The sequence below is a fragment of the Amphibalanus amphitrite genome, unplaced genomic scaffold, assembly GCF_019059575.1.
Source record: "Amphibalanus amphitrite isolate SeventyFive unplaced genomic scaffold, NRLGWU_Aamphi_draft 001208F_arrow, whole genome shotgun sequence".
In the NCBI taxonomy this organism is placed as follows: Eukaryota; Metazoa; Arthropoda; class Thecostraca; order Balanomorpha; family Balanidae; genus Amphibalanus; species Amphibalanus amphitrite.
In genome coordinates this window covers 15572-87660 of record NW_024882702.1, presented here as the reverse complement: position 1 = coordinate 87660, position 72089 = coordinate 15572, and the positions used below count along the sequence as shown (strand labels likewise).

Here is a 72089-nt window from a genome sequence, read left to right as displayed (position 1 = left end):
CCGCCCTGACCGGGATCCCTTTCCTGTAATGATCGCCCGCAGGCCAGTCCGCAGCGTGCGGCCGGAATTCCAATTAGCCTAATGGCACAAGGCCGTTTCGTGCATTTCCGTCCGTCCGCGCCTCGCTCCAAATGTGAAAAAGACGAACTAATAAGCTCCAGGAATGGCGCCGGATGAGACCTCCGAGCACTCGTCACACGACCCCTGCCATCGCCGCCAGACGGTGAAAAATGAATGAACAAAAGTAATGAAATGCCCGAAAAGAGGCAAAACAAAACGAAGTTTGAAACAACCGCGAAATAAAGTAAAAGTATTTGCATTATTGCCCGCTGTTTTCGCGCGAATAGTTCTCAGAACTTTTGCTTTTTATTCTTCTGCGAAAGAAGGGTTGAAAATCTATCCAGCCTAGCAACTGCCCAAAGGCATCCTCTAACTCTCTACGCATGTATGAAAGTTCGCTGTTTTCTTTTTATCATTGGAGTAGCCCTTCTCTTTTTCACATCCCTTGCCATCGCTGCTGACAATACGCCGATGCCAAACCGCTGATGCCAGCTCGCTAACCCTCCCCCCACCCCCACCCTTGCCGTCGCCGGCGGCGGCTGACTGGAGCGTCTGGGAAAATTCGACGGCGCCGTCGGCGATGAAATATTCAGTCCGTCGTCTCCGGCGCCTGTTCCGCCCGGCGAGTGGACGCCGCTTTTCATCTGGCGCCTACGCCGGCGTCCTGCGATAGATAAACTAAATTCCCGCCTGTGAATGCCTGATTGGTATTCATCCGCGTCGAGTAGATCAGAGCGCGCCCTAGTCGCCCGCGGACAGGCGCCGCGAAACCTCCTGAGAAATACGCCTCCCCCTCTGCCCGATGGTCGGTCGGATGTTCTCAACGGCGATCAATAATCTATAACTTCCTGTCGTGTTTTCTCCGGCGTGAATCCATTGGGCGTCAGCTCGGCGACTGCAGCCGAGGACCGGGCAGGCTGTTTTGATTGCAGCCCGGGATCCGACGGAACGGCGATGGTCGCGGCGATACGGCGAGCCATTGCGGCAACCTGTCGCTCGGCTCCTCCCCACTCTACCCACTCTCGCTCCGCGCTCTGCCCCTCTCGCGCTGACGGCAGATTGTGGCCGCTCTCTCAACTACCCTACAAATCAAATTCTGACGTACGCCGGGGAGACTGCGATTCAATTAAGTCGGCCTTATCTGGTCAGTCTCCGGCAGACTGCACAGATGTGAACGACCGCCAGTGCTGCAACCAATATCTTCACTGAGGTGCGATGAAGGCAGAGCGAAATGAGCGGCCATCAAAAGGTGGAAGTTTTCACGCTCACAGAGACAAAGGATGGCTGCCTGCGCGTTTAGTGCTGTCATTTAAGCCATTGGAATTCCAGTAGCACACCTTTAGCTATCGTCAGATTGGTTTTTCAATTATGAAGTTCTTGGAGGTGATGTCATCGTTAACCTTTAAAGGCCGTTGGTAGGTATATCCTAGACAAATGCTAACGAGCCTTGAAGCCAGCTGTAGTACTGTTATCCTTAATCCCTGAATTTTATTATGTATTAGCCTCTTCTGTCATTTAGTAATATCACGTTTCGCTCACTGGGTCCCTGTGCTCGGTTATGCCTAATCAATACCGCAGTGCTGCTCTCAGCATAGGATAGACGGCAGCCAGCACTGCGCTGGGGACCGGCTGATAAGGCCCCAGACGGGGACCCGCCGCCGGGGCGGGGGCGGGGGCGGGGGCGGCTATCAGCTGACATTGTTCAGCTGCCGCCGCCGCCGCCGGAAGTATGGGTATCCGCCCAGATGTGAGCTCGGCGGGACGCGGGTGAGCTGACAGCAGACGACAAAGTACGTACACTCTACTGTAGGCTGTACCTACTTCTAGGCTAGGCAAGAAGGAGTTGAATGAGAAATGTGGATTGCGTTGCGTGATTTCCTGCATGCATTAGTAGGCAGATAATAACTCACAATCAAAATCCACATACAAAAACGTGCGATTCTCTAAATAAAGGCAATTCATCCTGTTATGTCTGTCAGCTGAGTGCAGTATCGGACTAGCTTATAGCTTCACGTGTATCAGGTCAGGCGGATGGACCAGATGCTGCCCTCCTGACATCCGGATGACTCACTCACCCTATGCTGTTGTCCGCAGAGCCCAGCGTCCGGTGTCCAGTGACGTCCCCCTCCTCCCCCCTCGGACCAGCACGTGCTAATCTAGAAATGGCCTCTGGCAATCGATCTGCGCCCCATTACGGTGAGGTGGCTGACCATCCCCGGATACGCCCGCTCTGCACGCTAGGCGGCGCGGAGCGGCTAGATCGGTCGGTCACAGGAGCCATGGTGGACAGTTTGCTCCTGGGGACGGGCTTATAGGGGGCGACTACGGGGTGGGGGGTGATCGAGCCTGTGCAGAAGCGCTTCACTTCTGTAGATGGTAGCAAGCTGAGACAAGTGTAAATCGTAAGGTGATGGCCAGTCACCCGTGTGATCGACTGAAGCACGTGCTTGCGAGGTGGAAAGAACGAAAATGTTAACCAGTAAGTAATTGCGGATGAGTGTTTCCATATAGGAAGGGTAAAGTCATTTCACTGGGTTTTCCTGGTTTTATGTCGAGGACAGCTCAATGTGCAAGTTTGACGAGGATTTTTAGAAGCTGTCCCCGTCGTCTTCCCTCGAAGACCACCTCTGTCCTCTGTCTCAGACCGGCCTGGAATTTTGCTCCACCTGTCATGTTAGAACTAGGTGAGCAAAGCTTCAGGTGTGTCGGAGACAAGATGACGTCATCACGGAGGACTGTGACGTAACGACTGCTAGGGAGCGCTTCACGCAAGAAAGGACCTATCACTCGCCGGCTGCATATCTTCAGCTACCTGATGCATCTTCCTCGACGAACTATACGTCCAATACTACTCGGTTGATTTTTCTCGTGAAGGCAGTCCGTCCACATGGCCGAATACCCGTTGAATTGGGCTCCTTTTAGCCCCCTGGTCTTTGTCAAACCTGTGTATACTAAAGGTGAGCAAAGAATCAGGGGGTTTAGACGGAGTCTGTTCGCTACACGAAGAGGCGGGATGAACAACGATTGTTTTCAGCTGGTCAGCAATGTCGGAACGGCGTATTTAAGCATTTGCTACGTCCGTCTCAATGCCAACTTCAGTGCATGTGCTCCCCTGATGGCTTCCGCGAAGCTGGCTACAGAGCTACGTCATGCTCATAAATAATCAAGATGGAGCGCCTGATACATAGTCCCAACTATTTTTCAACCTCAGCCACTGAGCTTTTCTAGGCCACTATCGGAAATACCCTGCTTAGAACAAAGCTCTCCACTCATGGGATAACCTTTCTGGCTATATATAAATATGCAATGTCTTGACTTCCCGGTTCTTCTACTGTGCTGAACAATCATTGAACTTGAGCTTCTCGGCTGCTTGTATTCACTTTGGGAATGCAATGCTTAGCAACTGTTTAGCCGCGCTATGTATAATTCCTGTCGACGGATTGAGGACAATCAAAGCAGCACTGCAGCAGAACCGCCATTAAAATTCCCGTCGACACTGCCTGCCTCCAACCCACGCCACATATGGCACACTTCTCACGAACGGTGACTAAATTTACCTCGAATCTTCTGCGAACTGTCGTGTGCCCACGTTTAGTCACGGCACATGAACTTACCTTCAATCAGCGCTGGGCTTCATACACCGCCCCCGAACTTTGACACCGTAGCGCCGCGCCGCCACGGCCGCCGCTTGCTCCCACTGACGACGCGAGCGGGCCGTTTATGGAGTGAGCCCGTGCAGTTGGTGCTGAGGGTTCTCGGCCCTATTCTGGCCGCTGGCCGCCGCCGTTTACGAGGGCGTTACACGGCCGCGGTGGCCGTGTTGTGGCGACTTTGTAGCGGCGTAAAGCCCGTCTGCGGCCGGGTGCGCGTGGTGCGGCCGCCGCTAACGTCTCACCGCCCGTTTATGGGGGCCCGGCAGTCGGCGGCGTGTCAGCGGCTGCAGTCAGCGCCTGCTGGTCAGAGATTCAGCGACTGCTGTCTGATATTCAGCTATCAGCAGTGCAGTCAGAGGCTGCAGTCAGTGACTGCTGGTCCGATATTCGGCAGAGCATTCAACATCTGGCAGTAAGCGAATCAGCGCACAGGCCTTCATTTGATCACCAGGCGGCAGTTGTAGGCACAGTGCCGAACATCTAAAGCCAGACGAATTGTTTGGTTATAATTTAGTCCATAATCACCTAACCGTTGCAAGGAGAAGAGCACAGGCTTTGTGCTGAGAAGGCTCTGCAAACTAGCCTGTATGTGTTACTAGGGTGACGCCGGAGGCTGTGCGACATGTCATCTCACACAGTTTGTTATGGTTTAGATAGTGCGTTGATAACTGTAAACGACATCGCTGATTATTTTGCGGCAGTGTTTTTCATCATTTAACAAGCACTTGTAACAAGCGGATTTGTGAAACTGAGCCACAAAAAAAAATACTAAGCAACGCGGACCACCCATCGCCAACCGACAAATATGCTGTTCTGCTAGGAAGGTATGCTTCAGCCGTTGCCACTAGGTGTCACTAGTAGTGAGCGCCTGCATCTATGCTGTACCGCCGAACAGCTGCGTGCGTTTGATCAAGTGATGGCGCCCAGCGATGCTGCGTTATCGCTTTGGTCCGAATGTGATAAAAGTGAAATGACGAGGGTTTGGTATGCATGCTGCGAAATTTCAAGTGCATGCTAGACAATAAATACCAGCGTAGAAGCGTCATTTCGACGCACTCAAAGATAAAAGACAAGCGAGGATCATCAAAATAAGCGCCAAACTAAATGTAGTTTCAAAATGAAATGTTAATATCTTTCAAACTTGACATTCCTTGCAAAACAGTTATCATTCCTCTTAGTTATCAGAGTAAGTTATCGCGCGGTCTAATGGAATAAATATAGATGTCATAACATTCCTGGCCGGCGCCTGTATAGCGGCAGCACATCAGCAATGTCCTGTCACGGGCAGCCAGCGCCGCTACCGCCGCGGAGTGGATTAATCGCCGGCACATGTGTCATATATCGGCTGCCGGGTGGCGGCGGCCCGCACCACAGTCTGATGGGCTATCGGGCAGCGCGCCTAACTACCCCTCCGTGTGCCGCAGCCTGTAGATGACGGTATGGGCCGGGGTAAGAGCAAGTTGCGCTGTTGGAAGCGAGCTTCTTTTGTTGTCTGGTCTGAGGGACTGTGTACAAAGTTGTGCAAAACGTTACGCTTATAACGAATAACAAAATCTAAAATTGAGCAGTTCACTTCTCAGGCATCATGATCTGCTAACGGAAATCGGGATATGCGAGAAAAACATAAAACTAGTGCACTTTATCACATCATGCAGCTCATCTCTGTTTCTTATTGTAATTGGCTACAACTGTTTTTACCAGCTGCAGTCCGCAACTTATAGGAATATCTGGTATCTGGCGCCCAAGTAACTTCAGCCTTTCTCTCAAGCTGCGTTCCAGTGATACAAAAAAGTCAGCGCTCCGAACTTTGTTGACAATTTGCCAGTCAGCTTCTGCCAAGGGAGGCACCTCATTGGTTATTTTAATACCACCGCCCGTTAATTTAATCTCAACACGCGCCATAAACCTCCACGAATAGCCCTTGATCCCTCTCCGTGGTGCATTTTGCGGCAGGCTCAATGTTTCGGATAAAACTTGCACCAAGACTGTCCATAAACTAAGCGCTACCGCTCGGGTCGTCTCGTAAATACGGGCCACATTTCGACGGGGCGCGCCGTCTCGACGCACGGTGGCCAAATGTCGAGGATTTCCGCGAGCTAACGGAGATAGCGAGCCAACTTCCGGCCAAGTGTGTGATGATGAGCTATTAGCAGATACGGACCGGAAATGGTGTTCAATTACTGAACGGATACCGCCGGAGCCGACTTCTGCGCGGGACGAGCGACATTATCAGCGCGGCTAGCTGTGCTGATAAATACGACAGGCCGGTGTATCTTTTCTTCCAGAGAGGATAAAGTAGAAGGGACTAGTATATCTTTCTTCCGGAGAGGATATGTCTGTGTGGCCTGTAGTAGGCGGACGGGTGGTTTTTCTGCGGGACAGGGGGCGGGGGCTGGTCTTTTCTCCGCGACAGGGGGCGGGGCTGGGACGATAGCTGGATGGGGCGGCCCGAGGCCACTGTCTGTGACACAGACGGATGACGGCGAAGCGATGCTAGTTTGGGATCCTGATGTACCGCTGTCGCGACTGATCTGGACGGGGGCTGGCCACTATCTACATATTTACTCAGTGGTAGCGGCAGTGGCAGCATCAGTTTAGGAAACAACGGCTAAATACTCAAATATGTTTCAGCAAAGACAGTCATTAACCTTGCATGTTCATTCTACAATTGCGGAAACATTAGACTGAAGCATAAATGATCCATTCCAGATTTAAAAGATGGCGGGTTACGCCTCTAAATGGTCCGTGTAAATGCTCACTGTTTTCCCATGCGAAAAACAATTGTCTATGGTTGAATAATGAATATATTCAGTTCTTACCATTCCGTCACAATCGTATTCGATGCGTACCTAATGCAGGCCATATCTAATCGAAACATCATGGTAAGTGAAAACAGACTTTTATGAGAATCTGACCAGTTGTACTGCCAATGTTACACAGTCGTTACATGAAGTTATGATCAGTGTTCAGCAATCTAAGTTTCATCACTTTGAATATTTTTGTCGTTTTATTGCTTGCCAACGCGGCGCATAAATTCAACTCAACAAGCCCTCTTCTGACATTTATTTGCCACTTCCTCGTCCCCATTATAATGTGCTACAAAAGCCGTGCTCGGTGAACTGTTTCACCTGTCAAGGACAGATGCATCTGTTACTAAAATTAGCCTTATATTAGCCTCAAGATTACAAGTGCAGCAGACATTCTATTTTGTTTACCCTTGCATGATTCATGCCAGTGCCGTGAGGTTAGTGCATACAACAAAAACTGAACATTTTCTTTGTACCGCCGCATTCCAAACCATTAATGTAATAAGCCATGACTCGTTTTATGAGCGCTATTTTTAGCCCTGGTTCACCAGCCATGCTACTCATGTTCGGCGTCTTGACCAGCACATGTTGTGACGTCTCGTAAAGTTGATACCGCAACAGACGAGCACAGCTTCCTGTTGTTGCGAAGATTTTTGCAACCGACACCATCTGTCAATCATTTCTGCTGGCATTGGTGTGCAACATGATCCTGTAGTTAGGAGACCAAACTGCATGGCTGCAAGTGAACGAATTCAGTCAGTAGCGAGTAGCGACGTTTGCTTGCACTGAGCATGAACTTGTCAACATTCCACAGAAGCGGAACGGTGCGCTGGCAGACTGACGAACCAATCACTTTTCGCTGGCATATGGGGCCTCTCCGGCAAATATGCGGACACCAGCGAATAGCGAGCGCCATTGCGACGTTATCTTCTTATTAACCCAATACTGCATGTAATGTTGCATTCGTACCAAACTTCAGGCTCCACATCAAACAGAACCTGGCACACATAGTTTTATCAACTGCAACATCAGTTATCTGCTCAACTACAAGACTAGGTACTGACTGGTGATGGCGAACTACAAAATCGAGCGCCACCCACCCTCCGGACTTTTTGCCTGACCTGTGTCTAGACTAGGTGAGCAACGAGTCAGGGGGTGTGGATGTCGACTTCGATGTCAGCGCACGTGACTCGACATAGTAACACCATCTGTCGGCGACGGATCAAGTTACAAGTGACGTCAGAGGCGCCATAGGACCGCCCGGCCCAGCTTCCAGTAACTCGGCTCGGAGGAGAACAAGGAAGGATCTTTGAAGGAATACTGCATCGCAGTTTGACGGTAGGCTTCGGCCAGTTATCTGAAATATGCTTTATCGGACATGTGAGTAGCTTAGATGTGTGAATGAAGTCGCAGAGCGCAGATGATTGATCTATGATTAGCTCGTATCCGAACATTAAGTTCGTCTTGTTATGGCATGTGTCAGCATCTGTGATTTAAACCCTAAATCTAGCTTCTTGTGAAATATGGCCAATGCGTGGCTGTCTTCCCGACTGGACCATCTCTGTCATGCCCATCAGCTGTCTGCTTTGCCTCCTGGCCTTGCTCAACCTGTTTTATGGCACAAGGTGAGCAAAGGATCAGGTGGGCGATGCAGCAGCCACAGCATCCGTTTCTCTGTACCAATGACGTCATCGTCCGAATCATCGTCCGAACACCAATCAGCTGTCGGCGACGCCTCCGCAGACGCGTCATCAGGGATCTGCATAAAAAGTCTTGTTATACGACCGAGACTATATACAGTCAAATTTTCAAGGTAGAAATGCGTGTGTTACTGTGCTGGGAGAAGCGTAAATAATAAATATTGTGTGTTTTTGTTTATTTCTGTGTTTCACTCTCAGGGTCTGAGAGGACACCACGACATGTATCAAGGTCGATTTATGTAGTTTCACGTGCCTCCAAGTAGTACAAAACCTAATAGAAACACGCGAAGGGTTAGATAATGGCCATTGGCCGATGGTTGTGTCTGATAGGTTGTACATTGTACAACAATGCACTTTATGGAACTGAAGGCAGCGTAGAGCCTAATGCCACTGCCTTTTGCACATGCCCCCGGAGACTTGCATTGCATGGTTATTTGCCTATCCATCTTTCTACAAAGCGTGCAAATGGTACTAAGCCGTCTCAAATTGCAGCCTCCATCAGCCTCCATTAATCCCTTGTGCGAGCATTTTGAACACACATTACATTAGTTCCATTGCTAAGCGATGAAAGGCCTTTGAGAAGAGTTCAGCCATTCACACCCCCAGCTTCTTGCTCTCATCAATCACAGTTTTTACACTAATGACACGACCGCCCCCGCGTCAGTCATCTTCTCTGCAGGGCTGGTGGCCAGAGAGAACTTACATCAAAAGGAGAACGAGGTAACAGGGAGTTCTTATAGCAAATTAAGTTATCGGGGCAAAAGTTCCCTGATTTGATGTTGACACACATGCTTACGCACAATAATGATATGCGCAATGCGCATTGCATTACAAATCTGCAATGAACTGTGTTGTGCACATCATTTTATGTGCGCATTAATTTGGATAAACAACATCCAATGGGTTGCCAAGTGCCCACGACACCTTTCCGAAAAAGCCGCTGATTCCGCCGGTCTATCCGCTGGTCTTGTTACCTTAATCATGCTCAGCGCAAATAACTTTCTTAAAAACATAGAACAATACTACACATATGCGCTAACACAAGTAATTTCACCCATGGTACGTACATACATCGAGTTAGATTGATAATAACAATGAATTCGTATAGGGGCAACATTTTCAGAGCTAGGAATATAAATAAATATCATAACGCGAAGATATGTATGCCACTCGTCTAACTTTCTTCCGATGTCAGACTGCATACGCAATAAAATGATAAGGCAATCACTGAGGTACCCCTAATAATATCCAAACGCCTTTCCGCGCCCCTATCGCCACTCCACAGTGCACCACTAAAGCTTGGGAACCTGTCCGGTGTTCCACTGTTGGGTCAAATTGACGGCATCACGGTGAGCTTTGACGACCGTGCATCGAATGACGCCCGCTAATTACGCTCCCTAAATGACGCCCCGAATGACGATACTAAATGACGCCACGAATGACGCTCCACGAATGACGCCCCAAATGAGAGCCACCGGTCGGCCCCGTGCTGCCAGCGCCGCTAGCCATTAGTAGGTGTCGCGTCGCCTTCGACCGATACCGGCCCGCGCGCATCACGGGAGTATTGATTGCACCCAGAATGGTAGGCCAGTCGTTCATTTAACGGGACCCGTTTGGATTGGCTGCTTCGGGTTGGCTGCTGGCGCTGTGGTCGCCTGTTAGTTGCAGTGAGTGGGAAAGTGGGAAACTGGCATAACTAAGGCCATGACACCCTCCATTTTAGTTACAAGTAATTCGTCGCACAAGTAATTTGTAATCCAAAGCTCTTCAGGCTTCTTGGATACGATTCGTGTCGCTTTTGACGTATGTCAAATGAGAGCTCGGTCATAACTCATAAGTATGCGATTTAATCTATAAGGTTCCTGCAAAAGCTGTCACATAAAACGCAACTATTGTAACCCGTTCGATCTTACAAAAAGGTACGATTCGAAGAAAGGCCTTACAGCTGATCTGCTTGAATGGATGCACTTTACAGTACCATATGCATATTGCATATTCAATATTCATCCCTCTGAACTGGCCTTGGTAAACCCCCTTTCCCAGCTGAAGCCCGGTGACCAGCCGGCCTGCACCTGTGATATCGGTACGGACAGGGTGGCCGTTTTCCCCGTGCCGCCGTCCGAGCGCGGTCGTTTCCTGCAGACGGAGGGGCGCAATCTGTCAATATGAAACGTGGAATGGTTTCATCTTCCAATCTCACCGCCCGACGGCCGTCGCTGCCGACAATATTGGCGCCGTCGACGGTGTTTTTGCAGTCGCACATGGCTTTTAGAGGCGGAGCAAATAGAACTAGAAATTTCAAATGGTGGTTCCCACAGAAATGGGAGTTGAACTCTGCCGTTCAGTTTGACCTTTGAGAAATATTTTCATCCCAGAGCTTTCCCAGCCTTCTCAATTTACCTAACATTATTCTGGTCTCTGCTGCTCGCTCCCCTTTTCCCACCACTGCTACCCAATGCGCCGCACCAATCCCTACCATGTAGCCTGCCACCCACCGCACCGGGCCAATCCCTGCCATGTATGCTGGCCCTGACGCACCGGGCCAATCCCTGCCATATAACATAACCTGCCCGGTCAGTGGCCAGACATCCGGTCCGGCCGGCCAGCGCACCTGTTGCAGCCGTGCTCTGTATAAGGAGTGGACAGGAGCGGCGCGGAGCCGGGTCGGGGCAGCCGTATAGGCACCCCCGGCCCGCCAGCTGGCCGCCTGCTACGGCCATCCCCACCCCCACCACAGACGCCCCCGCCGCCGCCTCCGACCGACCGACCGCTGCACTGCATCACAATGTTGCACAGGTGTCCCCTGCCCGCCCCAGCTGACGTGCGAGCGTCATCAGCCGGGCCACGGTCGAGACGTGGCGCCGCGGGTGGACCTGTCTGTTGCCGGGCAGAGGTGCAGCCCGACAGGTCACCACGGAGCACTCCCACGTCCATCAGAGCCGCGCGGACCGCTGTGGTGGCTCGTGTTTGACATGGGACTTCTCGGAGCTGCAGGAGGGGTAGTCGAGTGACGCGAGAGATGTGGATTGTGGACTCGTGGAAGGGATGGACGATAAGGTGTTGTCTGCGATAAATCAAACTTCAGACAGACTTCGTGACTGTGAGAAATGTGGAGATTAATGCGAATTTGACTGACAAATCAAAACAACAAAATAGTCTTTCCTAACCTGATCTAAAGTAGGCATAAATGCAATAAAATGAAACATGACCTGGTTTCAAAATCAACCCTATCAAATTTCTAACAACGATTGTGAAGGAATCCAGACCAGTCTACAAGAGGCTTTAATTTCCTCACATTGTCATCGCTATTCGCATATCTTCTACCCCGAAGCCTCAGTCCATAATGAATATCTGGGCGCACTAATTCATACTAACCACCCCACATGTTGCCAGCCTAATTATCTGCTAAATTTCTGTTGCTATGAATGATATGAGGGTTAATTAATATGATTAACAGCGAAACGAGGAAATTAATCTCGTCCCTATGCGGCGGACGGCCGATGGAATTATCAGCATAACGCTGAAACTCTGCTGGAGCGTGTGAAATGGCAACATGGAAACATCAAGGTAACTGTGCCAATTAGAACTCTGTCCTCATTCTGATTGACGACGAATTGTTCACCTACTCATGTCTTGATTGACATGCCTACGAAAAAAGTTCGTCTTGAGTATATCACAAGGCAATATTTTTTACCATCGAAATCTTCACTTTAACAGACTCTGGTAACGAATACCTGATCGTAGGTTGAAGGACCTGGCTCTACCACCTTCACTTGGTAACTGTAACTCCTCCCAACACCCCACTCCCAGGCCCCAACCCCCAACCTCGGTCCAGCGGTGAGTGATATACGGGCCGTCCGCTACGAACCGTATAATAAGGCCCGGTGCAGACCTGACACCGTCATCTCAATCCCAAATTAACTCCCGAAAAATGACCCATAGTGCCGCCGATACCACGCACGGCAAGGACATCGACTTCCGCACAGCAGTTTGAAGACGTGCTGGATTTTGGACGCGAAGTTGAAGCGTATAGTAAATACTGCGGTAGCGCAACGGTGTATTCTGTGCAATATGGGAAGAAGAGCGTAAAGCGGAATGTCTGTTTATGAATGCACGCAAATTAAGACCAGTATTTACTGAGTGAAAAGGGCAACGGCGCAATGAGGCAATAATCACCTGTTGCAGAATCATTTCTGCACTGAGTCGACGTATCGTTTCTATTCTTAGGGATGCCCTTTAACCAAACAAGTCTTTGTGGTTTTGTGTGGCATTAACGTGAACCAACAGAAGAAAATACATCGGTGTAAATTTGACAGAGCTGCGATAAAGCGGCAAGGTAGCGCACGACACCCTTTTGATACACGGGGCGTGTCACAAATTCATGAGACGCGCCCCAAGGTGTATCGCCCTGTAAGGCTTACTTAGCCGCACGTTGATCTTTCAGCATGCAAACTCTGCACGGCTTTGCATGTTGATCAATGCAAAGCGCGGCTGTTAGTGGATGTGGGTCATTTAGAGCCTTCGTGGCTGACCGGCCGGCCAGCGGCCCCGAGCTGGTGGCACACGCCCTGTGTGGTCTGGCCCGGTTCACAATAGGACAAATGGTGCCCATGCACGGGTCACGCTAGTATTGCACCGACCGCTGAGGGGTCACCAGTGATGTCACTGGCCAAGTGAGATCATGCTAGATAGAAGCTGTCATTACCAACTCCTACCAATTCCTAGCTAGCTTTTCGATCATAAGCATAAATTATATAGTTGTTTTTCTCCGCTCTAGAATCACCGGAGGCCCAAACGACTGAAGGTAACAAAGTGTAGCAATGTAACAACGTCGCTAGTTGGTAAGTTCTCCCGTTCGACTTTTTTCAATCTAGAAAGCGCACCATAGCCCTTAGTTCAGTCTACGTAAGTTATCAGCCTTCTTCTTAGGTAAGATAGCCCCTGGTCTGGTTGCCATCCCGATGTGATGGTCGTTGTGATGTCAGCCGCATCTGCCGCTTCCGCCACGGGGTGCCCCTGATAGCCACACCGCCACACCACAGGAGGTCCGGCAGAGCGACCGCCGCCGTCGGCACGCATCATCACCCCTTCCATCATCATCAGCGGGCTGGCCATCAAGGGTAGCACCATCAGCGTTAGCGCCGCCCGCCCGTGTCGGCGCCAGGCCACACGGATAGACGGACGGATGGCAGACGCCAAATACGGATCAAAACGCGCCCGTATATGCAGGGAGGGTATTGATGCAACTGCAGGATCGCTGAGGACTGGTCAATGACGTGCAGTGAAGGGATGGGTGTGATTTGTTTAACAAATCGCACGGCTATAATGTTCGAGCTGTTTGGAATGATAATTGAGCGTCTTTGTCATAGTTAGGTGGCAAAGTAACCTGCAATGCCTTACAATATTGATCATAAAGAAAAGTTGAATAGTCCGTCACAACGTTGACGACAGCTCTGTCCCAGTGGTTCTCTGCCTTGGATTATCGTCTGTATTACGCTCATTTATTATTAGCGCATCGTGCTCCCCCTTTCTGCTCTTTTGGAAACCTCAGAAGAAAAGAAGACATTGGAAAAGCAAGGCGAAACATTTCCCTTCTCAGTATTTTCAAATGATGATTTTCAGACATCATCAGTCTCACGCAAGTGCACCATTCTCGCTGTATGAACACCATATATCATTCTACTAATCCATAAATCTCCATTAGATCTCATTGTTTTGACGTTTGTGCGCTGATTGGATAAAGTAGGTGCCCTGCCCAGCAAATGTGATTACATTCGTACCATTCCCACATCAGTGCAGTTCGCCCGGGTGTCAGCCGTGCCGGGATACATGGGGGTCGATTTGAACTCGCTGATTGCATGCCACATATTTTCCGGCATGAATTCTCTGCAGGCGACAGCGGGGGCCGCCCTCCGCTATCACGCGCCGCCGGGACGCCCATTCATCGCAGCACAACACGGCTGTGATGACGGTCATCCCCGCGTCGTATTTTGTGTCACACCGAGTCGCATAAAGCGTAACTTGGCAGCGGACGGCCCCGCGCTTCCGCCAGCGCATCTGTTTACGGCGTTACTGCCGGGTGGTCGGCACGACTCAACAAATTCACAATGTCCGTCCGCAAACAGGGACGACGTCGAGCTTCCGTCGCACTGTCGAGCGCGACGCTGGACGACGCGCTCGCAGTTTTCTAGCAGTTTCCGCAGAGGGTCGTTTTCGCCGGCGTGCCCGGCCGTTTCGGAGGGCAGGGACAGGAAGGGAAGGGAGAGGAGGAGTGGAAGAGAGCTGCGTTCTCAGCACCGCTCGATCGGAGCTGGCACCCCGCCTTGTAACGGCCGTTCGCAGCCATCCAGTCCTCGGCGGATGGACGGAACGCCCAACGCAGAGAGGTCTAGACCTTAAATCCCAACCCCACTGAACGGCCGGCCACCCCAAACACCCACCCTAACGCACCTACTTGTAGCACATACTTGTGGGAAGGTGGCACCTTTGCTTTAAAATGTTTCGCACAGATTAATGAATTGTGGGTAGTGAGAACATTTTACTATCGAACGACACATGTGACCGGCAGATCATGGACAGAAAAGTGCCATATGCTTTATGCTATCTACAGTACATATGCATTATGCCAACATACCCACTCATATCTACACGCCAACCCCCATTCGCAAAAGCAACGATTCCATTCCCGTAGTCTTTCTCCTTTGCAGTTTGCACCCACGCCATCCGTTCTCGGCACCCCCGCTCGGGCTCACACACCGGTAGCCGTCGCCAGTTGGCTCACATGATACATAGTGCCCATTTGTGGCTGATTCGTGACGCCGCATGTCATCATCCGTCTTGATTTTACTCAGTAATGAGCGGCTCTGGCAGCACGTGTGCACGTCCGCGGCAAATTTGTGCCGTCTCCGGTGACTACCAGCCTCCAGACGGGCTCGAATCCTCCCCGGCCGGTACTCCCAACGAGACTGACCTTTACGGGGTGAGCCGGAGGTCTGAGCTGCGCTGATTGACACAAAGAGGTTCACAGAGAGCGAGACAAAAAGACAGACAGGAGATGGAATACGCGCGATGGTATGTTTGCGCAGGAGTTTTGAATCGTACTGGTTATGATATTACCAGGAACGATTGTATGGGAAGAAGCGACCGCACGCGGCCAGTGGCTAGAGGTTGTCAGCAACTGAAGAAAGTTTGTTGAGCCAAACTTTCAAACCGCACCAATGCAGTGCATTTAACAACGGCAGTTGTAAATTAACGACCATGAGCGTTGAGTACATAGAATGCCGGATGCAGCTCTGCCAAAATGAAACAGACATAATTGGCAAACTGTTGCCGGTCAGCTGCATATATTGACAAACGAAAAATGCTAACCTTCGCACTTGACAACACAACACTGCAACACAAGTCCACCATTGTCTGAGAGAAACAGGCACTGAAAGACGAGTCCATATCGTCTGTGTGCCTCTGTTTGTTTGTGAGTGAAGCGTTGCCATGAGTCGTTACACTTACATCTAGTCAGCGCAAGTTTTGGTACACTAACACCAAAGGGTCTTTCACCTCATTGCTGATCACAGTTTTGACGTAATGCGCACTGTGCAGTAGCCCTGGCTGCTGATGTGAAGATACGGATCAACACGACTGTCTGGCGCTGTGCTATTTAAACTAGACAGTGCCCGCAGATTCCCTTATCCCCCACCGTCACAGCCAAATTCTGGAGAGCGCATGGATCGGATTAACCAAAAAGGACCGGTAGGTGGTAGGTATCTATCCATCACACTCCTACACAACACATTGGTCTCACTGTTCACGGTCCAGTTCACTTGGGTCGCAGTCACCATGGCCAAAAAGTTGTCAATGTTAACACCCGGGTGTCACTAGTGGCTCATGGACGAGCCTCACTCCTTTCCCTGTCCAAGAAACACCCCTCAAGGTTTGTGTGTGACAGCTGGACTATCTCCTGTGACACGCACATACCAGTGTCACCACTGAGAGCGCACCCCGAGTGTCACCACTGAGGGCGCACATGTGACTGGAGGCGTTGTCACTCCTGGCTGGTGGCCGGCGACTGCTGGGCCCGCAGCGCGCGAGACACCTTGCCCAGTCGCTCGGTGAACCTCTGCCGCATCTGGCCGTGCGTCGTCAGCACCTGTGTGATACAGAGCGGGACATGAAGAGCTGGGAAGGAGAGAGGGAGGAAAGTGGAGGGAGAGGGAGATAGGGGAAGGAGAGGAATATGGAGGAAGGAGAGAGGAAGAGACAGGGAAAAGGAGAGGAAGAGAGAGAGAGAGAGAGAGAGAGAGAGAGAGAGAGAGAGAGAGAGAGAGAGAGAGAGAGAGAGAGAGAGAGAGAGAGAGAGAGAGAGAGAGAGAGAGAGAGAGAGAGAGAAGACGGAGACAAACACATGCCAGGTACGATAAAACCCATCCAATAGCGCACTAGAAAAAACCATAGATACTTTTCTCGAGCTCTGCTCTCATTATGGCTATCCCTCATCCTCTTTATGCTCTCCGGACGATCCGGAATCCGCCAATACGCGCCCGGAAACTCTGTCCCCACTCCTTGTCCGGGAGCCATTATTCAAATGACGCGCCGTCGATGGCAATTCCGTTCATGTCGCGTCCTTTTTCTCCTGCCGTCAGCACGGCGCCGGAATAAATTTGCCGCTCTTGAGGAGCGTCGATAGAAGGCGAGAGCAGCGCCTCGGTGTCCCATCGTCCGCAGTTTTCTGATGACGGTGATGTCGGGAACAGAAACTACGACATCGACGGGCCAGGTCGAGAGCGGTGGATTCCGGAATGGGCAGTGTGAGAGAACACCAAGGATTAAATATGCAGAATATAGTTGCTGTTTGAAACCTGGGCTTTTATGCTTACGACGAAACGGAGGAGCTGATAAAAATACAAAAAAAAAAAACTGAGCAATATTCTACCACAGCATCACGCCCTGCATCACTCGACTAGGTATGTATAAAATCGGAAAGCTGGCAACCGTTCATTCATTCGCAGTATCCTACAGGCTACAACCGCATTGGTTTCAATCCAAGCCGACGGGCCGATCCAGACAGGGTTGGGCGATAACCTCGCGATAATTTCGAGCGTTGTGAGAGGGACCCTTTCGAAGTTATCGAAATGTAAAATTTTCCTTGCAAAGAAGGAAACCTTAAACAACCTTAACATTTGCTTGTGCACAGCACAAGCACTTGTTCGCTTGATTGTGCAAGTGCACAACAGAAATAAGGACATAAAATCGAAGTTGACTTAGTTTAATTGAGAACTCTGAGAATCTTTTTGGGAGGAGTACGCCCTCCGCAGCGTCCCAACTCTTCGTTCTAAGCAACTCTTCGCCCGCTCTCTGGATTTGCCAATGTTCAAAGTTTCAAACCAATGGGTAAGAGGGTGCAATTTTCATGACCTGTGCCCGGAATAAATTTAATCTATTTCATACATTAGACAAGCTCCGTGTTCCTCTTCTTCAGTTTATCATACCAGTCCCACAGCCGAACATGTTTCTTTAAACGAGAGCCTACTGCCTGCAGTACCTAATCCCATTCCTGTATTGAGGCGATGTCGGGTTCATTCCATTTTCAGTACTGGTAGGAAGTCGTACCTAAACACATCTTAATTGGTCTTCCGCGGTTATTCCGCCATGAAGAAAGAAGAAAGAATTACAAAGACTAATTAAAGAAGTTCCCGTAATAGCCCAGCCACGGTGGAGAGGTCAAACCATTCCAACTTCTGGGTAAGCGTAGGCCGAGCGGACAGTCTCGGTTAGCTGAATATGAAGAGATTTAACTCGACAGCGCTGGATAACTTAATTAGCTGAGGCGTTGGCTCAGTCGACCTCAATCATCGAATTCGACTGAGGAATTGGAATTACCGGAACAGGCAAACTCAGAGCGCGTGGAACAGAGGTCATAGCTGCAGGGATGTGACGCAATAATTGGGCGAATGTGGAATATAAATTCGTGAGTGTGTTAAATTATCAAATAAAATTTCATTTTGATAATATAGGATAAACATCACGTATAAGGCCAATTCACAGCAATTTGAATTCGATTCATGCCTGCCATAACTTTGGTTCGAATAATCCATCATACCTATTGCGCAATTTTCCCTGGTCAAATTACACCAGGAAAGGTTCATAAAGCAGTTCAACAAATACACCCAACAAAATAATTTGCAGCATCTCGTGCTTTGTTCCTTCATCCTCACTATCTAAACTTCCCTCGATAAACTTACCTCTCCCCACCCTACACCGCGTCGTGCCTTCATCACCTCCAAACCCTCTGACGAAGCCGTCGACGGTCGACGCCCCGCTCACTAATGAAGACGACGCGACAACGACCATCATCGGCGCTGCGATCGGCCCGAATTGCAGCTCGCCGCGCGCCCGGCGAGATCAGGTGTCACCGACGCCCATCAGCGGCGCCCACGCCCTCGACAGGCGCCCACCGGACGCGCGAGAGAGGCGGGGAGAGGCCAGCGTGCGCCCGCACACCGGTGCCAAAGTACGCCATACGGGCGTTCGTCTGGGCCGGGCGCGGCGTGACTTTATTAAATAAATTTGCGGCCGATATTGTTTCATTTTAAACACTGTCACGGCGCTGGTATTGACGCGCCGTGCCGTTCGTCGCCGCCGACCCAATCAGGCGCCGCGGTGACGGACACGACGAGACCGGGACACTGACGGCGCGGTGCTGACAAGCGGCGCTGTGGTAGAGAAATGAAGAAGAAACGACGGTGGTGACACCGGGGAGCGACGAGACAACGGCGTTTGGAGCAGCACACCCCTCGGCCTTTATCACACCGCAGTTCTAACGGAGGAGACAACACTGAACCGTCGGCAAGGCACCATACAGACTAGGACTACATTTTCTCTCTCACACACTTAGCGCACCAGAGTTGGAAAGCTCTACACTAGAAAGACTACACGACACCTATCCAGCCTGTCACACCAGAGGTGGAGCATGCTGGCTAGACCTGGCACAGCGCAGTGCAGCGGCGGCATGCCATCTGTCTGGTCGAGCGCGACTCCCAGACGGGTCAGCATTGACCGGCGCCGGGGCCGTCGAGGTATTTGGCCGGCCGCCGGCGCCGCCGGGGAGTCGAGCCTTATTGGGCGCCGGTCAGTCCCCGGAGGCAGGCCGATAAACGTCCCGACCGACCGACCGGGGACAGGCGGTGTGGCGGTGGGACAGCGACGGGACGGGGGGGATGGGACACAGGGGTGGATTTTTATATTAAGTTGGGGTTGCACGTGCAACCCCAACTTTGAATTGTGCAACCCCAACATCGGTTTGTGCAACCCCAACTTTACAACTGAAATAAATCGGTGGGCGACTCGAATGGTGCCGCCCCCATAGCCCTGAGTCATCACAAAACTCTATGCCACCCGTTGACTTGGCACCATCTTTCAAAAGAGCCCTACCCATCATGTAGGCAATAGTCACCCCTCAACTATCTAGTGTAGTTGCCGCCTCCTCAGACCTCAAATAGGTGCCGCCCCCTCGAATGTAAGTGCCGCCCCTCGAATGTAGGTGCCGCCCCCTCGAATGTAGGTGCCGCCCCTTCAAATGTAAGTGCCGCCCTCTCGAATGTAGGCGCCGCCCATTAAATGTAGGCGCCATCCCCTCGCATGTAGGTGCCACCCCCTCGAATGTTGGTGCCACCCCCTCGAATGTACCTAAATGCCGCCCCTCGAATGTAGGTGCCGCCCCCTCGAATGCAGGTGCCGCCCCCCTCAAATGTTAGTGCCGCCCCCTCGAATGTAGATGCCGGCCCTCTTCGAATGTTGGTGCCGCCCCCTCAAATGTACCTAAATGCCGCCCCTCGAATGTAGGTGCCGCCCCCTCGAATGTAAGTGCCGCCCCTAAAATGTTAGTGCCGCCCCCTCGAATGTAGGTGCCGGCCCTCCTCGAATGCAGGTGCCGCCCCCTCGAATGTAGATGCCGGCCCTCCTCGAATGTAGGTGCCGCCCCCTCAAATGTTAGTGCCGCCTCCTCGAATGTAGATGCCGGCCATCCTCGAATGTAGATGCCGGCCCTCCTCGAATGTAGGTGCCGCCCCCTCAAATGTTAGTGCCGCCCCCTCGAATGTAGATGCCGGCCCTCCTCGAATGTAGGTGCCGCCCCCTCAAATGTTAGTGCCGCCCTTCTAATGTAGGTACTACCCTCCTCTCAAGAGCTTGAGCTGTCACAAGGCCGTATAGAGCTGTCGGACATGCAAAAATGACCAGTTAAAAAAAAATCGAGGATTTCGATTCCTGGTGCGCCGCTCACCGCTCAGTGGGGGGGTGGGGTGGGGGTGGTGCCCAGTGGAGGTCGCAGGGGGGCATCAGGGCCATGGCCCCCCAAAGACGAATCAGGGGCCATCATATAATTTGCCCCCTTAAACCACCGATGGGCCCCGATGGGCGTAGGGGCCCTGGCTCTTACCCGATTGTCACGAGGCTCAAGAAACCAACGCCAGGTATTATGTAACAGCCTCCATACCGGTCTTTGAGTATCCTTGACTTCTGAGGGCGCTTCAGTGGCCTTCAAGGGCCCACCTTGACCGATGAGGGCCCACATCGACCGATGAGGGCCCACGCCCCACATCGACCTCTCAGGGCCCTCCACTGGCCCTTGAGGGCCCTAAAGCGGCATCAGGAGTCCCCCAACCGGCCTTTGAGGGCCCCACACTGATCTCTTGATGGCCTCATTTCTGTCTCTGGGGTTCAGGACTGGCCTTTGGGTGCCGGTCACTAAGAGCCCGCATCGACCTCTGAGGGCCTCAAACTGGCCTTCGAGGGCCCTGTACTGGTCTCGAGGGCTCCCAAACTGGTTTCTGGGGGTCCACGCCTCTAATGGCCTCATTTCTTTTTCTGGGGGCCCAAGACTGGCCTTTGGGTGTCCCCGAGGGCCCGTACTGACTTCTGAAGGCCCGATGCCGGTCTCTAAGGGTCCACATCGGCCTCTGAGGGCCCTATGCTGACCTCTGGGGTCCAACACCGACCCATGCTGGTCTTTTAGGGCCCCACACTGAACTCTGAGGGCTCCACGCTGGCCTTTAAGATACCACACCGGCATGTGAGGGCCCACGTCGGCCTCTGATGGTTCCAAACTGCCCTTTGAAGGCTCTGTACTGGTCTCTGAGGGCCTCACACTGCCGTTACGGACCCACGCTGGTCTTTTGAGGGTCCAAACTGGTCTCTGACGGCCCAAACTGGCCTCCTAGGGCCCCACACCGTGGCTTCGGATGGCCCAATTTCTGTCTCTGGCGGACAAAGACTAACCCTTGGGCATTTCTGAGGGCCCGTACTGGCTTCTGAAGGCCCGATGCCGGTCTCTTAGGACCAACATTGGCCTCTGAGGGCCCATCCTGGCTTTTGAGGACGCTCTGTCCGGCCTTTTAGGGCCCCATACTGGCCTCTGAGGGCTCCACGTTGGCCTGTAGAAATCAAACTGGCCGCTGAGGACCCACGTCGGCCTCTAATGGTTCTAAACTGACCTTTGAAGGCCCTGTACTGGTCTCAGAGCCCAGAGGGCCCTAAACTGGCTTCTAAGGGTCCCAAACTGGCCTCTGAGGGCCCCAAACCGGCCTCTAAATGTCTCACACCGGCTGCTGATAACCCTATTTCTGTCACTGACACCCAAGGCTGGCCCTTGTCCCTTGGGTGCCTCTGAGGGCCCGCACTGGCTTCTGAAGGCTCTATGCCGGCCTCTGAGGACCCATGACGGTCTTTAGGGGCCCTGTGGTAGTGTGCTCCTCGATTGTCTCCCTGGAGCCGCCTCTGCGATGACTTGCCCGCCGGCGCATGGGCCGACGGCTGGGGTCAGCGGGCGCGGTTGAAATGTGGACCAGTCTTGTTCGAGACACAATGCAAGCGGGAGCCCTACTGTCGCTTATAACAGGCCCCACACTGGACTCTGAGGGCCCCAAACTGGCCTCAATGGGCCCCAGCCGGTCTTTGGGGTCTCTACACCGCCACTGATGGCCCTATTATGGTCTCTGGGGTGCCAGGTTAGTCTGGTCCCTGAGGGCCCACATCGGTCTCTGAGCCTGGGGGCCCCATACAGGCCTTTGAGGGCCAATACTGGCCTTTGAGGGCCCTACACCGACCTCTGAGGGCCCCGAATCGGGCTCCTCTGAGGGACCCACACTAGCCTCTGATGAACCCACTCCGGTCGCTGGGGGCTCAAGATTGAACTTTGGGTGCCTCGCACTGGGCTCTGAGGGCCCACATTGACCTCCGAGAGGTCCACACTGGCTTGTAAGGGATCATATTGGGCTGGCCTCTGATGACCAACTGGTTCTGGAGGGCCAGTACTGGCCAGTGGCCACTCAGGGTCCCAAACCGGCTTTTGAGGGCCATAACCGGCATCTGATGGACCGAACCGGACCCTGGTGGCCCAAAACAGGCCTCAGAGGGCCCCGCACCAGACTCCCATCTTTAGTCTCTGGGGTCCAAGGAAGAACTTTTGGCTTTTCATGCCGTCCTCCAAGGTTCCCTGTCAGTCTCTGTTGGTCCCCATGTCGGAATTTCGGAATTTGAGGGCCGTTATCTCGTCGCAGCGGGCCGGCATTAACCCGGCAATTGCTGGGGTATTTCGCCACCCACCGTTTGCTGGGGGGGGGGGGGCGTTAAACGCCCCCAGCCGATAACTCGAGAACCAATGGGCGCAGCGAAACGCACGAGGCGGCAAACGAAAGAACGCGACGAGACGTTTCAGATGAGTACTTTAAAGTTGAATTTTGAGGTCACAGGTCAGGTCAAGGTCAGGTCAAACACCTGAAATCGGGCTTTCAGTAGCGTGGACTTCAGGACTTCGCAATGGGCGCCTCTCGTCATAAACTCTGTCAAAACGGTGCACAATCCACCATATAAGGCCTACAAGAGTGTCAGCTCTATGCAGGGGTCAGTCAAGCATAGGTCAGGGTCAAGGTCAGGTCAACCGGGCAGGCACATATCCCCGAAAATAAAAACTGATATTCGCAGCCTGTGACACATGTTTTATGGGTAATTTGGGGCGTAGAACACGATGGTGACATTCATTTTATCATATGTGTACGTGTTTGCCTAAAAAAGCTCAATTTAAGAAATGCATGTATCATGGTCGTGAAGTATGTCACGAAAAAATTGCCAAGATTCAGTTCAAGATTTTGGAAAATGCGGAACGATAATCAATAATCGAAGATAGCCATTTGGTTGTTCATGGTATTGGCAGTCTAATGGCGTTTACGTCATGTCTGTGTGTCTATTTTGTGATTTTATATGATTTTTTGAACATATGCCGTTTTTGGTCGAAAACTCAGAAACCATGACGTCACTAAAATCTCGATATCTCAAAAATTTTCCAAACGATTTTTTTTGAAACTTTGTTACAATAAACTTCAATCAATTCCCTACAGGTACCCAAAATTTGGCGCCCCTGCGGCGCGCCGTTTTTATGCTATGGCCCGGCGAAAAAAGTGGGGGCGTTTAACGCCCCCCCCCCCCCCCAGCAACTCGCGGGTTAAGGTCTATTGCCATATCGGGGTCACATCGGTTTCTGAGGGGCGAGGGCCCATGTCTGCTGCCAAGGGTCCCTGGTCTCTGATAGTTCCATTTAGGTCTTTGAGAGCCCGGGCCTGCCCATCATAGGCGCCTCATGTTATCTTCTTATTCTCTGCCGATCTCGGAAGGCCCCTGTCGATCTGTTTGGCCCTTGCAGGTTTTTAAGGGTCGCTGCTAGTCTCTGAGAGCCCCATGTCGTTAGTTGTGTCTATTTTGGGTCGCATTGGCACCACACATGTCTCTTAGGGCCCATACCAGTCAAGGGGTCCCACATTGACCTCTCAAGGACCAACGCTGGCCTCAAGGGCTCACACCACCTCAGAGGTTCCGAACTGGCCTTTGACGACCCCGCACTGGCCTTTGATGACCCTGGGCCCGCACTGGCCTCTGATGGCTCAGGCAGGTCTCGTAAGACCCACGCTGGAGTTCAAAGACCCATACTACTGTGCGAGGTCTCACCCGGTTTATGAGGGTCAATCTCAATACTGGCCTTGAATGATCTTACGCCGGGCTTATGTAAGGGTCTCATACTGGTTTCAGAAGTTTTCCGCTACTTACGAAAAACTTCAGGGGGAGGGGGCTGATATTCGCCCCCCCCCTCCGCGGTACGCGGGTTAAGCTAACACACCGCCCCCCCCCCCCCCAGCGAGGGTCTACAGGGGCCCCTTTGCCAATTCGCCCCCCCCCCCAACGCCAAGTTTACGACCGTACCTGGTGGCGCCCACTTCCGGACTATTGCGCCCCTCGGAACCGCTTTGGGCGCCCTTTCAGGGCTGTGCAACCCCAATAAAAAACAAAAAAATCCACCCCTGATGGGACAGTGAGATGGGAGTAGGACAGAGAGTTGGGACAGTTTTACTGCCAAATGTTAAAAGCTTCCATTTTTCTTTTAGTAGCTTATTCCAGATACAAGCAATCAGTAATATAAGTTTCGCTCCTTAAATGCAAAGCTCCTGATGCGAAACAATTATGTACGAATAACATGAAATTGGTTATTGAAAGGTATTGACACCAATTCACAAAAAGCGTGTCCTACCACACATCAGACAGTAATAAAAAAGCTACATAGCCACGCTCTGTGCTGCCTCCTGTCCTGTAGTGCCGTCGCCCCGTTCCATCAGGATCCAGTCCAGTCCCGTCCCGGGTCCCGCCGGGTCCCCGCCCGGTCTGACCCGCACGCCAATCGCCAATAGCGGCGATGGATGCGGTGCGGCCATGGCCGCCGCCGGCCCGTCGCCCCATTACCCTCAGCGTCGTCCATCTTTGTCTATGATCATTTTCGCGTTAGCCGGCCATTACGGGCATGAAGGCAACTAGCGGCCGGGGCATCTGATACATTTCGATACGGCGCTGTCACGTGATGGAACACATTTCGATATGGCCGTGTCACGTGATGGAACCCGAGGGATGTGTATCGGGTAATGCGATGGCGTGTTTAGTGGGGGCTCACGTAGGTGGCAGTGGAAAATAGTACGGGCGACCTTTCATTCGATGCTGTTTGTAACGTTGACATTTAATGGTACTTGAAGAGGTCAATGGGTTACGATAATGCGATTTACTCTGAATTTCCTTTCCCTTTCAAGTGCAGATTCTTATATGGTCTTGGTATGTCAAGAGGCATTGCAAGCATGCCTCACCAAGTGAGACAAGGAAGACTGCCAGGATAAAATACAAAAAAGTCCGGAAAAGAATCTGAGTTAGCCCAAAAACAATGCAACAATGTTCTGGTCCGCCCGATCAATCTGAGGCACATTTTTCGACTGTGACATCAAGTCAACAAGCCATTCTTTTCAATCGTGAATCACCCTTGCAGAGTCCGGTTTGCCCAAGTCCACACATTTATTTGGGTTCTCGGGCTAGTTCCGGGCCTATCAATCGGCACAAAGAGTTAAACTTCAGGCTTTTTCAGCCCAAATGTTGTCTTGATTAATAACACTCTTGGCAAAGCCAAAGGATGTTTCAATGGGGAGCATGGCTGTGCTTGCGGTGGAGACACCCCACGCCATTGCACCACCTCATACAACGCAGCCCAGCAAGCCTCCATACCCGGTCACCTATGTTGAACAAAGGCTCGCCGTCGGGCTCGGTGGGACGACCACAGACCACACAGGGCCTGGACGGCCCCCCGCGGCGGCGGCTGGGCACGAGCCGGTCATCCGTGCACGACGACCGCCCCGGAGCTGGTCACGAGCAGCGGACGGCACAGGAAGCGCGGACAGAGGAGGGTCGCGCGGCGAGACAGCGAAACAAATTAACTGTGTCTGAGGATGGAGAGGTGTCTGGAAATGATGCTTCGAGGTCAGGAAATAGTTGATGAAACAGATTCTTTTTCACAGTTCCAACAGGTAGCTTTGTTACGGAGCGAGCGAAGCGAGCGTAGTCTTTACTTAGATTAACGGAAATTTCTGAGTATGAGCGGCCGGCCGGCCGGCCGGCCGTGGTCACGCTTTTGCGAGGCTTATATCTCAGCAACCACTTGACCGATTTACATGCGGTAATTTTTGTAGGGTAGCTTCATTCCTTCTACCAAGTATTGCACTATTCCCGATGCATGTGTGTGACCCCTTATGCACGTGCCACGTGCAAAACGAAGAGGTGTCACTTTTGTAATTGTTGCAATATCTCGGTAACTACTGGGCCGATTGCGCTGAGAGTTGGCATGTAGGTAGGCACCCACTAGGCAATGCATATCCATGTGCCACAGTTGGGGTGCTGCTGCACGTGCGCACGTGCAGGGGTCGTTTCCAGATCTCGAGAACGGCTGGACCGATTGCGCTCAAATTTGGTACACGGTTACGGAGCAGTTAGTAGGGTGCCGTGCACAAGTCAGTTGGGACCCATTTTGCACGTGCGCACGTGCAGGGTGCCGCTTCCAGATCTCGAGAACGGCTGGGCCGATTGTGCTCAAATTTGGCACATCGCTAGAGACCGGTTAGTAAGGTGCCGTGCACAAGTCAGTTGGAGGTACCCCCTCGCAATTTCGCACGTGCAAGGCCCACCCTCTCGCTCGCTCCGTTAGTCGCCACAAAAGGCGTTATACTGGTGATACAGGTGCATCATTTTGATTAGCGGGCTATACAATTTGTCCTGAATTGCATCGTCTCGTCCGAAAAAAAGCATCGAGCCTTCTCAAACACCTCCCGTGATTTAGCTACCCCCACTCCCCATCTCCCCCTCAGCCGGCAGAGCGACCGGCTCCGCTCATCCCCTACCCATCCAATGACGCGGAGATCAGCCAGCACCGATAGAGTCCTAGGATCAAAGCTCCGGGACCGCCGCAGCTCGCTCGCTGCGCGTGCCGGACGGCTCAGTCTGTCACTGCGCCGGCCTGTGCGTGTGATGGGTCGGTGATGTCTCTTCGCTATCTGGCCCACTCCATGCAGCGAAAGATGGGATGCGGTGTCACGACGGCGCGGCTCACACCTATCATTGCATTATTGAGCGATACTATAGAAATAGCCGCATAACGTACTTGTTCGCTTGTTTGGTTTGGTTAGGGATTGAGCAAGGAGCATCGGGAACAATAGCGATATCGGAATTGGTGTTTCAAGAAGTCGAGAGCGAAAGGTTGATGACAAACATAAGCACATGTTACGTGAAGCTTGACGTGAAGTATTGCAGATAGCCAACCAACGGACGTAGTTCTGCACTACCAAGTGCCCAGCCTCTTGGCCGGCTCCTCCCCGGTATCATCACCGCGCTCTCCGCCCCGCCGCGCCGCCTCCGCCATAAACCGAGCACGGCGGGTCAGTCTACCAGCCAGGGGGCGGCATAAAGTCAGCGGGGCGCTGCCGACCACCCGGCCGGCGCCACCGCCCGGCGTTTGAGGCCATTCAACGGCTCTCTATAGTCGCCCGCTGTGCACCACGGCTGAAGTGCCGACCGCCACGCCTGTGTCACCCACAGTCTAAAAGGATTACAGGCTAGTGCAGCCCCGCTATCAAGTCTGCAATACGTGAACATTGCCAGACTGAGCAAAGTGAGCGTCTGTTCGAAAGGTAACGCGCTAGTAAAAGACGCTTGCTGAAAAGGCTATACACAATGTGAGGTTCTGCAGGGATGTAATGAGCGTTTTACACCTTTTTACACCGCCACCCATGAACAGATGAGCCCCAGGAGTTCCCTCGCTCTATCGATGCACAAAACCTAAATGTTGCACCAGAAAACAAGGTACCTACACATTAAAGTTTTAACTTTGACTCGCTAATTGCGTATACCTTTTAGTGAGACGAGCTTAGATCTTTCTGCTCTTTCAAACAGCTTGATTTCCAGAAAAAAATGTTGGTATTGCCTAAGTTAAACAATTTTACGCAGAACTGATGTCATAAGAGGAATGTTTATGATAACCGAGGGATATCAGTGGTCAATGGCCATATTATCGAGCTATGTAACTCAATATGCGCGGTCAAATACAGAAGAGCTTAATAAACCATATCACCAGGAAGACATCGAGTCATATAGAGCGCATTGAAGTACCGACACAAGTACTGAAGGACTGTTGCATCATCCAAGCATCAATGCACTGCAGCCTTTCGTCAGTACGATTGTCGCGCCTTGACAACCAGATACATTCAGTTGTTAAGATACCAGCTGAATCGGACAGAATATGACATATAATGCTCTATTGGCATAACGATAGCTGACGAAGTGTGCTCTACACGTCATTGACCGGAGGACAAATATTCAACTGCAAAGAATAACGATATTTGGAGACTAAATTTATTGATCGAAAAAGAAGGCGTAACCAGCTACACTACACCAACACTTCTTTCGAGCGAATTTGTCCCCTCGTCTTCCCCTATGGCCTTTTCCGCACCGCTCCAGACGCCTTATTTTCATGTGGCCTGTCAGCCCTCCCCTTTCCAGCCTGCGGCGGAAACGGTGACAGCATGGAAAGTGAGCGGGCAAATCACACCCGGCCATCCCCGCTGGCAGGTTATTTCCAGACGCCGCCCTTCAGCGGTGCCGTGGAGAGGGACGGAGGACGATTCAGGCGGACAGACAAAGAGAGAAGGCGGTACTTACATACACCGACCGCCGGGCAGACAGGCAGGGTGTAAGTACATTTAGCTGACGGGACAAGATGGGAATATGCTAGGGAAGCTCCGACAGTGTCTAGACCAAATGTCTAGACAAAATCGATTGTGTCTCTGATCGGCATCACTTGATGCAATGTGGCATTTGCATGAAATGCTGGGCTTTTGTGATGTGAAACTGCAAATATTTTGAAACCGTAAACTCCTTTGGTAAAGACAACCCCAACCGAAACCATCCAGTCCTGCTGCATCACGCAATAGGTAGGCATGGAGTCGATGATGCACCCATTCCCGGAAGTTGAGCCCTGCGGCCGGAGCCTTGGTCCGGGAAGAATCCACTTGAGGCATTGGTGCCCGTCCATTGTCACCTGCTCGGGAACGTACCGTCACCGAATTGCGTTCCGGCCGATCCCTCTGTCAATCTCATCCCCAACCGGCCAACAGCGCCCGACCAACCCACGACATACTGGTTCCAGCCTTCTCTGCCGAGTTTTCCCATCGCCTCTGCGCGACACCAACCCTTCCAGTCACCCGTCTGCAGCCAGTTTAATGACGTTCACCGCTGAATCGCTGTCTAGACCGACGTTGACGGCGGCGGCGGTGGTGGCAGCGGATGTTCCGTCGCCACCGATAGGACCGCCGCCGACCGACGGGTAACCGTCGTTGACGATGAGCGGTCGTTCCTCTGCGGAGGGTGGGGTAGCACCCGGGCTTTGTTGCCGAGGAGGGGCTGGCTGGTTGGCTGAGAGCCGCCTACCCCGCCTGAGATGAATAGGCGAACCCGTTGGCGAAAATAAATGAAGGATCAACGGGAAGACAGGGCCAGGGCCGACCAGTCGAGAAATGCGCTCAGTTGTTTTAGTCGTTTGTCTGTGAACGACGAGGCGAGCGAACAACGGGCGACCTACCAGCCTCAGAACGAATATCGCATTGGATCACGGCATTTCCACCTGTTTGTAGGCGGCTGCTGGGAGAAGCGTGTCTCTCTCCCGTATTTCAACCGGGAAGATGAGTGTGTTTTATCCGCGGGGAAGTTATGCTACAGGTGAATAGTGTGTCGGTCATAATGCATCGTTTGCGTAGCGTGACTGAGGAAGATAACGGGCTGAAGTTCAGCCATCTGATTTCACATTAGTTCACCCGATAATGACATCCTTTCAATGATTGACACTAATAGAGAGCTGTGATATTGCCAGTAGAATCCAGAATGGGACACCTGTTATGACCATCATTAACTCGTGGATTCATCGTTTCTGCTACTTATTTTTCAATACAACGGCATGATTGCCCAGTGGAAAACAGTTTGTCTCGTTAGGTATAAAAAAAATCCAGTTTCAGCGGTATTAAAGTTGAGCCTACCTGCATTTGACGTCACTTGTTTTATACGCCTGCACGATAAAAATTCGGGTCCGTAGAGATGGACGATCCCAGGTGATCGTCCTTTACATCCCATCACCCTCTCCTCCGTCACAGCCCCACCACCCCCCGCCGTTCCGGCCACCCACCTGTTTGGAGCGGCGCAGCATGTGCTGCAGCTCGGCCTGGAGGTCGTTCTCCGTCTCAGCCAGGTCGCGCACCGCCGTCTCCATCGCCTCGCTGTACTCGGAGAACTGGCGAGAGATGTCTGTAACACACGGAGTCGTGTGGCAATGGGTGTGAGTATTTATCTGTGGTGCATACTCGGAGAACTGGCGAGAGATGTCAGTAACACACGGGGGAGTAGTGTGACAATAGGTGTGAGTACTTACTTATGCTGTGGTGCATACTCGGAGAACTGGCGAGAGATGTCAGTAACACACGGGGGAGTAGTGTGACAATAGGTGTGAGTACTTATGCTGTGGTGCATACTCTCGGAGAACTGGCGCGAGATGTCTGCTACACACGGGAGAGTAGTGTAACAAGGGGTGCGAGTGCTTAAGATGTGGTGCAGCGTGTGGGGAGGTGGGGAGGGATCGAGAGGATGGGCGGGCGGGGAGGGCGATAGAAGTGGGACAACATCCTGTGGTTTACTCTATCGGAACCAGTGCCTGTTTTTACTTTGGTTGGGCACAAAAGAGAGAAAACACATTGCGGGGTTAGCATATTACAATATGATATTTAGCACAAAAGGCAAAGACATCAGTAAGCTAAGTCATGTGTGATATTATTTTTTGAAACGTAGCGGTGTACGTCGCTTCCGCGACCTTTGAGCTAGGCAGTGATGGCGAATCTCACAAGCTGAATAAAAACATGGACCAGCTAATGCATTCCGGTAGCTGAGCGTTCAGAGAATAGAAAAATCCCTGTTCGAATAACCGCCTCCGCGGCTCCGAATTTAGCAACGCGAAACGACACCGCCCAAACTCACATTCCCGATCGTTCGAGCACCCACAACTTCCAATAATTCGATTATCGAAAATAAACCGGGTTCAAATCCCAGTGAGACCACCACACATGACCACAAATGTCAAATTTAGTCGCGGTAAAATAGACTGGGTTAAGACCCAACTGCGCATAACGCTTATGCAAATATCACGAAATGATGTTAAAATAGTCTATAAAGGTCGCACGTAATTGAATAGCTGCGGGCTGGGAGCAGGCCTAAAACGGGGCGGCGTTTTAACCAGGTGGCATGATACAACACACAGTGCACAAGGGCGGTGTTTCACGGCCCCGCGTTACGGTGCGCTACGCGTAGCGGTGTATTGGGTGTCTATGGAAACATCAACAAACTCGGACGCTCGCCACGCTGAAGGGTCGCGGCGAATTTGTCGCATTCGCCGCACCAATATTGTAGGGCACTGTAGCAGCGTGCCGAGAAACACCGTCAAGGACATCTACCAGCAACGAACAAACTAGAGAGTCGTGACAGCTGCTGGAGTTGTAGTTTGCATGACGTCAGGATGGAAATGTTACCTGCTTCCAAGCCGTCGGCAGAAAGCCGCAAAAAGACGATGCTCACTGATGCCACTGTATTGAAAAACGGCATGAGGTGAAGGGTAAGAATGACTCGTGTCATGTCATTACCTTTTATGTATGTCATGTTATTACCTTTGTCTTGTGTTGGCATTCGCTGTGCTGTATTTACCTTGATGTCAGCTGTAGGCGCTCACACAAATCGTCCGCGTCTCACTCTGACTGCACATCGCCCAGCCATCACAGCACACACACATACACGCACCATACCTGACTAATAAAACTTAACCGAGAGGAATCCAGGCGTACGGCTCACTCCCCCACTGCGTCAAAGGTCTCAATCGCTCTGAGTCGGGGCCTGCTCGGCCCGGACGCACCGCCGACCCAGCTGAGGTCACTGAGTAACGTGACCTCGGCGGCAGCCAATCAGGGGCCGAGCGGCGATCGGCCCCGGCGCATGGAGCAAGTTTACAACTCACTATTTGCAGTTGTAACTTTTTGCAGTTGTAAAACATGTCCCAGCAATTGAAAACAAGGAATCACCTAATGGTTAAGAGTAGAGCACAATGTAGGCTCTCGTGCATCTTCTGTTGAGCGAAGCGGAACCGATCAATAACCGACATTGCATCTGGACCCGCAGGGCGCAGGTAGATGGCTGGAGACCTCTCTTGAACTAAGCAGAATATGTTAACAAAGCCAATACCGAAGACGGTCCACTGAATAAACATAAAACTAATGTAACTAGCTTGATATTTTATCCACAAAGTGCATGTTTTGCATTAGCGACGAGGCCAGTGGCAGTCTAAACATAAATGCAATTTCCATTACACATATATCTGCAGTAGATCTCATTCCAGCTTGGTATGCGGACGGTACCACTGTTATAAGCCAATGCATGCCTCAGTTGGTATCGCATTATAAGCATCGATAGGATTCGAATGACATTGACTGCGCCGGCTGTGTTTGAGTATAGGCTACCCTCGACGTCCTGGCAACGCTCTATCATACAGAGGTTTAATAACATTGGGAAATGGGGATATCTAGGCCAATGATATAAATAATGAATAAGAAGGCACCATTTTAAACATCTTTGTTCTTGCGATAGCCTCACATGGTCACAAACACTAATGCGTGGTTCACACCGGATCCGTAATGACGCCGTAACCGTTACGGCCGTAATGAGCTAGACATTTCTCAAGATTCCCCAAGCATTGCGACTTTTCTAGACGAAGTTGAAATGTGGCAACCAGCCGCCGTAAACTGGCAGCGTCCACCGTACTCGTTACGGAACGCAACAGAAGTTGGGAAAATTGAACTTTTCGGCCCGACCGGCCGCCGTAATGACTTTTGTTGACATGTATCTCCAAAACGGTTTGACTGTTTGATGAGCGGTCTTCTTTGGAGAGGGGATGTATCCTTTCTTCATGGAACTGTGCTATCCATACAACTCATGAGTGCCTGTTACAGCGCGTGCCACGTGCGACGTGAGAGGTTCAGAAGAGCTCGTCATTTCATAACTCGGGAACGGCTGAAGCGATACAGCTCAAAATTTGTTTGTTGTTTTGGCTGGGTGCACACTATGTACACATCCGGTGACCTTTGAACGGTTTTGAATTCCTTCAGCGCGTGCGCACGTGCACACCCCTTTTTAATATCTCGGGATCTGTTGGGCCGATAGCGCCCATATTTTGTATGCTAGAGGACACCATGTAAATATGAATATTGCACGGGCTGGCAAAGACATTAATTTGCACGTGCGCACGTGCGTACCCCTTTTTCATATCTGTGGATCGGCTGGGCCGATAGCGCTCATATTTTGTATGCTGAATTACACCATGTTTATAAGCAGATGGCACGGGCTGGCAAAGACATTGATTTGCACGTGCGCACGTGCGTACCCCTTTTCCATATCTGGGGATCCACTGGGCTGATAACATTCATATTAAGTATGGTGAAAAACACTATGTTTTTAAGCATGTTGCACGGGCTGGCAAAGACATTGATTTGCACGTGCGCACGTGCGTACCCCTTTTTCATGTCTGTGGATCAGCTGGGCCGATAGCGCTCATATTTTGTATGCTGAATAACACCATGTTTATAAGCAGTTTGCATGGGTTGGCAAAGACATTGATTTGCACGTGCGCACGTGCGCACCCCTTCTCCATATCTGGGGATCCGCTGGGACGATAACGCTCATATTAAGTATGCCGAATGACACCATGTTGACCTGCAGTTTGTAGTGGTCAGCGAGGGTATTGGCTAGCACGTGCGCACGTGCGCACCCTTTTTCCATAACCGCAGATCGGCTGGGTCGATAGAGCTTATATTAAGTATGCTGAATAACACCATGCATATTAGTAGACCTCACAGGTCAGCGAGCGTATTGGTCTGCACACGTTCGCGTGCTTACCCTTTTTAATGACATGTTCCGATTGCTTGGGATTGCATCTTTGGTAGGTTAAGCCAAGGTATCGCCGAGCAGTTATGGAGCTTCCAAATGTCGACGAGGGCAGCGGTCTGCTCGTGCGCACGTGCGGACCCGTTTACCTTAGCTCGAATCAACCTGCCAATAATTATTATTTCTTGTGAGCATGCCCTCAGCGTGTAACGCTCACGGCTTACTTTGTATCTTGTATGTGGAGTTCTGGGTTCTGAGTTTCATGGAGTTCTGAGCAAAGAACACCAGCCATATTGTCCCTGCTACTTGCTAAATTTGATACATGGACTTGTAGATATTTGCAGACGTTTGAATCCACATTGACTCTTGGTAAGCCAATCGAGCAGAGGGTATACAATACAGATTCTGGCGTCCGTTGGTATTCCCATCACCCACGAATACCAAAGAATGTAAGAAATAAACTGCAGCGTTGACGGGCATAGACATGCCCACTTGTAATGCAAGAAATAATGCAAGAATCTCCGTCCAGTGTTCTGCCCACCGGCGTTTAATTAACAATGATATGACTCGATACAATTGCAGACCGCTATGTCAGAGTGAAATTAACAAATTAAAAGGAAGAGAGTAAAGCAAGTCTACATTCTGGCGCTCTGATATTAAAAACAGCTCTTGGCTTTAGCCCATTTTCCGCTTGCCTATAAGCAAAATAGAGTTTTGGCGCACTTGATTCGAACGGTGACGCTCAGCGATGGCAATTCCCGGTACACACATTACTGTTTCCGCGATGCTCCCGGCGATAACAGCGCCTTTAACGTGCTCTGCAGTGTGCATCAAAGCGTTGTGCTAACCGAGACAACGCGAACATCGCGTGCAATAAATGGACCATCGACATGACCTCAACAAGATTCGTAGCATTTTTCCTCGAATTTCGCCTGCGCCGAACTGTTGCAGAGCTATCTGCCAGAAAATGCAACAGTTATGTTGAACAGTCAGATAACTTCCACTTCCAATAACTCTTGGTGGGTTCAGAGGGTCTATCAATCAAAGTGTCAAGAACGTGTGATCTATCCAGTTGACCAGAAGTGCCCGTTGAACGCAGTGGCGCAGCCAGGATTTCGTTTCGGGGGGGTCATCGCCTCCAAAGCGGGCCCCCTAGTGTGCGGGCCCCCCACTCATTTTTCAGAATCTCTCCATATTTCATACACAATCTGCTGAGCGGGCCCCCTTTACCTGCACGATAACCCTGAGCGAGTATGAATCAGAAAATTTGGATAGAGCAATAGCTCGGTAATCACCCGGTGTTCAATTTTTACGCAAATTGACCACAACAGAAATATCTTACTATGACGTATGAATTTGTATCTTTCGAGGCCGAAAAGTGCCCCTTCCGCAATATGCATAGCATATATGCAATCGGAACTGTTGCCTGCTTCTGTCGGACAAGATTTACCTACCTACCCTAGATATTTCATGACCCTGACCCAAATGACCTTTGACCTACTTTCCGAGACCATGTTTGGCCAGAATCGCGGTTCGGCGTATGCCGGCTCGCATTAGCCGCGCGTTTGCAGTCCTTTCGTGGTTTCAATTGTTCAAACATGTGATTTGATATTGCTCCCATGCATAAGGGTGATGTCAATGTCACCTGAAGGTCAGGTCAGGTCAGGTCATTGACTTATGATGGCCTCGGTACACTTTTTCAAGTAATGCATGTTTCTAGGCTAGTTTTTTTTTAAAGCTGAATTCGATTTTAGCAACCATTTGAACATTTCAGAAGTAGTTTTGGTGCTATTCGTAACATGTTACGAAGCTGTCAGAGGCGGTTGACACGTAGGTACTACGAATACCCGGCAGGACCCCTACTGGTTGACATGGCCTGACCTGACCCGACCTGGCCGAAATGCATAAAGACATCATCTGTGATCAAAACTAACATAATCAGAGGTCGAAAAACTGCCCATCCCTCCAACCGGTGTTGGAGCAAATAATTGACTGAATATCAATGCAAACGGAAAATAATCGATCATCAATGATCAATCACAGAATATTTTACCTGCATGGTCATTCCTTGCATCCATGTGCAATTTCAAGCTTCAGCCAATGATCCACTGTGGGTACCTTCTAACCTACCCACGGCCTGGCTGACTTGCTCCCAGTTGCTTCCATCTTCCTGAAGCAAGTCGGTGTCAAAAAGGCTGCTTTTCCCGTTATCACGAACGGAATTTCGCCCTTACAGCAGTTGTAGAAGGTGGCAGTTTTTTAGAGCGTGCAGTCCGTGGAATAGATGTCGCTGCGGTCCGGCCGCGATATCCAGCGACATCTACGCGCCGAACAGTAAGAACGGTAAGAACCAAGGCCCGTAAGAACTTAGAAGCACGGGCACGTCATAAACTCTTGCACGCCTTTGTTTCAGCGCATTGAAGCTGTCTGACGCTAACTGTATTGGTGCTCAGTGTCCATGGAAACGCGAGAGGGATTCAAGTACTTGACCCGTGCTTCAGGCTGTGCAACAAATCATTTTTCTTGTGGAGCAAATTTTAGGTCGGTTGGAGAAAGTCTGACTGTTTTTTCGACCTCTGAACATAATATTCGTGATCAGCACCCCGACAAATACCCTGTAGCAGCCACATTTTACGACGTTCTAACAGGTCCCGATTTTCCCGACATTTGGGTCATTGACCTGACCTGGAAGGTCGACCAATGACCTAGGACCTTGGAATTGGGTATTATCGGCTTCCTCTCGTCACGGGCAACACGCTCGTTTTTTTTTCCGCGAAGCTCTAGCTCGATCATGGGCCAAACGCGAGGAAGGGGTCGTAACCTCCCTCCCTTGTGCCGTCGAAGGACGCAAAATGGCCTGAGCCGCCGAGGGTTCGCGCTCACATGGGTCATGTATTGCCTTGGGCCAGGTTTGTTGTGGTGTGGTGATGTGGTGACGTAGATTCTGTCTGTTACCGTGGTTCCGGCATGGTGTTACTTATCCCGGGGTAGGTACAGGCCAGACCGTTGCACCTACATAGTGCGCTAAACTTTGCGCAACTTATAGAACAAGGATGGGGAACGTGCCTGTGAGGGGTCTCAGCTCGATCGGGCCGGTGGTGAGCACATGGCGCGTGCTCAAAAAGTGCGAAGTCGCGTCATAGACTTTACATGTATAAATCGGCTTGCAAAATTGGGCGAAAATGGCTAAATTTGCCCGACACGGGTCCGGTCCCCGTGCAGTATCTCGGTAACCGTGGGTCCGATCGGCATGGGGAACACAGTATTAGAGATGTCAATCGGATACCAACTTTTTGGTATACCGATACCAAACTGATACCAACTTAGTATTTGGTATTTCAATCCTAATGTGTTTGGTATTTTGTTGGTATCATGAATCCTCACTAATGCATAAGAGGCTAAGAAATCGGTAAAAAGTTGGTATTTCTCTCATGTTCCCAAGCTGGTTTGGTTTCGGTATTTCCCCATGGTTTTGGTTGGTATTTGGTTTGGTATCGGTATTCCGATTTTCTGTAATTGACATCACTACACAGTATCGTATATGAGGATCGAACGGGCTATCGAATGGTGAGCGGTGCAGGGATGGCACGCGCCACGTGCACCCGTGAGGGCACTTATGCTTGAAAAATTGACCTTTCGGACGGATTTTGGAATTAATGCTAATTTCGGGTGACTGTCAGACGGAGCGGGTTCAAACAACGCCTGTTGGCAAGAGAAATGTACCGCCTCTCAAGGAAAATTTGTGAAAAGATAATTGATCAAAAACAATGTGGAACAAATCACTGAAGAAAATGGTATTTGTTCATGACTTACTTAATTACACGGGTTTTGCTGCACAACCTGATACGTTAGACAATTAAAAATGGCATCGTTGGAAAGAGCATTCAATTTTGTCCAAGATCCAATCATCGCTTTTGCAAGACGAGCAACAGTATTCTTAAAAATATAAAATTTTTCAAACCTCTACATGCCAGCAATTTATCTATGGCTCTCATTTTTCAATGACCTACGTCAACCTATGCTATAAAATACACTTGGCAAGTTCTATAGTAGACGTATGGTTATCAGACACGAGCACCTCGATGCGATGGATGTTTTTTTCCCAATACAGAATGCTTAGCCGTCAAAAGACAACCGACCGAAATGTATACATGACCCACGGACACAAGACTAGTGATGTCAATCACGGAAAATCGGAATACCGATACCAAACCAAATACCAACTAAAACCACGGGAGAATACCGAAACCAAACCAACTTGGGAAACTGAGGGAAATACCAACTTTTTACCGATTTCTTAGCCTCTAATACATTAGTGAGGGCTTATGATACCAACAAAATACCAAACACATTACGATTGAAATACCAAATACCAAGTTGGTATCGGTTTGGTATCGGTATACCAAAAAGTTGGTATCCGATTGACATCTCTACACAAGACCAACCAAACGCCCACCGATCGAAAATATCCCGCATTCGGGTTGCGAAGCAAGCGGGTCACCCTAGCGGGCCCCATCCACCCGGGGGGCCCGGGCCCCATCCACAGGGGGCTGGTCCCCGTCCACACGAGGGCCCAGGCTCCGTCCACCCGGGGCTCCGGGCCCCGTCTACCCGGGGCTCCGGGGCCCGTCCATCAGAGAGCCCGGGCCCCGTCCACCCGAGGGCCCGGGCCCCGTCCACCCGAGGGCCCGGGCCCCGTCCACCCGAGGACCCGGGCTCCGTCCACCCGGGGCTCCGGGGCCCGTCCACCAGGGGCCCGGGCCCCGTTCTCCCGGGGGCCCGGGTCCAATCCACCCGGGGGCCCGGGCCCCATTCACCCGAGGGCCCGGGCCACGTCCACCTGGGCTCCGAGTCCGGGCCCCGTTCTCCCGGAGGCCCGGGCCCCGTCCACTCGGGGCCCGGGGTCCGTACTCCCAGGGGCTTGGGGCCGGACCCATCCACTGGGGGCCCGGGCCCCGTTCTCCCGGGGACCCGGCCCCATCCACCCGGGACCCGGGCACCATTCACCCGAGGGCCCGGGCCCTATCCCCACGGGGGCCCGGGCCACGTCCACCTGGGCTCCGAGTCCGGGCCCCGTTCTCCCGGGGGCCCGGGCCCTATCCACCCGGGGGCCCGGGGTCTGTACTCCCGGGGGCTTGGGCCCCATCCACCCAAGGGGCCCGGGCCCCATCCACCCAGGGGGCCCGGACCCATCCAACGGGGGGCCAGGGCCCCATCCACCGGGGCCCGGGCCCTACCCACCCGGGGGGCCCGGACCCATCCAAGGGGGCCCGGGTCCCATTCACCAGGGGGCCCGGGCCCAATCTCCCGGGGGCCTGGGCCCCATCCACCCGGGGCCCGGGCCCCGTCTCTCTCTCTCTCTCTCTCTCTCTCTCTCTCTCTCTCTCTCTCTCTCTCTCTCTCTCTCTCTCTCTCTCTCTCTCTCTCTCTCTCTCTCTCTCTCTCTCTCTCTCTCTCTCTCTCTCTCTCTCTCTCTCTCTCTCTCTCTCTCTCTCTCTCTCTCTCTCTCTCTCTCGAGCGGGCCCCTGACAGAAATTTCGGGGGGGTCAGCTGACCCTCTGACCCCCCCCCCCTGGCTGCGCCACTGGTTGAACGTGCCTTGATGTGGCGTCTCCGTATCATAAACCCCTCTCTCAGATGGAAGCGACAGCCGGGCGCGCACCCTTCCCGAAACTCCGCTTGGCGTTCTGCATCTGGAAGCATCCAGTCCAACGTCTGCCTACGGTCGGCCCCAGCCCACCTACCCCTCTGCCTACTTACTTACAGCCCGGAGTGCTGGGGTGCGATATATGTATGTTCGGCGCGTGTCGGGCGGCTCGGCTGGCCGCCCCCGCCCCCGCCGCGGCTCTACGTGTGTCGGGCGGCTCGACCCGCCGCCCCCGCCCCCACCGCGGCTCTCTGGAGTGGCGATTAAGGCGACAGGCCGCGACAGGTCGCTGCCAGCCTCGGGGGAAATCAATCGCATATGAAACCGGCGCAAAGCCGGATCCAAGTGGCAATTAAAGCTGCCAATTACTGGCCGGCCAGGACGGCGGCGGTGGCAGCAGCGACGTCTTACTTGTCGCCAGGCGGAGGGAGGGCGGATGCCTGAGGTCACCGCTAGGTGGCTCTGCCGTCGGTAGTGGTGAATGAGGTCATCGCTAGGTGATTCTGTTGGCAACAGTGATATCTGAGGTCACCACTAGGTGGCCTTAGTCGACGCAACGATATCAGTCGTCCTCACTCTCCTAATGTAATCTGCAACACTGGAAGAAATCAGGCTCTTTGATAACACTGGTCATTAGACAGAGCATTCCACTTGCATAACAAATTGTCATTAAACATTTCACTAACTTAGACCACAGATGAACTCCCCCAGAGAGCGAGTCATGCCGCACGTGTGCGAGAGGCTCCACTGACCACCAGCGAGCCGGCCGTTGGGAAGCGATGGTCCCGGAGGTCGCAGTTGACCTTTACTCGCTGCACCGGACAGCACCAGTGGCCTCCTCCACAGGCCGGCCGCCTCAATGGGTTCCGAGCGACCGCGCTGAATCGCGGCCCGGCAGAAACCGGAGCTCTGGTGAGCTGCCGGGCAGGGGAGAGCCGGCAGTCTTCCGATACCGACCCGGCAGCCGCCATTGAAAGGAGGCTCCGGCGAATGATAAAGTGGGTAGCGATTGAGATGAAGTGCTCTGTCGGCGGCCAGAAAGCCTCCGTGATATCGGAGCGCGCTCTGATGGCCGTCTGGGTCGGACTTGCATTGTCCAACATATCACCTCTGTGTCTGCATGGCCAAAGTTCGCAAATTGAAACGTCGGCCGGCGGCGGACGCGAAACAACTTCTCCGGTCGGAATGCCGGTCGTCGGTGCCGTGTCCACTCTGCGCCCCTCCCCGGCCCTCGGTGACGCGCCCACAGATCCCGCGACGTCCGGCCGACGGGATCAATAGGGGCGGCATGCGTGTCGACTCGACTCGGCTCGGCCGGCCGGCCGGCAGCGCCGCCACACGAGGCTAATTGGCCGTGGCCCTCCGGAGGGGGCCGAGACGGCGGCTCGGCCGGCCGCGTGCCAGTCCATCGATCCCGCCGCGCCGCCGCCGACGGAGGTTCGGGCGGTGATGAGAAATGACGCCGAGATCCGCTGCCGTGCCGGCACATGCATCAGCGCCGCGCCCGGCCAAAGGTTGGCGCCGCCGCCGCTACCGCCGCGCCAGTCCCCGACCAGAGGAGGCCGATTCAATGCCGAGAACGAGCTCGAGGTACATTGGCGTGACAGAATCGGGAGATGGAGTCGCGAGGGACATGCTAAGCAGATTAAGTTGCTTTTGTGTCAACTGACTTAATTTCGCTAATTAAAAACAGCGACGGCGCTGTCGCGAGTGCCTTGGGCGTTAAGACGATAAGACCTGCAGGGAAAATTGAGTTCTACGGTGTCATGATGATCGTATAATTAGCATTGACGACGAGATCAATATCCACTTATTAATTATCAAACAACGTCAATAATCAGCCAACTAGCAAACGCACAGGAAAACCGACTAAAATGGGAATTAAAAAAGTAAAATGGACACAGGTGGAAATGACAAAAAACATTAATGTTCCAGGAAACCATAAGCATAACCGAAGGTTTGTTGTCAATAGTTAAAACACTATTCTTTAGAATTGTGTTTTTCTATTGAAAAACAAATCTGAGTTCCCTGACAATTTGGCAAAAGCTGCCTGAGATCTACACGGTGTCACCCAAGCCAAGACTATATATAGGGTGTCACCTATGTAACGTAAATTTAGATTGGATTACTGACCTTCCTCCCGACGTCCGTCAGCGCTGCTCGTTTGGGCGGTCTCACCTCTGGGCTGACCTGTCAGCGGCACCGTCCCCAGCGGGCCGTGACACCTCAGATGTCCTCACCGGCAGCCCGACTGCAGCTGGGCTGTGGTTACCTCTGGTCTCTGGACAGGTGATAGCGCAGTGGAACTCATCAAAGCGGAACCCTATTCCAACCTACCCTAAGAGTGAGCCCAACTTTGAGTAGACAACAACACGATCAAAGTTTGGATATCCTTTGATCGATTAGTTGCCGATTTTATCTCACCTTTGAGTACGGGCAGCAGTGCCGTGACGGCGTCCGTATCCGTATCCGTATCCGTCTCGGGTGGTCCGTACTCGTCTCTGGCCGCCTCGTTGGCCCGTGCCACTGGATCGGGTGGAGGGACCAGGGACTGTGGCGGCGGACTGAAAGGAGGCAGAGAAGGTCAGTTACACGGTTATATGGTACTGGATCGGGCGGAGGGACCAGGGACGGAGACTGCGGACTGGAAAGGACGGGGACGTCAGTTGAACGACAGGTAATGCAGTGCATGGGACACATGGGATCAGTGCAGGGGCTGCAGATGCAGAGATCGAAAGGGGACAAATGTCGGTTACTTTACTCAGTTATACGATATTGAATAGGCTATGCAGCTGTGGCAGAATAACAGTGCAGTCTGAGGTAGCATAATCACAGATCATAAACTAGGAGCTATATTCATTGATGCTCCCAGATTTGCATGTGGGTCATCAGGTTGCTCACAGACTACTTTATTTCTAAAAAGAACAGTCCATGACATGGTCATTTAAGGCCCGGTCACACATACATGACGTACGGCCGGCGCAGGCCGGCGCATTGCAAAAAGACCAGTGCGTCGTCGTGCGTTGATGTGTTACCAACTTTTGTCAAGAGTCAGCAGGAACTAGCAGCTTTACAACGAATGCACAACGCGCTGCAAGCGCTTTGCCAGCGCACCGGGCGAATACAGGGCACCTACACAGCGAATACAGAGCGCTTAAAGTGCGCACACACAACGGATGCACAGCGGCTTGCTAGCGCACGGGACGCATGGATCGCGCGTACACCGCGCATTCAACGCACAGTCAGCGAACTTCACTTTGCAGCGGCGCAGTGGTCCGTCTTGCCTGTTGTCATATCAGTAGGACTAGGACGCCAAGGAGGGCACATCCTCATCGGCCCTCCATGGAATTTGAAGGGATATCAAGATGCCTCCCAAGACAAAGGGACGAAAGGCGACCTGCACGAAGAAAAAGACTAAATTCTGGCATCAAGAGCAGGAGGAATTGAAAGGAGCCTATGCACTATGCAGCAATGACGCAGAAGAGTTACCCATTAGGGTAGAAGGAGAAATGAGGAGGTAGGGCGGGACCGTAGACATACGCCAGACGACCGCTGTGCGCGCTACATACTCGTTCAGCTCTTGTTTATCACGCCTTTATAGTCTATGCGTATCCGTTAGACATGCGTTAGAGGCACGCTATGTCCGCGCTAGGTATTCGCTACGCATCAGCCGACGAGCACACAACGAATACCCAGCGTGTGTTCCGCGTGTATCTGGCGCTGGCCCAACGCGCTCCGCGTGTGTCTGGCGTTCGTCTTCGTGCGTCGAGCTCAACGCACATTTTTGAGCATGCACAAAAATTGTCGACGCACGCAACGAATGACGACGCATGATACCGTTGGCCCAGCGCACTCGACGAACGAGTAACGAATGCATAGCGCAGGACGACGCACTGACCTAAATGAATGAATTTTTGGTGCGCGGGCCGTGCGTCGTGTATGTGTGACCGGGGCTTTAAAGTGTCATGGGTGATAGCGGAAAGTTCGCGCCGATTCGTTTTGGCTCTGCCGGGGACAGTCGATTGATGTTGCACATTTGACCTCACTTATAAACGAAGGCTGGACCGCCTTCTCTTCCAGCACAGGAGAACTGTTCCCGAGTGTGTGATATTAAACACCATGAGACACACTAATCAGACACACACAAATGCTAGAAAGCTGAACGAGCAACAGAGTTAGCAAAAACAGTCGCGATTGTTCAGTGATATTTGGTCATTGAAACGTTGACTAAATCTCCCAAGAAGAGTCTGTTACGAACCATTTGTTACCGGGAATAAAAAACGCGTGTACGAAATGCGAATTACCATATAACCAGTAGCAGCGGAATACCTTCAATTAAGGGGGGCACTGCCCATTTTTGATCCCATTCTTTCCATGCAACGCCCATAGGGCTAATGTTAAAATGCCAAAATCAAAGGGGCACGGTGCCCCGGTACCCTCCCCGTTCCGCCACCTATGCATATAACGTTGTTCAATTTCAAAAGACAACGCCATACGCAGGCCAGCAGCTGTGCAACTAAGAACAATGCGATTCATGCATAGTTCAGCCTTGGTTGTTGCACAGCCTCAAAGCGACCGCTGACCAACACCAGAAACACAATAAAACGCTAAATATGATCGTTAGGGGCACCCGCAAAAGTATGCAAAACATGTTTCAGATGTCCATAACCATACCTGCCCATAACAACCACTGTGGACGTTGGACACCGTGTGGAGACACAGTTTGGAATACGCTATATAATACGTTAATAAATGCGCTATAACATGTGGTTAGACGCTTATTGGCACCTGTTCACACAACCAAGTACGTAAGGCTAGCAGAGAGTATAGCAGACAGGCTCCACCGAGTCCCGCAGCTGAAATACATTCCCGGTATAACCCGCTAGAGTTTGTGCATTTTTGCGACATGAATCAGCAAAATAATTAACATTGATGGAATTCCATGAATCTAACCACGCAGTCGCGGTGTCATTATGCCATAACAAACCCACTGACACCTCATAACAAGCATTCCAGCACGCGTCCATGAGTTCAAACTTTACTGCTACAACACACTTGCTCTTACAACATTCAGCAGCCGTACCAATGGCCTTACGCTCGGTAACGCGGGTGGGAACCACGGCCTGACAGAGTCACACCTATCTACGCACCGGCCCGAGGGAGTTTCGCTCACCTCGGCACCAATCTTTACCGAGTCGCCACAGAGGGCGTCAGCTGTTCCCTCTCGGCAATAGTCAAACTTCGCCGCGGGACCGAAGTTGGCCGCGGTGGGAAACCACCGCCAGTGGGCTTCGCCAGCAGCGAAAATACCACCGATCGCGGGGAGCGCCGGGAAAAGGGCGGCAAACTTTGTGGCCGATTTCCTAACTCGTCAATTTACACACACTAAAAACGTGGTCCTCCGTGTCAAAGCCCTTAAAACTTGGTAACGAGATCAGGCCGGAGAAAACAAAGTCAAACAGCCACTTCACCGGCCACATGATCCACAAAAGGAACTCCGCTCGGTTGTTTGCACGCTTTCAGTCAAACCAAATAGAACGGCACCGACCTCAGGGTTCACCATTAGCGTTAACCCGACGATTAAAACACAATGAGAGTAAAACCTTTTTGACACGACCTACACAAGCGACGATCAGCAAAGCCCATCATTTCGGGCCATCATGTGGGAAACTCCCTTCACACATGGGAAAAACGTTAACAATAATCAACTGCTGATATGCAAGCACTAATAGCGAAAACCACCAGCATAAGAAAAACATTTAATCTGAGTAATAAGCTACCGACGATAACCAAGAAGCTGTACTTTTCGCAAATAATAGAAGCAGCAGCATGGATCCCACGCCAACACCACAGAAACCCCCGGTGTTTCTACACGCGTCAGCGCCGCCCACTCGCCCGCCTTACGGTGACCCGCCTATGACGGTATCGCTCGCACACACCGCGCCGCGGTAACGACACTAATGAGTGTAACGACACCTCGGGTCAATACGGCCGACACGCGGTCGACCCGCAAACAGCCGCGCCACACGGCTCTATCTCTGCCGGTGGCTGGCTGTGTTTGTCGCTGTGTATGTAAGCAGAGGTCCGTGAGTCATAGGGGACACGGCGCAGCAGGATGGGGGTTCCAGCCGGGAGCTGCAGGCGTGAATCTCGACAATGTGAAGGCACAGCTGGAAAGGCGCTTGTCGCAGCTTGGGATATTGGTGACCGGGAGATAATTGATAATGCAAGCCGAATCAATTGATAATGCAAGCCGAATCTCGCCAATAAATGTTTTACACTGCTGCTAAGGCCAGGTATATCAGTACTGGCATAAGCCGAAAAAGGCGTTGAGCATGGGGTTATTCAGTGCTTGTTAGCTTCAATTCAAACTGGTGGTGATCCGACAATCATTCGCGAGCGAGTTCCACAATACTTTTGAAGTATAATACATACGAGTATTTCGCCAATTTCCGGTGCTATAAGAGAAATCCGCTACGGCTATGTCTGCCTCAAGCACCCATCGTCCGTTTCCGGCCTGTTCCCAATGCGTTTCCATGACGTTTCCAGTGATCGTCACGGCACCTGCGCCGTTCGCCCGTCGCTCGGCGGATCCAGAACTGATGGCCCGTCAGCGACCGACGCCAACTCGAGACGACTTGGGAACAAGTTTGGGCCGCTCGCCGCCGTCCAGGAGAGGGAGACATTGGTGCTGACGGAGGCACGGACGGACACCACACCGTCGACGTTGTGAACCGTGGTGGCGGATCCTGGAAGTCCGGTCATAAGGAAGGAGCACACGGGAAAACAGAGATGAGTGCTCTGATGGTCAATCACCTCAGGACACGAAAACGATGGAAGTAGCAATATCAGGGCGACGGGCATAGCAGTAACATAAGGTCACAAAGGGTCACATCGCAAAAAAAATCCCTGAAATGTAGGCAAATTCTGCTCCTCCTCAGCAGAGCAGAAGAGAGCGAGATGAGATTGCGGCATGGCCTCTACCAGTTCTCCATCATGCCCCGGGGAGGCGCCCTGTATAGTGGTCCGAAGCAAAAGCACATGCGTCTCAAAGACGCATGTTCTTTTCAAAGGTGGTTCCATTTAATAACATCAAAGAGGACAGTTGATATACGATATCGTAAAGCTGATGTGCATAAAACCAGCTTAGCGTGTCCTCCGATCAACTCCTCTCCCTGTTTGGCTGTGAAAGGCCGTCAACACCCGGGTTTATCTTCGCCTCCAGCTCTGTGCGAGCCACCGCTTCGTCAAACCCGGGTGGACGACGAGGGTCGTTTGGGAACAAAGGACAGGACGGTGATGATGGGGATGGTGGGTGGGCAAACACTCCGCGCACCCCTTGTACACCGCGGCTCGGCTCACACTGCGCGTGTTATCGGCCGACCACGGCGGGGCCGCCGCGGTTCTGTTTGTTCTTCTCCACCCTTCTCGTTATCGCCCCCCCTCCCCCTCCCCCTTCCCTGGACCCCACTGGCTCGGTGTCGCGTCGTGTCACGTCGGCCCGCTAATCACGATTCAACGTCCCGTTAATGCTTGATTAGCGTGTCCTCCGATCAACTCCTCTCCCTGTTTGGCTGTGAAAGGCCGTCAACACCCGGGTTTATCTTCGCCTCCAGCTCTGTGCGAGCCACCGCCAAACACCCCAAAGGAACCAAGGGTATGTGTATTCATACTAGATTATGCGCGCGTGTCCCGTTCACAGGGTTCACAGGCGGTACCTGTCAGCACGTGGGTTCCACGGCTCGGGTCCTGTAGGTACTCCGCCACACACGATGGGGGCCGGACCGGACACTGGGCCGCCTGTGGCCGCAGCCGCCGGAAACCGCGCCAAGTCGTGCCGACTGAGCGCGTCGGCCGCGCCGTTCTCTTTCGTTGCCACGTACTCGACGGATACAGCGAACTCATGGAACGCCGTCCAGAACAGGGGCTGACGCAGCAGCGCTATAATCAGTGGCGACCCCGACCATCCCCTCCCCCAGACCCCCACCACCCCCATGTTATCGGACCGGATCAGCACGTGGTGCCCGCCCCATCTCTCTCCCCACACCAAACATGCCACCATGACGGGGATGAGCTCCAGCCACGTCATGGATGGCGCGGCGTCACACTGCCGCTCGCGGGGCCACTCCATCATCCACCATTCGTCTCCGTGCCACGCCCCCATCCCCCGACGTGAGCTGTCCGTGTTCATCACAATACAGTGGTCGTACTCGCCCGGTGGCGGGGGGGGGGGGGGGAATGCCGTACCACATCGGCAAAAAGTGGCCCACCACCGTAAAACCGCCCGTATGTACATCGGCCGTGATCCGCACCCGGCGGTTCGGTCCGCTAACAGAGTGCGCCGCATCTAGCAGGCGTCTAGTGAACGCCCTCCCCGGCGGGACGTACTTGCTGGCGTGCACGAGACGTCCCACCACCGACAGCAGTTCCCGCTGTGTGCATTTCTGTCGCCCGAGCAGTGTCTTTAGTAACTCCTGGGTGCCCACTAGCTTGGCGTCTGGCAACGCTAGGGTGTCTAGGGTGTTTCTGTGTCTATCACAACCCGAGAAGCTCCATCCGTGTTGATGGCGGGGCGCGTTTCCGCTCGGCCAGCGGCACGCCCACTTCCGCACAAATGTCTCGCAGTCTCACATACGCTACGTCGGCACTGTCCGATACTCCGCGCCCTACCCCGAAGAAGTCATCTAAATAATTGCGTATATACACGTCCGATGTCTGATCCTGGAACACATAGGCGCAAGCATGTGGCAAAATCATTGAAAACCCATGGACTGCTTCTAGCCTCAATGGCAGACAAACCTGGTAGTATAGTAACCCGTCCCAACAGAACCCCAGTAGCGCCCACTGGCCGGGCCGGACAGGTATAAGTTTGAATGCATTTTTAACATCGGTCTTGAACAGCAAGGTCCCGGCGCCTCCAGCTAGGAGAATCGACCGCACGGCCTCGTCGAATGATGTGTACGTCACACGAAACTCGTCTGGGTCTAACCCGGCGTTGACCCCGACATCTCTCGACTGTGATAGATCTAAAATGAGCCGCACTTCGCCATTAGGTTTATCGCGCGCACTCAACGGGTTCACTATCATGTTCGGCAGCGGTGGAGCATGGAACGGTCCCCGTGTCGTACCGTCCGCGACCTCTCGCCGAATGGCTGCCGTCACCCCGGCACGGCGCCGTTCGGCGGACTGATTGTTTTTCGCGAAACGGCCCCGCGCCGCACCGCGGTATCCAATGTCAGCCCCGTGCCGGAACCGCCCAACGACAGTTTCTCTGGCATCGACCATTGTCCACAGCCTGTCGCTTGGCTTCCACCCTTCTGCACTGTCGACGGCGTAGGATCATGCACGAGTCTAATTATGAATACGCCCCCGAAGTCACGCCTAGGATCGCAGTACCACAGCCTGCCGTGCCGGGCTATCTGCTGTTTGCACTTGCCTGACCGGCCCGCCGCGCCGGCGCCGCGGTGTGCGTTATGAGTCACTCGAGGTCGTCTTTCCGCGCGTCCGCCCGCTCGGCCGCACGTTCCCTTATCCATGTCGCCGCACCCCCCCCCCCCCTTTCTCTCTCTCTCTCTCTCTCTCTCTCTCTCTCTCTCTCTCTCTCTCTCTCTCTCTCTCTCTCTCTCTCTCTCTCTCTCTCTCTTCCTCTCCCTCCTCTCTCTCTCTCTTCCGCCCTCCATCCTCTCTCTCTCTCTCTCTCTCTCTCTCTCTCTCTCTCTCTCTCTCTCTCTCTCTCTCTCTCTCTCCTCTCCTCTCCTCTCCTCTCCTCTACTCTCCTCTCCTCTCCTCTTTCCTCCCCTCCCCTCCTCTCCGTCCGTCCCAGGCCATTGTCCCTCCCTTGTTCGTCGGTTTGTCGGCGGTGTAGCTTTTATCACCGCTACGGCCGCCCAGGCCGTAAGCAAATAGCACCACTGGGTCCACAGATTCTCCTCATGTCCGGCTTTCGCGTTTGACGCGAGCACTAGTCAGCGAGTTTGCCGCGCTGCGTTTCTGCTGGGCTATACGCGTTGAACTTGGCATGTCTGGCAGGCGCCGCTATTGCGCCAGGTATATATCGATACCATACCGAGGCCGCGATGACATGCACACGCACCGACCAGTTGGCGACATGTTGACCCTGTTAATGTCATCTAGACCGCCTTGCCGACGCCGGGTCTAAGCCAACAGAAATGTGACGCCCACACCACGTGGTCAGAGTATAACCGGATCCAGTCATTCCAGCCGGTGGTCCAACCTACATACACTAACCGTCAGGGGCGCGGGAACTACTTTCCGACTGGGGGGGCACACCATAATAGACATTAACCTAGGGTACCCCCAAATCTAGTTTTCTCACCGGTTTTAGGCCACTTATTTTTCACCCCTCGGCTTTTTTCAACAAAAAAGAAAACATTTGCAAAAAAAAGTGTGGTATTCCGTCTGAAAGCTGTGGGGGCACCGCCCCCACGGCCCCAGAGTTGGGGGGGCAAGCTGCCCCCACTGCCCCCCCGGCTCCCGCGCCTATGCTAACCGTCGCGTTCACTGCCTTGCTGGGGGAGAGCCGGCGCCGGCCGAGACGAGACGAGACGAGTCGGCCGTTTGGGGTGACGTCCTTGAGGCTCGCTTTGGCGGAGCTTAATGACGTCCCATTGGCGACCGAACTGGTCTGATGACCTGGGCATTCCAGCCCAATCAGGAGCCGGACGGCAGGGGGAGGGGGGGGGTCCAACTGACCCCTTCCCCACACGCTAGACGCAACAGAACGCCGCACACGGACGAGGGATATGATAGGTGTACGGATCAGGCTCATTCGAAAGCCCGACCCATCAGTATCACAAGCGGCGGCCGCCGCCGCGACGGGACAGTGACGACCTGCAGTTGTGCAGTTACATTCCGACTTAGCGTTGGAAACGGTCTAACATGAGCCTTCTTGCTGATACGTGCCCTGTGGAAAGACCGCAGTCGACACAGCCAGCCGGGAACCACCGCGGCACGTCAGCGTGACACTCACCATATCAATCCGCCTAGCGCTCAAAGCCAGCCGAAATCGGGGCGCCCGGGGCACCCGGCTAGCCGACATACAATGCATCTCTGCACGGCTGCGTGACACTGACTGGGACGGTCTATTCTGCGCACACACCCAGTCTGGAATCCATCACTGCACCGCAGAGTGACACTGACTATTTCGATCTACCCGAGCACATGTCCAGCCAAGTGTATCTCCCTCCCCCCCCCCCCCCACCCCCACCCTCCGTTATGACCGGCCCCTCCCCAGAACCCAGCCGCCGCTGGAGACCGCTCCCAACGCCCCATCTCCCCTCCCTGGGCCTCGGCACGGCCGACCTGTTTGTCTTAGCGCGCAGCTGCGTGCCCTCAAACTCTCCCTCTCTGCTCTCCCACCCTCCGCTATCGTCCCGACCGGTCGTAAGCTCCAATATTTGCTCAGCCGCGACGACACCTCGCTGACGGCGCCTCGTCTTTATCACCTCGGCGTATGCCGTCTAGTGGTGTTAGTTGCAGAAAATGTATGTCCAATGTCCGTCCAATTCCAATGCTTACGCCGATTTCCGTCCAAAATGTTTAAGCTAGCCATTTGTCCAAAGATGTCCGAAACCTACGCAATAGTTTACACTTAACACTGTTATCTTTTTTTTTTTGTATTTTTAGCAGCTTTAATGTGTTAATCATCTCAAAGGCTGATCTTTCTATTCGCCAATCAGTGTTAACCACGATTGCTTTATAGAAATGCTGAGGTGTAGCAATGATTGTCCAAAGTTGTCCAAACCTGCGTCATTGTCCAACCGAATTCCGGATTGGACATTGGACAAAATCGGAAATCCACAGATTCAAGCTACGATTGACACCACTAAATTGCCGTCTCACCCAATGCCGCCGCGCCCCGATGGAGGCCATTAGATACCCGCCCCTCTCCTATACGTGCCCGCCTGTTCTGGATCAGTTCGCACCATTACCTGCCGGGTAGAACTCGCGAGTTACGTCACGTGTCAGGTCATACCCGTCGTCGGGCCAGATATGGCTCGACGGGGACCACAGTTGCCAGGTCCTCCTGTGCACACGGCATGTACTGATCAGGTCTCACCCGTCGGCCGTGGCCATGACACGACGGGGACCACAGTTGCCAGGTCATCCTGTTCACACGGCATGTACGGATCAGGTCTCACCCGTCGGCCGTGGCCATGGCCCGACGGGGACCACAGTTGCCAGGTCCTCCTGTGCACACGGCATATACGGATCAGGTCACACCCGTCGGCCGTGGCCATGACACGACGGGGACCACAGAGTGCCAGGTCCTCCTGTGCACACGGCATATACGGATCAGGTCACACCCGTCGGCCGTGGCCATGACACGACGGGGACCACAGTTGCCAGGTCATCCTGTTCACACGGCATGTACGGATCAGGTCACACCCGTCGGCCGTGGCCATGACCCGACGGGGACCACAGTTGCCAGGTCATCCTGTTCACACGGCATGTACGGATCAGGTCACACCCGTCGGCCGTGGCCATGACACGACGGGGACCACAGTTGCCAGGTCCTCCTGTGCACACGGCATATACGGATCAGGTCACACCCGTCGGCCGTGGCCATGGCACGACGGGGACCACAGTGGCCAGGTCATCCTGTTCACACGGCATGTACGTGTAATCGGCAAGCTGCGCCGATTAAAGTTTATCTGTTTCACCGGCGAGAGGAGCCCGGTGACCATATGATGTCTGGACAGGAATTTAATTCAACGGTTTTGCGCGTGATCGTCTGCTATTCAATTGTTGCTTCAGGTATGAACTCGAAGCTGTCCTAGATAATGTAATTAAATGTGTTTATTATGTACGACATGTTATTAGAATGGTAAATACTCTTGTTCATGCTTAGAGGCTTTACTGACCAATTAGTATAATGTTTTATATAGCGGATGCCACGATCGGAGCAGCTCATGTGCACTATGTTTTCGCCCATTCAGCTGATCACGGAGGTGTTCGGCTGACTGTGGGCGGGGAGTCTGGATCGAGAGCTCAAGGAGTGAGGTTGCGCTCCTGGCTCTGTTAAAATGTAACCTAAAGCTAAATACAATGTAATGTTCTTCACTTTTGATTATGTCGATTCACCTTCAGTAAACACGGGTTTACATTTGGTGGCAGCGGTGGGATCGACTTAGTCGAAATGAAGTTTGGAGCCCGAACCGACGTCCTCGGCTTTCGCGGCCACAAGAAATCAAGTTTTCAACTGACTGTTTGAAATCTTCGGAGAAGCTATCGCCAGTGCAAGATGTCTGCTGTTGGTTTTCCGGCTCTGCAATACTCTGACGAGTTGTCAGTTAGCCGGTAAGGTCGGTCGACTTCGCCTTTTGTCCCGACTGAAGACTGCAACATGTTGGCCGCTGCACGGCGACTGTCCAGCAGTGCCGTCTGTTCCCGCTAGCACTGAGCTCCGCTTCTTGAGCTGTGCTACGGTTAACTGATCCACGGTCCACTTGGCTTTGCAAGTGTCGACTGAGCGCCGTTGCTGCAACACGTTTACTCATCAAGTTTATCGCAAGATGGACCAGTTACGAGCCGTCATGGAGATCGACCAGCCCAGGGCTATCGAAGCAAGAGGGGCCTAGTCCTGGACCGCGCTGTTTCCCTGCTTCTACAATCTTCGTGGTACCGGCTACCTGCAGTCTCAGCTGTGATGGAGGTGACGTCCGTGAGGAGGCTGAGAGACAGCGATCAGTGCGCAGTGGCCTGCGGTGATCTCGGCCCAGCCGTCGCGCTGCTGCGGCCTGCGAGCTCAGTGTGCAGTGTTCAGTGATTTGGTGCGCGAGTGAAGAGTCGGCAGCGCCATAGCGATTGGCGTCCGATCTCCTCGCTGCTGGTGATCGGCACCAGCCGGCCGTATCGCCCACCGCGACTCGGCTCGGAGCTCTGCCCAGCTCTGCCGCCCCGTCGGCGCTGCACTGGACCGCGTCAGCTGATTCGAGGAGCAGCAGACAAGGCGCCGGATGGAGGGGACTGGCCGTCACTGCACTCACGGTACTGTGCCTGGGGAACTGGGATTTCGGGGTCGGTGAACTGTGTTTTGAGTGTTTGTCGATGAACAATTCAGTAGTGGTGTCAGGGCAACGTGCGAAAAATCAAAGTGAATACGCAATGGAAATGATATTAGAGTTCACTGTAAAGCTAGGTCAGGTTTGGCTAACCAGTTAATGCGGTACCTAAGCAGGAATTTAAAATGAGTTCTTTTATTGTACCGGCACCCCGTTTCGGTGGGAAGGGCTCATTGTCCCGTTTCCGTGAGGACTTTCAAACGTTTGGTCGGCTTCAGGGCTGGGATGAGGGACAGCAGCTTTCTTTTCTGCCACTGACCCTAGAAGGCATTGCACGGGATGCTTATGATGCTCTGAGCTCGAGTCAGAAGGGATCCCTGGACAGCGTTTTCAATGGTTTGCGGGAAACGTTCACAGTGGGGACCACAATCGACGCGCACATTCGTCTGACCGAGTTAAAGTATGACCCCGCCGAGTCTCTGGACGAGTTCCTTGTGCGGTTTAAGTCTCTGGTAAGGCGCTCCTTCCCAGATCAGCCGACCGATGGTCTACTTTTTAACTACTTTCTGTCAGCCGTCCCCGAGAAATATCGCTCAGAGATTGTGATGGCGGGAATTACTGATTTCCCAGCCGCCGTGCAAAAGGTGAGCAATATCCGCAGCGCTGAGGTGCTGCGAAGCGCGTCAGTGCGTCAGGTAGAGGTGCAGGCGCCGATGTTGCGCCTGATACTCGATCGCATCGAGCAGCTCGAGCGGCGTCTGGACGGCCCCGGACGCCCCGAGCGGACCGGACGGCGCCGCGGGTCGCAGCCGTCCCGGTCAAACGAGGCGCCGGCGCGCGCCTGCTGGGCCTGTGGTGGTGCTGATCACGTGCGGTCCCGATGCCGTTTTCGTGATAGCACCTGCCACTCGTGTGGTAAGAAGGGACACCTGGCAGCCGTGTGCCAAGCTCTGTCGGGAAACGCCGACCGGGGCCCAGGTCAAAGCCCGAGGCCGGGTCCCGCGGCACCTCCCGAACAGTAAGTGATGCTGGTGACAGCGTACAGCTCAACCCAGATATGACTTTCCCGGCTAGGATCTGTGGGGTTGAGTGTAACTGTTTGTTGGATACGGGCTCGACGATAAGTATCATTAATAAGGCAGTGTTTGATGCTTTACCGAACGCCACTTTGAGCATGACAGCGACACGGGCGCGGACGGCCGCGCAGGAACAGTTGCCTCTCCTAGGGAGAACTGTCCTTTCCGTTCAGATAGGTCGCGTACAAAAGACTGTTCCCTTTTATGTGTCAGATGTGATTGATGTGCCCTGCCTGTTTGGCATTGATTTCCTTCAGCACGTGCAACCCTGTGTAATAGATCTGCAGCGGAAATGCCTGAGCTTTGTGCCGTCGGAGGCAGTTCGATCTGTTTCAGCGGAGGCAGTGACTGTAGGAACCGTGGTTCTGGGCAAAGATATTACCGTTCCACCCGGTAGTGAGACGGTGGTTCGTGGGTTTTCTCATAACTGTGACTACAGGGGCTCTGCTCTGATTGAACCTTCATGGGATAAACCGGGATTAGAGGTTGTGAGAAGCATAGTGGAAGTGTCTGGCACGAGCGTTCCACTAGTATTGCGAAACAACTCTGATCGTTTTGTTACTGTACCCAAGCACGCTGAGCTGGCTCAGTTGGAGGTAGGATTTTCAGAGGAGCCTAAAGTAAAAGAGTCTGAGCTTAAAGAGTCTGTGAACTTGGAAGAATTAGTGAATTTAGAGGGAGTAGATATAACGTCATCACAGAGAGCTGCCCTTTTTCGCGTCCTTAAAAAGTACGAGTCAATGTTCGATGGTCACGTGGGCCACACCACTCTGGTGGAGCACCGTATCGATACGGGTGACAGCCCTCCGATCAGACAGGCCCCACGTAGAATTCCGCCCCACCTCAAAGAGGAGATGAAGGCTCAGTTAGACGAATTAGTCAGACAGGGGATCCTAGAGGAGTCAGAGGGCACGTGGGCGTCACCAATTTGCGTGGTTCGTAAGAAGGACGGGTCGGCGAGAATAGTAGCCGATTTGCGTCGATTGAACTCTGTGTCCCGAGTCCCCGCCTATCCGATAGCCAGAATTGATGACACGTTAGATGCGCTGTCGGGATCGTCGCTATTTTGTACCCTTGATATGAACTCGGCTTACCATCAGATGTCAATTGCACCGGAGGATAGAGAAAAGGCAACGATCGTGACACCTTTCTCGTGTCTTCAGTACACACGGGTTTGTTTTGGTCTCGCAGGAGCGCCAGCGAGCTGTGCTCGTCTGCTGAACATAGTACTAGGAGATATTGCACCGGAAAAATGTGTGAGTTACTTTGATGACATCATTGTGCACGGGTCAACCTTTCAGAGTGTTCTGGAGTCACTGGATTGTGTTTTGAGTCGTCTCATGGAAGCAGGGTTGACTTTGAACTTGAAAAAGTGTCAGTTTTTCCGGAAAAAGGTCACCTATCTGGGACATGAAGTATCAGGGGAGGGTATCAAGGCCGATCCTGTCAAGGTGGAGAAGGTGCGTGACTGGCCTGTGCCCAGATCAGCCAAGGAGATGTCCAGTTTTCTTGGGCTAGCTTCGTACTTTAGAAGGTACATTAAGAACTTTGCGGATATTGCAGCGCCGCTGTTCCGCCTCACGATTAAAGATCAGAAGTTTGAATGGTCAGACAGCGCTCAAATTGCTTTTGATTCATTGAAAAAGGCCTTATGCGAGTCACCAGTGCTTGCGTTTCCGCGTTTTGATTCAGAGGCAGGTCCATTCATTTTGGAGACGGACGCCAGTGGAGAGTGTATGGGAGCCGTTTTGCTACAGGTTCAGAATGGTGTCGAGCGTCCAGTCGCTTACGGCAGCCAGACGCTGTCAAAGTCACAGAGAAATTACTCTACCACGAAGCGTGAGTTATTAGCGTGTGTTCATTTTGTGCAACATTTTAACCACTATCTTCAGGGAGCGAGATTTCAATTACGTACTGATCACAGTAGCCTGCAATGGCTATTGAATTTTAAGAACCCCACCGGCATGCTAGCCAGGTGGTTTGAAGTTTTGGGCAATTATCAATTTGACATTTCTTATCGCCCGGGGGCCACTAATACAGCAGCTGATGGTCTGAGCCGGCGCCCCGAGAGCACAGCTGACGCAGGCGTGCAGACTGAGGGAGCGCGGTGCCATCAGATCAATGCGAGTCTGTGGTCCACCAGTTTCATGAAAGACGAGCAAGGTAAGGACGCAACAATTTCAGAGATCGTGAAGCATCTTTCCTCGGGACAGCGTCCACATCGCCGCAGTGTCGACAGGTCCTTGCGTCCCCTGCTGAGGCAGTGGTCCAGACTGACCCTTCTTGACGGTGTCCTGTACCGAAAGTACCGCAGGAGGGCGAGAGATGAGTTTCAGCTGCAGCTGGTGATTCCGCGATCTCTCGTGACCGGTGTGCTGATGTCACTGCACAGCGGCCCGACCGCCGGTCACCCCGGACCGGACAGGTTACACGCTGCAGTGACCCGACGCTTCTTCTGGGTGGGAATGTTGTCAGACGTCAAGGAGTTCTGCAAGCGCTGTGAGCGGTGTTCATCCAGAAGTCAGCCGGTGCCGAGACCGAGAGCCGCGCTGGGTGAACTGCATGCTTCCGAGCCGTTCGAGACGGTAGCGATCGATTTTCTGACTAACCTACCAGTGACGCCGAGTGGTCATAAGCATTTGTTGGTGGTGATCGATCACTTCACTCGCTGGTGTGAGGTGTTCCCGCTGAAGGATATGACGGCCACCACAGTAGCGTCCACCTTGGTGAGCGAATTCTTTTCCAGGTACGGGTGCCCGAGGAAGCTCCATTCGGATTGTGCCGCCAATTTCACGGGTCAGGTGATTGCCGAGATGTGTCGTCTTTTCGGCATAGAGAAAACAAAGATAAGTGCCTATCATCCAGAGGGTGACGGTAAGGTCGAGAGGATGATGAGGACTCTGCTCGACATGCTTTCGAAGTATCTCGACGCAAATCATGATCAGTGGGACGAGCACCTCCCATTGTTGATGCTGGGGTACAGATCGCTCGAGCACAGTGCGCTGGGCTACAGTCCGTATTTTCTCATGTTCGGTAAAGAGCCGCGCCTGCCTGTGGAGGCTGAGCTCCAGGTTCCAGTCGCGAGCAAATCTCAGACCGTCACTGAATATGTAGATAAGCTACGCGAGTCTTTGAGAATTGCACACAAGCATGCGCTACAGGTATCTGACGCTTCACATGGAAAAAACAAACGGTTCTACGAAAAACGAATGAATGAGTTTGAATACAAAGAGGGAGATTTGGTATTTTTGCACAAAGCTGTAGTTCCTAAGGGACAATATTACAAGTTTGTGAGACCGTGGAAGGCTGCGGTGATTGTAGCAAGGGTAGGGGACTTGAACTATCGTATCAAGGTCACGGGCTCCAGGAAAACATTACTGGTTCACCATAATCGTTTGAAGCCGCGAACTGAGCCGATAGTTACCCCACCTGTGCCAGAGGTCACTGAGAGTCAGGATGGGGCTGGTGCTGATGCTGCGTCACCGGTGACACGCGCTCAGACCACGCCGCCAGCAGAGATAGAGTCGGTCTCCGTGGACAGTGCGTTAGCGGATGGCCCGGCTGGTGTCACAGCCTGGGCACGATTGCCCATCATCGGCACTACTGCTGTGCAAGGTAAGGAGCCAGCGATTGCGGAGCAATCGTCCGGCACAGTTCAGATGGCGGTGCCGACACGCGAGTGTCCACCGGTACCCCCGCGGTCTGAGGTACCGCCGCCGGTGCCAGCCAGACGGTCTGAGCGACGGACTCGACCGCCTGATCGCTTTGTTCCAGGCTTGTAGATAGCCTGATTAACATGAATGCTTCAAAAGGCAAGAGGTAAGAGGTGCGCTCAAATTAACGTAAAATCAGTCGCCCTGATTTTCCTTTTAACTAGCTCAGCAGACAATCGGTTGGCTCCTGGCGCCGGAGTGCGACAGATTTGTTTAACTCTTTATGGAAAGAGGGTGTGCGCGTCGAGCTAGATTCGGTCAATCCATGGGGACGTTTCTGATTGACATGTCAATGTCATTAAACTCAGTTTGAGTAGGAGCCCTCTAGCAGCCTGTTCAGAGCATCATGGCATGGGATGTAAATAGCATGGTCCGGTTAACCTGTGTTTGGGATGGGACCCAGGGTACCCATTGCCATCATTGACGGTTAGCCATACCTGTTCAGCTAGCTAGTTGATAAGTGAGCGATGCTGCGCGATGACGTGTTTGTGTTTTTCGTTGTTGCTGACTGCCAGTCCACGTCAGCCGGATGCTGCTAGGCATCACCTAGCGACCACGATGTTTTGGTGTCGCGTGGCGCGTGCTGATGATGCCGCATGTGTCAATGAGTGTTTGTAGATGTAAGTGCACGCCTTTCATTCAAAGGAGGGAGAAGTGTAATCGGCAAGCTGCGCCGATTAAAGTTTATCTGTTTCACCGGCGAGAGGAGCCCGGTGACCATATGATGTCTGGACAGGAATTTAATTCAACGGTTTTGCGCGTGATCGTCTGCTATTCAATTGTTGCTTCAGGTATGAACTCGAAGCTGTCCTAGATAATGTAATTAAATGTGTTTATTATGTACGACATGTTATTAGAATGGTAAATACTCTTGTTCATGCTTAGAGGCTTTACTGACCAATTAGTATAATGTTTTATATAGCGGATGCCACGATCGGAGCAGCTCATGTGCACTATGTTTTCGCCCATTCAGCTGATCACGGAGGTGTTCGGCTGACTGTGGGCGGGGAGTCTGGATCGAGAGCTCAAGGAGTGAGGTTGCGCTCCTGGCTCTGTTAAAATGTAACCTAAAGCTAAATACAATGTAATGTTCTTCACTTTTGATTATGTCGATTCACCTTCAGTAAACACGGGTTTACATACGGATCAGGTCACACCCGTCGGCCGTGGCCATGACACGACGGGGACCACAGTTGCCAGGTCATCCTGTTCACACGGCATGTACGGATCAGGTCACACCCGTCGGCCGTGGCCATGACACGACGGGGACCACAGTTGCCAGGTCATCCTGTTCACACGGCATGTACGGATCAGGTCACACCCGTCGGCCGTGGCCATGACACGACGGGGACCACATTGCCAGGTCATCCTGTTCACACGGCATGTACGGATCAGGTCACACCCGTCGGCCGTGGCCATGACACGACGGGGACCACAGAGTGCCAGGTCCTCCTGTGCACACGGCATGTACGGATCAGGTCACACCCGTCGGCCGTGGCCATGACACGACGGGGACCACAGTTGCCCGGTCCTCCTGTGCACACGGCATATACGGATCAGGTCACACCCGTCGGCCGTGGCCATGACACGACGGGGACCACAGTTGCCAGGTCATCCTGTTCACACGGCATGTACGGATCAGGTCACACCCGTCGGCCGTGGCCATGACACGACGGGGACCACAGTTGCCAGGTCATCCTGTTCACACGGCATGTACGGATCAGGTCACACCCGTCGGCCGTGGCCATGACACGACGGGGACCACAGTTGCCCGGTCCTCCTGTGCACACGGCATATACGGATCAGGTCACACCCGTCGGCCGTGGCCATGACACGACGGGGACCACAGTTGCCAGGTCCTCCTGTGCACACGGCATATACGGATCAGGTCACACCCGTCGGCCGTGGCCATGACACGACGGGGACCACAGTTGCCAGGTCATCCTGTTCGCACGGCATGTACGGATCAGGTCACACCCGTCGGCCGTGGCCATGACACGACGGGGACCACAGTTGCAAGGTCATCCTGTTCACACGGCATATACGGATCAGGTCACACCCGTCGGCCGTGGCCATGACACGACGGGGACCACAGTTGCCAGGTCCTCCTGTGCACACGGCATATACGGATCAGGTCACACCCGTCGGCCGTGGCCATGACACGACGGGGACCACAGTTACCAGGTCATCCTGTTCACACGGCATGTACGGATCAGGTCGCACCCGTCGGCCGTGGCCATGACACGACGGGGACCACAGTTGCCAGGTCATCCTGTTCACACGGCATGTACGGATCAGGTCACACCCGTCGGCCGTGGCCATGACACGACGGGGACCACAGTTGCCAGGTCATCCTGTTCACACGGCATGTACGGATCAGGTCACACCCGTCGGCCGTGGCCATGACACGACGGGGACCACAGTTACCAGGTCCTCCTGTGCACACGGCATATACGGATCAGGTCACACCCGTCGGCCGTGGCCATGACACGACGGGGACCACAGATGCTGGCCTCTCTAGGCGCACGGTGTCGTGGTCAGCTAGGTACCCGCCCCTCTCCGTCACGCCCACTTCTATAGCGCCCGTCGAACGGTCCCCCCCCCCCTATCCCGTCTCCTCGTGGCCGTTCTACCTAGATCCTTCCCCCCCCCCGCAGCCTATCGCTGCGCCCACCTGCCATCATGCGTCCGTCTCCTGTCGCTCCGTTGATGTTGTCCTGTTATTCCGTACACCAAACCGAGCACTTATATCGCATTCGTCGCGCGCGCCGCGCGAGAAACACTCCGCGCACCCCTTGTACACCGCGGCTCGGCTCACACTGCGCGTGTTATCGGCCGACCACGGCGGGGCCGCCGCGGTTCTGTTTGTTCTTCTCCACCCTTCTCGTTATCGCCCCCCCTCCCCCTCCCCCTTCCCTGGACCCCACTGGCTCGGTGTCGCGTCGTGTCACGTCGGCCCGCTAATCACGATTCAACGTCCCGTTAATGCTTGATTATCAGAAAATTTGATGCTTCATTTCACGTTCAAATAGCCCAGCGACTGATCGTTCGAGTGCTGAGTCTATCCGTAGCATGAACCACGCTCAAGTCACTTTGTCGTCGTCGCTGTTTACTTCTGACTTGGAAGGCTTGTCAGTGAGGGCGGTCGCGTTGCAAGCAGTTTTAAGTCGGCGAGCTGGGCAGACAGCTGATCGGCTAGCTGCACATGTAAAAAGCTTGGTTAAAAATGTTATTCACTCCCATCCCCATGGCTCTAGATATCATGATCCCCACGATATCCCATAGCTCATGCCCAAGGTGAGCTCTGACCGAAAAACGTAATCCATCAAAATAGTTTGACCTACAGCATGCAATACACGGTAGGTACTCTTAAATTTCGTGTGGACACTAGAAACCTGGCAAAAAAAGCACGCACACCATCCATCCACTGCACACCATCCACTGACCATTTGACAGCGTTCGTCTGGCCGCCGTCACCCGCCTCTCCCAGCCTGGCGTCCGTCGCTGCCGCCGTCTCCTCCGTATCATCGCCACCAAAGTCGAACATCATCCTGAAACAACATACCCCTGTCAGTCAGTCCACCCACCCCACGCACCGACCAACGCCAGCAGCACGCACAACCGCGCCGTGCCAGGCACTCGCGGACACAGCAATTGCCGCTATAATCGGTACGTTAGTGACACTCTGACAATGGGCACAGCCGAGCGGGGGAGGAGCAGTCGTGTGCGGTACAGGGCCCACCCGGACAGAACATCAATCACACAGGCATCCGCAATCATGTCGTTGGCAGCACAGTCATTGGCTGCCGACAAGTATGTTGGACATGCACACGTGCAACGCTTGGTAATATCATTGCCCACAATGCCCCGGTATGACAGCCAACAGGCAGGCGATATTTGTTGGTAGCGGGTTTTGTTGCTACAGGTATGCAACCGTGGTGGCCGACGGTGCAGACTGCAACAGAATGATTAAGGCTCAAACAACTGCCTCTCGGATTGGTGTCGGGGCCACTCATAACTGACACCGAAAACAAACTGGAAATGAATGAAACTAGCGAAGTATTAAACGCACGCGTACCACGAAACACCAGGTGAATACACGGCGTCGACATTAAATATTCGTCTTTATGCCATCACATGTTTAGTCTCAAAATGCATTGCTTTGAGCCACTGAGTCCTGTTCAATGTCTTCCCCTTTCTAACTCTCGCTAAACAATGGCAGCGATGACACCATATGATGCAACCGATACCCATACCCGTACCACCACCGCCATCGCCACCGCCACCGCTGCCACCGCTACCGTTCGTCCCGGTCTATTGATTAATAGATCGGCGGCGGCGGCGGCGGCGAGTATTTATGAGACAGACAGCGGCAACAGGCGGTGCGTCCATCGCCGCTGCCTGGGTCGTCCGTGGCCGACCCACCGACCGGAGACGACCGGCGCCTGTCGAACGTCGGGGGCGACGGAGCGGTCGTCTGATTGAGCCAGTCTGTGGAGTTGGAGCTGGGGTCTGATGGGCTTGGTTTGAATCATTGTGGTGTAGGGATAAGACGGGCTGAAACATCAGTAACAATGGCAATATGAAGCGCAGAAAATGTCCGCTATAAGGAAATCGAATAGACAGAATACAGAACGATAAATAACTACTGGCTCAGTTTCCTCTGTGCTCACTCGGCATTCAGTCTTTGTCGAGCACGACCCTGCATTTTGCACCCTACTGCACAACTTGTGAATTACAAGCTGCATCGAAGCTTCACCGATAACGCGTCACGCTCAAACATTTCAAAAGAAAACCCCAATGCAATTGAAAGGTCGCCAAGCGACACCGCTGTTTTCATTTACCGAGTCCGGCCTCATTCTGCTCGAAAACACCTGCCCGTGCCACCACAATGGCACAAACAGGCACCACTATCGACGAACACACGACACAACAGCTGTTTGGCTTGCACTGAACCAGGTGCTCGCATCGCATACGAATATGCAGCAGAATACAAAACACAAATGTGATTAGTCGGCATCGCAATCATGTTTCCTGGGTATGCCAAAAAAATCAAAAGAATTACATATTACAGATGATTATTGACATATATAATGAATAACAAACTTTATAGGGACAATACACTAAAGGAGGCTTCGCAAAACGTCCCATAATCCATCTCTTGACTACGTAAGCATAGACAAGGCCAATCACAGACATGGATTCAAGCCCACCGGCGTGGTCAGCCAGCCGGCCGGACACCACGGCAGCACGCTCGTACGCTCGTGCATGACGACCCCACCACCAGGCGGGCTACACGTGCGGCGCTCGTCGCTGAGTAATGTCCACCGGCAGTGGACGGGTACCACGCTCCGCCGCGCCGGCGGGGGGCGCTGGTCGCCGCGCCGGTGGTCACCGATGATACACCGCCGCGTCCGACGCCCAGCGACCGCCACCAATCACAGAGCTATCGAGGTGCCGTCGCGCCCGGGGCGACGAGACGGCCGCTGGCTGCAGGCGACGGAGACAGGACGGCGGCGCCGCGCCGCTACATACGAGCACATATCCATGCAGCACCGCGCACTGGCTATGTCAGGTAGCGAGTAGCGACCGGACCGGTGGCGATTTGACCGCTGAATCCGGTCGCATTCTCCGACATCATCCAGCACGGCCTATCGTCGGCGAGTGGGCGGCGGGCAACGACAGGCCACGGGGCGGCTCATCACCAATTCACGAGTGCAATCACGGCCGGGGTCGGATCGACCGGCGGCCAGCGCCGCGCCGCGGGGGGCCACTGCACGCCCGTGATGGATGAATGGACGAGCGGATGGATGGATGGATGAGCCGGCGCTCAACAGTGGGCTCGTGTGAGGCCCGGACGTGCTCTCTGGTGCGCCGTAAGGCCGCGACATGTTGCGTGGCGAGGCGGGGTGGGGTGGAAAGAAGGTCGGTTTACTAGCAGGTGCACGGAGGACGATCAATGACTACATGGGGTTGCTGTCCTTCCAAATACCGTACCACGAATAGGTTACCAGGGCAACTGACAAATATGCGTGTGTGGTGTACATCATATTTCACTTAGAAATGAAATGGCAGCAGTAAGGTGATTAAAAATACAACATCGTGGTAATGTTATTACAGTTAAGTGCACAAAAAAGTTAATGAAACAAATATCTACATTCTACACGCACATCTGCAACCAGAAATTACTCAAACAGCCCGTTCTGTGTTCTGAGGTCAAACATACTCCCACCTACCGCCTTGACCCCGCCCATGTAATGTATATTGTATATTGTAGAAAAACACGTAACAAATAGTGCATGGACGCGTTTCGATTATTAAATCTTCATCAGCATGACATAATCACAGAGAAAACAAGATATAGCACACAAACATTCGAGCTCGTCTTTGTTCCGTGTTTTTCTACTTGTCTCTATCAATATACAATTGTATATTGTATAATCCACTGCTTCAAGATGACCACTAGGCGCCATGCAATGCTGAATGCATTCAAACTCGATTCCCGAGCCGTGACACCTCTTTCGCCCTCATCCGCTTCCCACTCTCTCCTCCTTCCCATCCCGTCTCGACGCGACACTGACTGCCGGGCATCGCCACCGCCGCGTCCACCGCACGGCGGTGGGGGAGGCGGATATTGCTGAAACCGATCCGCGCGCGCCGGCCGCCGGCGCACACAGATACCACGCGCCGGTAATGGACCTCGATTGCTATGCAAATGCCAGTCGACTTCTTGGATGCTTATCGCGATTGCGGCCGTAATGGGAAATAATGACGGCGGCTGGCGACCGGCTTATGGTCGACAATGCGGGGGGAGGACACTGCCGGCCCCCTCTCAGAGCGTAAGTAAGGTATGAATGCCCGGCCGCGGTCGGTGCGGCGGCTGAAGGACGGCCGCAGAACAGATAACCTGCAACCCCTTCACCGAGGAGAGACGCTAAATTAGCGCACAATGGGGTACAACATATTAATCAGAGCATATTGCACGGCAAACGAGACGGATTGATGTTCGGTGATTGTTCAAACAGGTGATTTCATGTTGTTAGGACGCGTTTCCATGTCAGATCTGATGAGCAGTTATCGTAAATATCAAGAGTGATGTATGGTAGCGGAGTGGGTTACCACCACCGTGAGAAATTTCAGTGCCACTGCCAGGCTTTCAGCATGAACAATCTGTGAAGTGCGGCACAGCTCATGGTTTGAATGTTTCGTGAGTTTGCAGTTTGCAGTTTGCACAATCTTACAGTTTACACTGGTGAGCACTGGATCAATTCGTCATCATAATAGCCGTCCCATCACAATCACCGCCCACTGTCGCTGGTCCTAGGACTTGGACTAGATCCGTCAGAATTCAAATAATTTTTAAAATGTTTGTTATTCCGTATTCCAATTCAAGACATGTTATCTCTGGTTCAAACGAAATTACCAATATGATTACTCATTGAAATTCAGCTCAAACAAATGAGACAGCATGACCAAGAGTCAGTGCCTAATACTGGCTATTACTGGAAAGTGGATACGGTTTATTGATATAGGCTTGGAGGAAACCATCAATGTGCTCGCTACTTACCTCAATTTCTTCCGTATCCGATGTTTTGATATTTCAATTTTGCTGCGTCCCAGAGAAAACCAACGGTAGCAAGTGGAGCCTTTTATCAAGATCAGAGCAGGCGATGACTAATTTATATTTTAATTCGAAAAAAAAATAGACAAAAACACACGTGCTCAACACGTGCTCAACGAACAAAAGGCAAAAACTAAATGTCAACAGCGCTAGGAATGCCTCAAAGAAGCAGAAAGTATAAATAGTGTGTTTTCTAAAAGAAAAACTAAGGTGTTAGACAGAAAATACTCAAAGTGCACTTGGGATGTCAATAAAAGAAAGTAATTCATAGAAAAAGAACTAAATAGATTTTCGATTATTTGCTTAAATGTGTAAGCAATGATGAGCAGCAAAAGTTCCTGAGTAATCCAAGAATGAACCGAGCTGCAGGTGGCGCTGCGACACCCGAGCTTCTTGGCCCAGGTGGCAGCACTGAGCTTCGTTCGCTCCCTCTGGGGCTCTGAGGTATCATAACGAGACCATGGTGATGGATTAGGCATTCATAGATTAGGACACGGCTATGGATTAGAATAAGGAATACTTCATCCATGGCGAGGCCCTTAACGCAAGCATTCTGCATTGCATTTGCGGTACGTAAATCATTATTAATTATTTCCTTGCAGCCAAGCTAGCACTAAACATTAGGTAGGTAAATGCATAAATCATAAGAACAGTGCATTTGCAAAGACAGGAACGCAGCTTCCTACGGTCCTACATACAGTTGGTGGGGACTGGGGCGCCTGTCCCACCAGCTTCCCATTTTGCCCCAAGAAAAAGCAATTCGCTCCACTAGGTAGGTACACTCGGGGGCAGATTGATGTTCTACAACTCTTTATCCACCGGGTTCCTATGGCTCAGCATTGGCAGCAGCCGCCTGGTACCGGTAGACTGTGCCGCTTCACTTACTTGTCAAGCGGCACAGCCTACCCACACCGTATGCCACCGGTCTGGGTCGGTGGCTGGAAGGTGATGTGGGCCGCTGCGCCGCATGTGACGTCAGCGCAGCGGTGAGGGCCGAGCCCGGAGGCATGGCTCGGGTCGGCGCGGCGCGGCGGCTGGCGAGGGCTGGGGAGTGAGGTGGGGTGGGAGCACGGACCATCGCGCGGCTGAGCGAGTGGAGTTGACTTTCGCGTCTCAAGGCGCCAATTATTCGACCTAACAATTGTGCTAAAGCAGTTGTTAAAATGTCCTATCCCCAAGACAGCGCCTATCATCATACTTGCCATGCACATTACGACACACTTAAACGTGGCATTGGGACAGCCGATAGAATTTATATCACACGTGCATCGAGTTGCGGAGCTACATTGTTTTTAACAAATAAGTATTAAGGCCTTGATTAATGATTGAGCTCCTTGGTGTCTATTATTTCGCACAGCAATCGTCCAGAGACGTGGGAACTGGGGTTTTTGGATAGCGCGGCGTCCCAACTTTAAGCAACTCTTACTGTTCCTCTAATGTGTGGTCGCAGCCACCAATAGCAAACCGTTCTATCTAGGAACCAAAAAGTCGCGCACCTGGAACGGTTCGAACCGGGTTTCTCCAACTGGTCACCCTACGACGCTAGCGTGTATCCACTGAGCTGCCGAAACCAGCGACCACCCGCCGCGGTCAAACGCGATCAAATGTCATAATACTGTCATTGGCGGTCAGCGGATCAATCTCATTTTGTTTTGTGCAGACGAGGACCATTCTCGGTAGCTCAGTGGATGAACGCTCGTGTCGTGAATTGGCCGGTGGGAGAAGCCCGGTTCGAACCTCCCTGAGTCGCCGACTTTTTGGCTCCTAGTTGGAACGGTTTGCTATTGGGGGCTGCGAACACATATTAGAGCAACAGTAATAATCGCTTTAAATTGGGGCGTTGGCTGCGGCACTACTCATAACTCCCAGTTCCCACGTCTCTGGACGATTGCCGTGCGAAACAATAGACACCAATCTGCTCAATCAAGGCCTTAATACTAATATGTTATACAAAATATAGCTCCGCACCTCGATGCACGAGTGACATAAGTTCTATCGGCTGTCCCATTGCCACGCTTAAGTGTGTCGTAATGTGCATGGCAAGTATGATGATAGGCGCTGTCTTGGGGATAGGACATTTTAACAACTGCTTTAGCACAATTGTTAGGTAGAATAATTGGCGCCTTGAGACGCGAAAGTTAACTAAACTTGCTCAGCCGCGCGATGGTCCGTTCTCCCACCCCACCTCACTCCCCAGCCCTCGCCAGCCGCCGCGACGCGCCGACCCGAGCCATGCCTCCGGGCTCGGCCCTCACCGCTGCGCTGACGTCACAGGCGGCCCACATCACCTTCCAGCCACCGACCCAGACCGGTGGCATACGGGTGGGTAGGCTGTGCCGCTTGACAAGTAAGTGAAGCGGCACAGTCTACCGGTACCAGGCGGCTGCTGCCAATGCTGAGCCATAGGAACCCGGTGGATAAAGAGTTGTAGAACATCAATCTGCCCCCGAGTGTACCACTACCTACCTACCTATATTGACTCCAGTAGAATCTGAATTGCACTCACAGACCCAGTTCAGATAGGATTGAATGGCGCCTTTGGGAGAACTGGGTCTTACTAATCAAATTGAGGGCCGGCGGTTAAATGCTCAAATCTGTCCATGCACTGCCACAAGTGTTATCTAAATCAAAAATTGAGTCCTAATGGTAAAGGCATGGCCTATTGCCCCTAACGTGAGCCATGGTGGGACATGTAAGTCGTAACTGAGTCATTTTATTTCAAACTTTCGCCAGTCGGGCCTTTTACATTGTTTCAGGGGCTACGGCACACGGGGGTGACGGGAACATATTGGGCTGACTTAAAGGGACCCTCCCACCTTCAAAAAAGTTTATGAATTGGCATGAAAGTGATGTCGCTCGGTTCAGAAAGAGCGAAAACGAATATCTACCAAATTTCACCGAAAAATATTCACCGATTTTCAAAATATTAGACTTTTACTTTTGTTTACTTTTTGGGATCTTCGCTGTTTCTAGCGACTTTATTTGGAAGCAATAGTTTGGCAGCTGAAAGTGCGGCACTTGTTGCGCGCAAAGCAGCATATACCACCGCGTGCTACAAAACGTTTTAGTCAAACATTTAAAAATCGTTAGATATCTGCGTTGACGTCACACATTCAGAGGGGTATTCTTATGCATTAGCCCCTCTGAATCAAAATGCTGCAATTTTGAAATTCAATATTTCCGATTTAAGGCATTTCTCGATGTTGTGAGTGCCGAAACCGGTAATTGTGAGCCAGGGACCCCATTTTGGCTATCTCAACTCAAATCTAATGTTAAGGTGGGAGGGTCCCTTTAACCAAAGACAGATGCGCCACGGCCAGTCGCTACAGCTACTGGACTCATCCCGTCGAGACTTATCTCGAAGTTTTGTTTTGTCGTTCGTAGTAAGGCGCAGGACCTGACAGACATAATACCAGTCCAGTCAGATTGTTAAATCCGAAAGCTTATTGACTCGGGAGGTTTTGAACTCCTAAGAGTTTCTGGTTTCATGCCATTGCGAATCCCCAGCTTGAGGCGTTGCAAAGTTACTCCTTGCGACATTTTAGGACCCTGGAGAGGTTCGCTTATGACACTTATGACTTATGACCCACTAGGTCAGTGACCTGACATGACCTGCAAATTTGGTTAGTGTCAAAAGATCTGGCTTGAATCAAAGGTTCACAGTAATCACAAATAAACGTCAGTCCCCCCCTCCCCAGCTGGGGAGGGTTAATGAAGTTATAGTCAATTGAAAATTGGGTAAGTTCAAAGCATGGTCAGCACCGTTCTCATTATTACATTATAAGAAAGTATTAGTTGTATCTTTAAAAGTCAATCATATTTTGTACGAAAATAGCTTACGTGTTGAAAACAAGTCAACGGTTGAAGCTTCGCAGCAAAACCTGAGATGTTATTTACCTAAAGTTCAGGCTCGCGGTCAGGCTCATCCCGACGCTAACTCTGCGACCAATGACGTCAAAGGACGTCACCAGTGACGTCAGCGTCACAGGATATCCGATGTCTTGGCTCTCCCAAACAGGGACATCTCATTAGGCACCCCACGCAACTCGTGAGGCGGCCGGTCGAAGTCGCCTACTTCACTAAGAACTTGTCTTTTGGCCTAAAAATAGGGCCGTCCTGCGGTAGAGTCGTGAACGTGCTCCAGACTCACGTTCAGAAAACTAGATTTCATGTCACCTCATTTAGCAGCCAGCAAACTTCATCAGTCGCGCTGCAGCGGGCTGAGCTAACAGCCTCAGCCAATTTCCAGGCCGTCATTTAGCTGGACCGGTGTGTGAGCGACCCACGTGAATTCAGTTCTACTTGTTGCCGGCCGAATCGAGGGCCTCACACCGTTGACAGTTTGCTGCTCAGGTGCTCGGCATTGCGCCTGGCTCTCTGCCTGCTGCCTCGGCCTACAAGCCACGGCTGTTCGGGCGCCAGGATGAGGTTTACTGAACGCGCGCTGGGAGTGGCTTCTTGGATTGCCTCGGTCGGTTGCCAGCATGGATATGCCAAATAGGGCCGACCAAAGTAACAAACAGCAGAGCACAGCGATGACGGTCATATTTCCAGGCAATCTACTGAGTGATCCTCCTAGACTTATCCCCGGCCTACTAATGAGAGGATCACAAAGCTCCAGATAATGATACAGCTCTGCATGTTGTATCACGAATCCACGATCCTACAATGTGGCTGATGCTCTGTGCTTTCTGCATGAACATTTGACATGACTACGTCGTGGACCGCTCTGTCTGTCTAAACGGTCGCCTGTATCTCAAAGTTCGCTGCAAACGTTTCCGTCGTGTAAACACATATTTTTTGCTTTTCGGTGGGATGAACCGTTCCGTTTTGGATCGTCAAACAACAAGTCCGAGAATAAGTGGAAAGATGCGATGCTGTTAGTAACTACATCACATCACATCGAGGAACATCGGGATGGCCAGGCTGTAGCATATTTATTTACGGCATATGTGCTGTAGCAATCGTAGTCATACTGACAGGATGAGCATATATGTATACATTATAGGTATCTCCTTGCCACCCATGCTCTCTCTCTCTCTCTCCAGGGGCCCGGGAACGATTTTCAAGTTGGGGGGGGGGGGGCGAGCCTAAAATGCCTGATATGATGCATATGAAACAGTGGCGTAGCTAGGGGTCTAAGGGGACACGTACCCCCCCCCCCCCCCCCCATCGGGATAAAAGGGACCCTCGGGTCCGAGGCGCCCTGCGGCGCCATTTGACCGCTGAGGGTTAACGATGGCCATATTTCTACTCAGAAGGGTCCCATGGGGCTCGTTAGAGCACCTCATGGGCCCTAAATAGCCACACTAAGATCTCCATAAGGGCCCAAGCCGGCTTTTCAGGGCCTCTTGCGGCTTTTAAGGGCCCCTCGGTGGTCTCCAAAGGCCCGTTACTGGCCTCTGAGAGGTCTTACCGGCCTATGAGGGGCCAGTTCTAGGGGCAATTCCCGCCTGTGATGATCCCACACTTATTTTTCTGAGGGCCCCATAACGGCAACTGTGGGGCCCTCGTCGGCGCCTATGAGGGCCCACACCGGTGTCTCTGAGGGTTTCACACCTCCAACTCTGAGTGCCTATATACACCAGTGCCTATTAAAGCCCTATATCGGCGGCTCTGAGGACCAAATCAACACCTGCGCATCTAAAGGCCACCCACTGGTGACTTTTGAGGGCCCCACACCGGTGACTCTGAGGGCCCCACCGGCGTCTGACAGTACCATGCCGGTCTTAAGGACCCCACAGGACTTCTTCTGCCGGCCTAAGGACCCCTTGCCGGTCAATGAGACCCCCTGCCGGCTTGTAGAGAGTTCGCGTCAGCCTCAGCAGCTCTAAAGGCCCCACACCAGCGTCTATGAGGGCCCACAGCAATGCCTGTAAGGACCCTCATCGGCACCTCTGAGAGAATCACACTAGCACCTCTGAGCGC

At 52.7% G+C, this 72089-nt stretch overlaps 1 protein-coding gene across 1 annotated transcript; it reads right to left on the bottom strand.

The window, feature by feature from the left end:
• Nucleotides 1-15534: 15534 nt before the first annotated feature.
• On the bottom strand, nt 15535-66312 carry LOC122371133. The gene is made up of 5 exons (XM_043347248.1): nt 66108-66312; nt 61987-62091; nt 42152-42291; nt 30293-30411; nt 15535-16363 (listed from the first exon to the last, which is right to left on the bottom strand). Exons 2-5 carry the CDS (start codon nt 62088-62090, stop codon nt 16259-16261), a joined length of 468 nt encoding a protein of 155 aa, XP_043203183.1. The 5' UTR covers nt 62091; nt 66108-66312; the 3' UTR covers nt 15535-16258.
• Nucleotides 66313-72089: the final 5777 nt, after the last annotated feature.

Excerpts from the sequence above, each read along its gene's own strand:
- LOC122371133 (XM_043347248.1), bottom strand. The coding sequence starts at position 62,090 with ATGATGTTCGACTTTGGTGGCGATGATACGGAGGAGACGGCGGCAGCG. Across the intron at positions 30,412-42,151 it reads ACTGCTGCCCGTACTCAAAG|ACATCTCTCGCCAGTTCTCC; the intron begins GTGAGATAAAAT and ends CGTGTGTTACAG. Across the intron at positions 16,364-30,292 it reads TGCTGCGCCGCTCCAAACAG|GTGCTGACGACGCACGGCCA; the intron begins GTGGGTGGCCGG and ends TGTATCACACAG.